The sequence below is a fragment of the Calonectris borealis genome, chromosome 5 (genome assembly GCF_964195595.1).
Source record: "Calonectris borealis chromosome 5, bCalBor7.hap1.2, whole genome shotgun sequence".
NCBI lineage: Eukaryota > Metazoa > Chordata > Aves > Procellariiformes > Procellariidae > Calonectris > Calonectris borealis.
The window spans coordinates 16,664,985-16,737,073 of NC_134316.1; the positions used below are offsets into that span (position 1 = coordinate 16,664,985).

General features: G+C 41.5%; 1 protein-coding gene across 1 annotated transcript; it reads right to left on the minus strand.

The window, feature by feature from the left end:
• Positions 1 to 26,900: 26,900 nt before the first annotated feature.
• Positions 26,901 to 56,187, minus strand: TUNAR (transmembrane neural differentiation associated intracellular calcium regulator). Its single transcript, XM_075152488.1, has 2 exons — positions 56,060 to 56,187; positions 26,901 to 27,753 (listed from the first exon to the last, which is right to left on the minus strand). Exons 1-2 carry the CDS (start codon positions 56,096 to 56,098, stop codon positions 27,568 to 27,570), a joined length of 225 nt encoding a protein of 74 aa, XP_075008589.1. The 5' UTR covers positions 56,099 to 56,187; the 3' UTR covers positions 26,901 to 27,567.
• Positions 56,188 to 72,089: the final 15,902 nt, after the last annotated feature.

Here is a 72,089-nt window from a genome sequence, read left to right on the forward strand (position 1 = left end):
AGATTGTTTATTATTTTATTATAAGAGCTTTCTGCAGCGTATATACCAAAATATTTATAGTTAGAAAAACCCTGGTGCAGAGTTGCTATTAATAGCTGTTTCGGCATTTATAGATGTGAAAGATGCATTAGATCACTGAATCTATCAGCAAAAATGTAGGTTTGCTCATGAGAGCTCAAAAAGGAAAGCAATTTTTTAAGTTAACAGCACGGAAGCGAAGCAGAGATGTTTAGAATTAAATCATAATAAAAAGTTGTATTGTCTGAAATGATAATTTGAATTTCTGTATCATTTTCTGCCAGAGGATTTCATAGTGAAGGATAGCTGCAGCTCTGTAGAAACTCTGACCAATGCCAGCTGGAGGCATCACTTGGTGCTGCACACTGTTTCTTTTCTTTGACAAAGAAGTTAATAGGCAACTAGATATGCACAGCCTGTGGATGCACTTATCATAACGTGCCCATCTGAATGTCACCCAGCTGCCCCCCCCGCTTAGCAGGCAAGAATCCCTTGAGCGAATTAGATGCCTCATGGTAAGCACATCACTGCTTGCCTCAACTAACCCAGAGTCACTCTGAGAGATGAAACTGGGACATGGATTCCTCCATGGCACTTCATTCTCTTTGCAGCCCTTTGCATATCTCCAAGAGAAGAATGAGGTTTAAAATTCAGTTGGAACTCATGTCCTAGTGGTAAAGGTTTGAAAAAAGAGACAGAAAAGAAAGAGAGAGTGTGGGATGCATTCATTAGTTCCTACTTCTTCAAGTTCTAACATATTTCTTCTGCCATTAGGCTTTTAGAAGTGCTTCCAGACCATAGTATTCCTTTGAGTGCTGTAACGGCATTTATGGAGGCCAGAAGGAAGCTCCAATGTATAAAACTTTCAGCAAGGGTGTTTTAAAACACAGAGCAATTTTGTGGGATTTGAAAAGACTATCATAGGAAAGATCAAGACATTTTGCTAAAGGGGACTAAACTTATAAATCAGAAAATGTCAGCTTTATTTCTTTACATCTATATATTGCACAAACATTGCCAGAACCAAAGTATCTGTAAACTGGCTTTTCCAATAATCCCAAGATAGAGTTGCTGTGTAGTATTAATTTTGACATGTAGCAAATCCCCAGGCAGATGAAGGCTCAGCAATGAGACACTTTGGAAACGACATTCCCTTAAATGTTTTAAGCGTGTCCTCAATACCCACTCTATAAAGGAATCAGACAGGCATGTTTGTGCTCCAATAATGCAGCTAAGCTGGTATCCAGATTTTTTTTTTTTTTTGTCGCTGATTTGATAGGGTGCCATTTAGGCAGCAAAATTAAAAACTAGCACAAGCTGCAAATAGGAAAATCAGGATTTTTTTAGCTGAAATAATTCCAGAGAAAATTTTCACTGCAGAATTCCCCTGGTAGACACACAAATAACAAAATGCACACAACAGCATGTTAATCACAGCAGCACCATGAAGGCAAGTCATATAGCAGAAAAAGCCCTCCACTGATGTGGAGTGGCTTTCAATTTTAGTTAAATTTTGAGTCATGGTGATTTGGTCACACCAGGACCAAAACTTGCTCTTAATCACAGGCAGGCACCTCCATGAATCTCAAAGATCCCTCAAACACAAATTTAAAAAAAAAAATTAGGTATTGTGTTTAGAGTAGATGTATATTATTATATCATAAACTCAAGTTTTGCAAGGGCAGTCTGCCAAATGAAGGTCCCCAATGTAGTAAGAGCTCGGCCATAGTAGAAGTCAAGAGAATCCATGTGAGAAAGGTGTTATTAATTCCATAGCTACAGGAAATGTTTCTGTCAGAGCTGGCATTTTATTAGGTACTCCTAATCCCATCATGAAATAGGAAACTATGGTGTTCATGCAACTACTTGTTTTTGCTGTGGCTAAGGGAAAAGAGGAAGCGTGGGTGGATTGTCAGGTGGATGCATAGCGCAAGTGAGATAAAAATTCTGATTAAATATTTAGACTTAGGGAAAACAAAGGTGATTTGGGACATAAACCGAGCTATGTTCATGATTAACGAGAAAGTGCTGATGCTTCCTTCAACGAGTAGATGGCAGCAGTACCATTCTCTGCATAAATACTCTCCTGTAGACTATGCTTTTTTAATGGATGGACAGAGAAGAATGGAAGTCCTGTTCTGGAACACCAGCCGGAGGCAAAGGGAAGAAGGAAAGAAAATAAGTGTAGTTCCTCTAGCAAATTCAGCTCAAGGAACTCAGAATATTGCTATTAGGTATGTAATCAAGCATCCATAAAAAGCCTGTTTTTTCTTCCAGATAGGACTTCATTATTTTCTGGGCATGAAAAGAATGAATTTTGCCTCAGATCTGTCAAAAATATTCTGACCATTAAGAATCTGTATGGAGTCAAGAAGAACACATACAGTGTTCACATATAATAATGTAGAGGCAATAATCAGGCTGCCGTGCATGTGCTCTTTCATTTCCATTACTGTGCATAGCTTTGCCTAGGCCAAGGGTAAGAACATGGCTGGCATGCATGAGTCTGTGCATAGCATAGCAACATTTCTGCAGGTTTCTGGGGCAGAATGATATTTATTTATTTGATATTCAACCAGATTTGAGAATTTGTCCTGCCATTCTGTCTCCAAAGGTTGGCCCTGCTATCTATATGTGAATGCATTTTCTGCTTTAACAGTCAGGGAATTAGTAACCTTCAGGGCTTGGAAGCCTGATTGCTGTCTCTCTCTGAATATGGAGAACGGAAGCTGTGACTCCTGTCCCCAGCTGTCAGCCCTGCACACACAGCAGAGAGGAACAGATGATGGCCAAGTACTCAGAACAGCCAAATAACAACTGGAAGGATCTGCCTGTATTAATCTGGCAGAAAGCAGTGAGTTTTTTGGTTGTTAAGCAAGTTTGGGTACCATGGTTTGTAATATGAGTATGGATGTAATAACACAATTGCTCAGTCTTGGAGCTAACTATCTTTACTATCACCTACCGAGTGGCGAAGGTTGGGAGCTGTATGGCAAAGAAGGGCTTTCCATTGAAAAAGTACTGAGATGAATTGCCAACACACAGAGGCGCAGTTTGCCTTCTCCTGCTATGTGTAACAATATTGGTGTGGAGGCATATGGAGATGTGACACGTAGGAGGTTCCAGATCTTGGAGTCCAAGACTGTGCCTTAGATTTCTCTCATATCATATCTACAGGGCCAAATATAGGTAATCATGTCCTCCCTTTAATGTGTACCATGAGCAAGTACCGGGAACATAGACACGACAACTTTTGGGAAAGCTGTTTGGGAGAGAAAGCCATTTGGAAGAGTAGGAGCCAAATGTGCAAGAAGAGACAGTCATACACTGGGAGCCTGAGGAACAAGCAGCTATTCGACAACCAGCTAACCCAGGACACAAGACATATGCGTGTGCCTTTCACAAGGGAGGGGATGCATATTGGTTACCAGTGAGGGATGGAGAAGGACAGGACTTTTGAGGAAACCTGCAGAGGTAACTGGAGGTAAGGCGTTATTAAGAATTGCTACAAAGAAGAGCACAGTCGTGTACCAGCCTGAATGTGCTTAAAGGGTAAGAATTTTGCTCGAGAGAGCATGCATTTCATTTTAAGATGAATCAGTGTTTTGGGTGACTCAGTTCTGCCTGTGCTGTTCTGGATTTGACATAAGACATTTTCACCAAGTTGTTCAATATGGAGTTTTGTTTTTCATTCTTCCTACAGAAAGAAAAAGAAAACTGTAATTGCAAAAAGTGACACTGGCGTGTAAGACAATTTGATGATCTGGTGATTGTGAAAGAGCCCAGCCTAAGCCTTTGACTGAGCACACGTGCCTGTTTTCTTTACCTAGATCAACTGAAAGCAAACTAAGGACTCCTTTGGACAGTGTAAGGCTTAGGAAAAGGCTTCTGTGGTTCTTCCTCTTGAGGCTGTTATATCCCAGACCTCATTTTGCAACCCTAAATATGAAATCCGGCAACTGTTAAACTCTATTATTTGGATGTAGACAAGGAAATTTCCATGATGCTAATGTTGCTGATATCTTGAATATTTAGCTAAAGAAAGAAGTGATCCAAGAAGTCTCCTTTGAAAAATCAGAATAAATGGAAAAGCAGAAATCCAAGATAAAGCACGAAGATTGGAGAAAGAGGTCTGCTTGAATAGATTGAGGTGGAATTGTGCATATGAGAGAGAAGCAGGAATGAGAGATGCAGACTGCCTCGGCCTGCGTTCCTTTTCATTTTTTAAAAAAGGTATTTAGTGTTGCTTCATTTGACTCAGCCACTCTCATTTATATGCACATCACAGTCTTTATATAGGTCGATATACTGCCAGAGGTCTATAGGTCATCTAGAGTTAGCCAATACGAGTTTATGGATAGCCAGTGGTTTGGCTGGGTGGAGAACAATACCAATACAGCCACCGAGAATGTGAAGGACTCGCTACATGAACAGGGACATGAGGGAATTTGAGTCACAAGGCACTCCTCGCTTCTTTCCTTTTATTTTTTATCTAGCAAAGAAGGACTAAGTGTAGTTAATCAGGATTGTTCTGATGTTTGCAAATGGTACTTTCCTGCATTAACACTATGTCATCCCCATGAAAATTATTCTTTGCAGGTTTTTTTGAGAAATTTCTGCAGAGTGTAACTAAATTTCCCAAAGGTTTAGCATGTGGACAGCCCAGACATGCCAAAGGATAGAATTGGATGGTTTGTTTATCGATATGTAGGAGGATTCCCATCCTGTCTTTCTCCATACTTTGCTTAATATTTTCTTTCTATGTTTGTAAAGGATATGGGGAAACATGCACCACTGCTTGAATTAAATCTAACAAAAAAGTACTATCACAACCATTCAGCATCCACTGATGCTGGACTGTTGTGTAAGACTACGTAGCTGACCTTAGTAGTGGGATCACCTGAGGATTAATGAAGGGCTGCATTGTCAGACAGGAGGAGGGGAAGCTGGTCAGCATTTTGTGGAAATCAGTGCTTTCAGCCATTTTCTTACAACACATCAGCATAATCAATTTTATCTGTCATATATATGCATAACCTGAGTCACACACAAGGTAGGTAGTTGGCCCAGGACGAACACAGGATACCACGTCCAAGCAGGCCAGAGCTCTTTCCTAATACTAGAAGTTTCTGCTGTAGATTTGATGAGGCATAGCAGCGACAACTGCAAGAACGGCAGCCATCCAAGGCTAACCAATGCCTTCTGGTTAATTATTCGGTCACAGACTTCTGGACTTCATGGTGTTATCTAAGTCACAGAGGTTTTAGTGGATTAAGCAAGCTAACACAGTCAAAAGGGTAAGAGACTCATAGCTTCCCTTTTACTCACAACTCTGAAATCAGATCAGAAATCACAAAGACAGAACTTTTCCATCATTACCTCTTTCCCAGAATTTCAATTTCTGTTTAAATAACCTCACTGCATCATTTGCTTTATTTCATCTCAATAGAAAAGACAGCAGCAATGCATGACATGCTTACAAACTGGGGCCATGCATTTGATAGGGCACAAAGAGATGAAACATATGCTAAGTTGAATTCATGCTGAAAGGGTATCTACCATGTTTACAGAACAGCCTGGATACTGCAGGCATCACTATGACCTTCACGAAAACAGTGAGATGCATAGAAAGATGCCCAGCGAGTTTCAGATGACGGCCACTGAGAACAAATGGGTGCAGCAGAAGAGGTATCTGTTAGGGAAGGGTAGAGAATTTGTTTTCTGGAGGGATCTAGTTTGGTGCATTACTTGGTATTCAGAAATGCAAACCGCTGGAAAATTTCCTACAGTCTTTAAGTTCATAAGAGTCCACTTAACATCCACACATAGATAGATCCTGCAGGTCTGCCTGAAGCATTACAGCTCTTTGGTACCAACCATCTGTAAATTATCACCTCCTATTTAGGTGAGGAAGATACTCATGTTCCTTTTAACCTCTGCCCCTAAAGCCCATGTGTGCTCACTCCTTCCTCCCCTCTCCCACATACCCTTTACACATCTGTATTTACTTCCCTCTGCATTAACCCGTATTATTCAAGTACTATTTGCAGTACTCAGAGATTTGAAACACAATGATGGTAAATTATTTAGCAAACAATTAGAAGAAGGAGTGCAAACAAAACCACTAATTTCCAGAAGTATCTTTAATCACTTGGTGCAGGCTCAGAACCCCAAGCAAATATTAAGATAATTAATCGCTGTCAACATGTCAGTCACATGAACAGCACCTTCAGTCAATTATGCAAACATGTCCCTCGTACTTCAGAAGGTGTGAGCACAGCTACCTGCTGCTTCTGTCAAGGTCACACTTTGAATTCACAATGCCCTTCCCACAGTGTAGAAGTTCAAATCTATTCTGCTGGTTCCTTTAGGATTTTCAAGCCTTTGTTCAGCAGCCATTATCAATGAATGAAATGCTTGCTTTATATCTCAGATCAGTACTTCAAACAAAATCTTTGAATAACCTCCAGTAGTTGGTTGACAGATGACATACATGTGAGTTGGAGGTAAAAATTGTTCTAACAAAATCCAGACAAGCACAGAGACATAGAAAGTCACGATCAAAAAGGTAAACCAAGGCACCATTCCAGAAGCCAGCTGTTCACATGCTTTGTTTCGCAGAAAAGATTTTAGCTTAAAGAATTTAAGAGTACCTCATCACATGGTGGCAACATATTCATATCTTCCATAACTACTTAAAGTATTTAATATAATTGCAAATTACTAGTGTTAGGGGCCTTTGGGATTCCTAATATCCATATACGTATATATATGTATGAGAGACAACCATAAGGGTTGTTGCGGGACGTATGCCCAGCACTCCCACCAAGAGAGCACTCTCTGGGAAGAATGCAACTCCAAAGACCCATCTTCATTTTGGTACACCTCATAAACCTGCCAGGAGGCAGCAAGCACCTAAACTTTCTTGTCCCTTTACTATCTGACTTGCTAACTTAAAGCTATAACCCCACTTTAGTTCTTTTGATGTTGAGCATTACATATTTGTAGTTATCCGTTGTTGCTTTTAAATACAATTATGTTTTAATGCATTTCTGCGAGATTTCATTGCTCTGACTTCTTAGTCAAGGAAAGCAGCATTATGAAGATAGAGCCATACAGTTTGTCTTCTGGCGCAGGACTCCACACAAATCCTGGCATAGTTATTTGCCTGTAGAGCGCTGCACGTATTAGTGCCAAGTAAAAAGATGGGCACAGAAAGCCTCACTACCTTGCTAGAGAAAAGCATGTCCATGTGGCTGCTGCGTTACTCCTGTGACCCACAAAGGGAGAGTGCAAGGATTAAGTTTCCAAAGGAATTGGGTACCCAAATGCTATTTTAGTGTTACTTCGGTTGTATTTATCACACAAAATCCTCAACCTCCACTGCTCAGGCAATGTCTAGCATCCCAATGGCCAACTCTACATATTCATAGTCCTTGTCTTTGAGCAACTCATTTCTACCTGTGACAGAAGGAATTTAAAAAAAAAAAAAAAAAGAAAAAAGCTTAAAGCATCTAAGCTTAAGTAGCTCAGAGCTGCTTCACAGGGCTCTGAAATTACTCTGTCTTTGCTACCCTGGAGGAGGAGGCACCGGGAAGTGCAGCGTGGCCTCCCCTCACCGCCTGCCCATCAGGCTGGGGGAGAGCCAGCAGCACATCTATGGGCTCCTGTGGCTCGGGCTCAGTTGCACAGTCCTCAGGCAATGCGTTGGCTTAAGTCTCTGTTTGCTCGAGGCCTCTGCACTGCACCGCGTGGAAGGCCAGCCCTGGGAGTGCACTTTGGAGACTTGCTTGCGATGTGTTCGCTTATTTTTGAGTCTCGCTAGAATGCTTTGCAGTTGCATCCTCAGAGTCTGGAGGCCACCCAAAGGAAACCAGCCTTTAACCTAAATGCATTTTGGACTCTGGAGCTGATGCTGTGTTTTGGGAGCTAGCTCATGCCATATGCAATGGTGATTTTATGCCCCAGAGCAGATTTACTGCGGGATCCCTTTCTCAGGGTGAAAACCAGCCATGACTTTAAACAAGGGGACACAGCTTTTCAGCATCTGTATGCTTGTAACATCAAGAATGGTAAGGGCTCTCTAGAGACAGGTTTCACTGTACATTAACTTTTGCATTGTGTCAGCTTGCCAGTGTAGTTAGAGAAGTCCCTATCGGAGCTCAGGGTATTAGGACAAAGCACACCAACAAGACAATAAAATTCTCTGGACTAACTAATGTGGGGCAGAAATCTCTCTGGTTGACTCTTCTCTGCTAATGTCATCCTGCTTCTTTACAGGTCACAACAACTTAAAAGGGGTTGGTGATCATTCACGCAGGCATGAAAAGGCGCATTTGGCCCAGAGGCAAGTCGGCAGCTCCCTGTAGAAGTTCACCGCTGGGCAGCAGCAAAGGCAGCAGCTGGTACGGATGGGAAGGCATGCCATGAGGTTAGCGCTGATCTGTGAGAAACGGTTTTGTACATGCTGTGGCATAATCAAGTAGTTTTGAAACTTTGTAAAGGATTAAAGAAGGGATCAAGAGCGAAACTGAGTCTCCCACACAGGAGGGACGGTAGCTGGCTTAGGATGCTCAGAGGTCTGCTTCACACTCCTATGTGACCACAGCATGCAGTTTCAGGAACAGTGATTTTCCACACTGAAACTGCACATCTAGCCTACAAATTTTTCAAAGCAAAGTAGGTAGCACTCTCATCGCTGGCAGGGAAGGACTGACCAGGAGCCTAGAGAGAGACAGACACTGAGCAAAGTCCTGCTACTCAAAGAACAGATACCATGGGAAAGGAGTTCAACTGCCTGAAAACCTGAAGTGGAAGGAGCATCTCTTCAATAATCACAGAAAAGAGGGGCAAAAAGGGGTTTGACTCCCTGTGACTGGCACAGCAAAGAGGTGACCTTTTTCTTTTAGTTCTTTAGCCTTTGAAGAAGCAAGAAGGCTGTTACCACTGTAGGACCAGGCTACAAACTTGGGGCCTCACCGTTAACCCTCTAGCAGATAAAGAGTATTATAGGCTAAAGGTTGTATAATCTGGTCTGGTATAATCTAGTAGAAAGATGACATCCAGTGAAAAGTTGTTGCCAGGTTACTGTTCAATAAGACCTCATTCTTTATATGTGCTCTCAGATGCCTTCTCTATTCACTACGAAAATTGCTGCAGTAGGGCAAGCACTGAAAAAAATGGTTGCTTTGTGTCTTTTTTCGGTGTCCAGAGAAGTAGACCTTTTTAAAACAAGTGGAAGTCAGAAGGTATTTAATATAGACCATTACTCTTGAATACCACGCATGCATCATTATGCAGTATTGAAGTGACTCCCACTCTTGTGCGCAGACTTCAACATTCATTTGTGTTTAGGTCTTGCACTTAAATTACATTTACACCATCCTTCTGAAGAGAAGGGACTTTGTAACGTGACTAAGCTCTGCTTGTACCTGCTCTTACTTCCTTAATACAGCCAGAATGGTATAAGGAACATCAGTGTACACTAAGTTTAATCTGTGTTAAGATGTCCATCTTTCGCAGAAGGAAAGATAGATTATGCTAATATGCAAGGTTTTGTAACAACAAAATGTCTCTCTTAAAATTGCAGCTTAGTTGGTGGATTGGGTAGAAAGAATTATTCCCATGTAGATTCTAACGTTGTATTTTAATAAATGTTTTAAATAAAGGGAAGGCTACTTCCCATGCATTTTTGCTTAGTTCTAATGAAATATTTACCATGCTGTAATTGCAGTCCATCCCTCAGGCAGGAGGATACTGCCAGCCATGTAATAAATATTCTACTATGCCTCAGCTGGGCTTTTTGAAAAGGAAACTTCTCTTGGTAGGTAACAGTTGTTTGATAATGGCCTGTTCTGAGATGACCACTAGGGTTTTTGTTCACTAAATGGATTTTAGAAACAGCAGGGGTGTGAGATGCAGCACACATCATCACATTTTGCTAATCATTTATACATTTGAAAAACTTTACTAACTATGCCTCACAGAGGAGAAACAAGCCACATGAGTCAAATCACCGAGTTACTTCTCAACTGCAAAAGCACTTAATAATAAAACCATCTCAAAAAAAATACAAAAAACTCTTTTGAAATGAAACAGGAAAGCTAGAGAGGGCTAGTGAGGGCACGAGGACTTGCAGAACTAGATCCTCCCCTCACTGCCATCGCTCTGCTGCTCCACGTAAATCACCTGAGAGCCTAGATCTTCCTTCAGTTAGTGCCAGAGTACTTTTTTTTCCTTCAAAGCCCTTTCAAAGGCAGAAAATCTAATTTAATCACAACAGAGGACATCAAAACAGGCCTGGATTTATTTCCACACTTGAAAGTCTGTAGTCAATGTCCAATGACACCTACAGTGCACTTATCTTTCAATCACTTCCACAGGTCGTTCTCACCTCTTGCACTACCGCTGATGTGGGCCCAACGTCTTCAGGCTCATGTATGTCATTTGTCAGCCTCAGTTTCCACAAGCCAATTGTAAGTATTCCTGCAAACCCAAATTACTTAGAATAGTGGAAGTTCATGTGATGCTGTAGAGAAGGCAGAAAACCTCACAGGAACTCCCATACTGCTTCCCATCTCCATTACTGATCACAGCTTCCCTGTTGTGGGAAAGGACATGGTGGGGATGGCAGGGAGAGAACAAGAAGCAGCAGCAAGAGTGAAGCTATTCAGTTTCTCCGTTCCCTCTCTCGGTCCCTGCCTTTCCTTGCTGGTCTTTAATCTAATACTCCCATCCAACAAATGGAAAACAACAAAGGATAGCCAGGAGGCAGCAATAAATATGCAGCAGTACTTTTCTGCCTTTAGTTTCCACCTTCATTCATAGCAGCAAAATTGCCTCAACATATTCCTGCTTACAGAATGGCAGGAGGACACTTTATGCCAAACAGAGATGTATTTGTTTCCTCTTAAAAGAAAAGATCAGCCTCTCACTTCGGTATTCAGAATCGCATATTTACAGAGTTGTTACATTGCCTACAACCAGACTTCAAATATTTATTGTTTGTGTCGTTGAAAAATAATGCAATCAGATGCCAAGCAATCCTCCACAGATTCTCCCTCTGACAATATTGAAAGCCATGGGGGAAAGCACACTACAACTGGCTGGCACCTTTCTCTGCAAGCAGCTCTGCAGGGACGGATCCTGCTTGGATACTGGGTTCCTCCATGTTTGGGCAGGGCAAATAGGCCTAAGGAGTTCAGTGTTTCACATCTCACAGAAAAAACCACAGGCTCCAAAACCAAAGCAGGGGGAGAGAAAGGAGCAACACAATAATAATTTCCCCTTTTGAATACTCTTGATGGGCCCCAGAGGATTACGTTGGGCTCTTTGACTGCAGAGTCCCTACAGCCAGTCTGCCAGCCTAGGAGGAGGCCTCCCTCCTCCCATGTCTCCATGAAGGAGACATCCTGACCAGAAAGGAAGACAGAAGTCACAAAGGGTGGGAAACATTCAGCTGGCCTGACTCATCCCACAACTTGACAAATATTTTTCTGTCCAGGAACAACCATCAGCGTCACTGGAATAGGAAGCAACATCACAGGAAGCAGCAGAAGGTCTCAAAAGGGCCATACAACATTTTCAAATGGCTTGTGTGTCACCAGTGCTCATCATACCACCTCTGGGACACCACGGATGTATTCATCTGAATTAGAGGAACCACTGCCAAAACCAAGCTGAGTCTTAAGGACCCATCAAACCTTTCCTCATTAAACATACTCTGGCTGTACAGTGTGGGGTCCCTCCATGGTCAAGTACATTCTGGGAACTATGGAACAATTTCTGGTCAGTTGGTTAAATATATGGAAGATGGAGTCAAATGCAAAATGCAATGCCTTAACTTTCCCCGCGGTTTGCGGTGATTCAGATACATGTCAAGCTCAGCTCTATAAGGGTGTCCATTCCCTATTGAATTGTCTAGAGTGTATGATGCATTGTACAAGCATCTTTCAGAAGTGGAAGCTCTGAACCAAAGACTGTTAAACACAGGAAATGTATCTTTTTTCTAAAAAAAAAAAAAAAAAGAGGTACCTGCAGAAAAGTGCAGATGCATAAGTAACATTTTAATACATATGACAAGTCAGGAAGCTTTCATGATACTAATTTGATCATTTCTCTTGTGGCTATAAGCAGGAGAAGATTTTTTTATTTTTTGTCTTATATCTTGGCAAGTTCAACACTGTTTCCAATCTTTCTTGTCTGGGTCCTGCAGTTATGAAACTCCTGATTTACTTTCATATAGAGTGAGGGTAAGGATCTTTTTGTGCAGAGCATGGGTTGCCAGAGGCTTGTTGGTTTCTTCCAGGAAAGATGAAATTATTACCTGTGATACTCTGTAAATACAAAGAGATGAGATCCAAGCAGACCATTCATCTCACAAATAGGTGGAGATGGGCCAGCTGAAGTCAGTATGAAAAGAGTATAAATAGCTCTGTTAGCAGTCATGCAGCACCCAGGGCTGAACTCCCTAGCTGTAACTAAGTGCAGGGATACTGATATAAGTGACAGAATTGCTCCATGCTTCTCTTGCCCTATCACAGGACAGGAAAAATGGATTTTTCCCATGCATTTTCACTCTTAGAAAATATGCAAGAATGCAGAAGTGTTATTTATGGCTTTTAAGAAGTTAGAACAAGCAAAATGTTGGCAAGGACTTTACACATAAAGGATCAAACCCATGTTATGGGATAGCCGTAGAGAATGGAAATAAAGGTGTCATGGATAAAGAAAGGCACAATATCAAAACTTCTTAATTTCCCAAATATTTCAAAAGAAAAAAACCATACAAGAAAAAGTTATATGCCCCCAAGCACATAGGTTAAACACACACTAAAATAAAGAACACTCAAGAGGAAGGCAAATTTTCACATCTCTTGTAAATGAAAGGTTATACCAGCCAGCAAACAAAGGTTGAGAATGGCAAAGGAAACCTTGAAGTAATGCCAATGAGATGGCAGAGAGAGAGAGTGAGAACAAGAGGAGGTGGCCAGCCATGAGCATCCTGTGCTAAGAAAACACGCTGGGAAAATGCTGGAAACAAGTGGCAGACAAGATTTTCCTTCTGCTTAAACTAGTTTCATTCCATGAGACTCTGCTGTGCTGAACTGGGTTATTTCAATTTTACTCCTGAGAGTAGAGGCGTTCTCAAAAACTTTTTGTACATCTGACAGAAAGCTGGTATTACTTCATTAACCCATTTTTTTCAGATTTTGTACTGGGTTAATGCCACTGGATTGAACTATGTTATCCACATGAGATAAGGGGTTTCACAGACTTGGCCAGAGGTGCCCTCATGCCCTTTGCTTCCCAACCTGGGCAGAGCAGACCCCCTCCCATTTGCCACCCACCATGTGCTCACAGGGCGGCAGTCGCAGGAGACTCCAATGGCACATGCTCATTTAAATGAGGAAAAGCCACAGATATTCATGAGTTAAGCTCATATGCAACAGCAGTAAGTATACTAATAGCTGAAAGTAATGCTGTGGTTTACTGCAGGAAGGTTTCGTCTCTCCCTCGTGTCCCAGGCTCTACTACACAGGAGAGCCATGGGCTGCTTTCACCTTGCATGAGCAAACCATATCTTCAGGGAACAGTTAAGTTCTGTTAACAGTTAACAACTTACCTTTCCAGAAGAGTCAGAGCTCTCAGGTAAAGGAGGAAAAAACAAAAAATCCAATGCCCTGTCTAAGATACGACTTTTCCCCTGATGACAAAGGTAAATTCTACCAATTTTTTCTTTTCTTTGGACAAAATACTTTGCTTTCTTCCTAACCCAAACAGCTCAATAGTCCTTTGTCTCAGATTTATCCCTGTGGAGGTGAAGGAACAGGGAAATTGCCCTTGCCCCCTCCTCAGCTGCCTCCATATACCTCCAGCTGCAAACCCCATATCACACTCCCAACCCTCCTGCTCTGAGGCCACTTCTCTGTGTTTGTACATCGTAGAAGCTGGCTTTATACCTCTTGTTTTCCCCAGCACTCCTTGCTACCTCAGTGTACAGGCTTCAACAGCGTCACAGCTCTGCCCAAATGCAACTGCCCTTCCCGAGGATGCCCTTTCCCGGCAGGGTGTTTATGGGGCAGGTTCCCATTTCAGCAGTTGCCTCTCTGCAGCCAGGAGAGGGCCAGGGCCAGCCCAGCCGGTCCCAAAGCTGAAGCATCTCTGGCTCTGCCCTGACCAGGAACTTTGGCCTTGGACACGGGTGCAGGAGGGAGTTGTGCTATGGGACATAGCATTTTCATTGCAGAAAAGCTTCAGACTGTCATCTCCAGCTTGGACCACTTTTCAGGGCGGCCTCATTTGCTGCAGTGTTCTTCAAAGGCTTCCCACTGCCAAAGCAGTCATTGACATTGTAACAGCGTGACGCTATATGCAGCAAGGAGAATGACAAACAAATGTAGTCCCAGATGAAATACAAAGAAAAATTAATTAAACATGTGTATAAAAATAATTACGTGCTGCATAAAGACACATGCACACTGTCATTCTACAGATGACTCATACTCCCCTGCTTTTTTCCAGTGTTTCTTTGAAGCCTGCTCTTAGTCATCGTGTGGAGGGGAGCATATTTGCTCACAGAGCCACGCTGCCTTCATTAAGAGCACTCGCCCTGATCCCAAATCCCCTTCACCACCAGTGTGGCCACATCCGCTGTGACGGAGCACATAAGATCTCAAGACTGTCTTGCTAGATCTGCCTGTGTCTTCCAGAGCTTTTCCAAGCCCCTGAAACAAAAAGCAGCTCAAAAAGCATACAGAATCACAAATAGGCAGATTTATTGGACAGCAGCTTCTTTACAGACTGCTGCAAATGTTCAATTAGATTAGCTGTGACCTGGTAAGCATGAAATCAGCTTGATCACCGTCACTAGTTCCGTACGTAAAGACTAACACTGCGGGAAGAATGGGATTGTACCAGGCAATAAACCAGAGTGATTTCTTTTTTCTAAGCATCTTTATCAAAAACCTCAGAGGCCTCATTATAAAAGATATAAAAGATACCTCAGCTCTTTCTCCATTGACCAAAGCATAAAAGGAAGGAATTTTAGACAGTCCTTGCAATGCACCAGGCTGCAGTCACAGATCCACGTATGCTGCTCTTCCTTTGGGGGTCACAGCTCTGATGGCTGCACTTCCCTCCAAGAAGTCCTGGTAGCTTATACCACCCTGCAAAGAGCCCTCTCTATAGCTGTCCTGGTACTAAGCAGTCCACACTAGCCTTTTTTTTTCCCAGCCAGAAAAGATCTGCCGACAGGTAACTATGTTATCACTATTTCTAGCAAGCTTTATAAAGGGAAGGAGCAGGGCTGGTAGAAAGGGCCAGGCACGCCAGGTATGCAATAGAAAACACCCCACAGCTGCTTTGGCTGTGGGAAACGAAGATGGTCAACAGCTGGTGCCATGGGGGGTGGAAAAGGGACCAGAAGAGAAAATAGGGCCCTGGTTAAGGAAGAGGTTTTCAATTTAAATCTGAGACACATAAAGCAGAGAGAGCTAGCAATGTTCAGCAAGATTGTTTAGCAGTGATGTTTTGTAAGGAACTGACAGGGCTGATGTTATGAGCCAGGAAACCAGGAGAAGAGAGTTGCAGAAAGGAGGAAAGGGACTGAGAGGGAAATGAATGAGCGCTCTGGGACATTTGTTCCTTCTTCTATTAGAAAGAAATACTTCTTTCAAGCAGTAATAACCTTCCTGCAAAGCAAATTGGACTGAATGCTTCAGTGCAGCTGCAGGATGCTGCCCTTCTCCAGTGAAGCACTTAAGCACATACTTACTTTCAAGCTTATGGGCAGCCCAGAAAGCCAACAGGAGCACACGCTTTCTTGGAGAGAAACATGAATATAAATGCTGTGCTGGATTCAGACCTGGGAGCTAGATTCTGCCTTCAGTTCCAGTCATGAAGCTTCAGTAGGGGCTGGACTGACAGCTGGGGAAACACCACCCTGCGTACGTGTAAATACAATGAAAAAAATTCTTACCAAAGGAAAGCCACTGAAGTGAACTAATATATTTAACGTTTACATAATAAAGAGATATTTTGCGAGGTAGTTTTCAAAGAGCCCCTGGATATATGCTGTACATCCTTCTGCTTCTTCAATTCCTTAGGAAATCATGGTTTCTAAAAAGTGCTTATTGCTTACATGGATCTATACATTTCATTCTTTGTAGCTTGAATTGATTGACACAAACTGACATATATTTTATTTTTACATCTGGACTATTTAATTTCTTTTTTTAAAACTACTTCTCAGCAATGACGTATCAACAGCAATACTATCATGTAGAACTTGATGAATAAAAAGACGCACAGAAGGAAGAAACCATCTAGTTGAAAGTAAGAATATCCATCTTCTGTACAGGGGACAAGGACTGTAAGTAAAAACTTACTGATCTGAAAGGATATTGGAAAGTACTGGTCAGACTCTGTTTTACTGTTAGCCACACTTCAGTACACCCTCCTGCAAACCCAGCACAGACTGATGGAGAAATAGTCTGCATGCTTTATTTAGTTTCCAGGCAGTGGAATTACAGCACACGGATCATTGTTTTCAGACCCTTTGCTATATTCTGGGAAGGGACAAAAAGGTATACAAAATTTTTGAGCTCATTTGGTAATTGCAGAGATGTGTCAAAACCAGAACTATTAGCTGGTTCCCCTCTTTTCAAAGTAAGCAAAATTATGGTATTTTAATAACATGGGATTTTAATCCTCTTGAGGTTTTGTGGCACCAAAGCAGCACTACTTTTGCCATTGATTATGTTAGGACCCTTTGTTTTCAGTACAAGCAACAATGTTTGAATCAATTTAAATGACTAACGTATTCTGATTATTCTTTTCATATTTCATTATGTGTTTGAGATTATGGGAGTATTCCAGCAATTACATGAAGAATTTGTGAGCACTCCAGGCACTGTGGATGAAACACGCTACTATTGTAATTTGTACAATACCGTGTCACGAAAGTGCTCACAGGTCAAATAAGGCTCATGTAAGTGACTCTTAAAAGCTGAGCTGGACTTACAAATTATCCCCAAATGATCTGAGAACTCAAAACCAAACAGAAACAAATTTTAGAGAAGGAAAGTCTCAGCTGGATTCCCAGGCCTTCATCCCGTGGTCCTCCCACCCACACTGCCACGTGGAGGCGGCAGGAGTCTGGGGAACACAAGGATGCAGAAAACTGGTCCCTTTTCAAACTCTACCAAGGAGTGAGACAGCTCCTATGAGGAGCAGCTAAGGACTTTGGATTTGTCTTGTTTAGAGAAAAGGAGGCTGAGGGGCGACCTCATGGCTCTCTACTGCTTCCTGAGGAGGGGAAGTAGAGAGGGAGGTGCTGATCTCTTCTCCATGGGATCCAGTGATAGGACACGTGGGAATGGTTCAACGCCATGCCAGGAGAGGTTTAAACTGGACATTAGGAAGCATGTCTATACCGAGAGGGTGGTCAAACATGGCAACAGGCTTCCTAGAGAGGTGGTCGATGCCCCAAGCCTGTCAGTGTTTAAGAGGCATTTGAATAATGCCCTCAATAACATGCTCTAACTTTTGGACAGCTCTGAAGCGGTCAGGCAGTTGGACTAGATGATCGTTGTAGGTCCCTTCCAACTGAAACATTCTATTCTATTCTATTCTATTCTATTCTATTCTATTCTATTCTGTTCTGTTCTGTTCTGTTCTGTTCTGTTCTGTTCTATGTATAGGAAAATACACATACAGGAAAATATGGAGCTTGGGGGATTGCAGCATCCCATAGCATCCTCAGAGGAGACGGCACAGTCCAGTTCAGGAAGACACCATTTCAGTCCACTTGAGTCGGAGCAGTGGTGACTGCTGGGGATGAGGGAGATACCAGATGCTGCCAAGCCCTTTAAAGCTACTGAGAGCCACTTCTCAAAAAAGATGTGTTTTGGGGAGGGACATTCAGGGGTACCTTAAGAAATCTGTGGCTTCTTTTCTGTTTGTTACAGGATTGTCAACAACAAGCAAACATCTCACCGCCTTGCGCTTTCCACCTCACTTTAGTGCTCCCGAACTCGTGGAAGAAGCGGTTTGACACACAGGAGTTATGCGGTGAGGGGTGGTCTCAGTTTACGAAATATTTATGAGTGGCAAAAAAACCAAAATTCATTCATTGCTGAATACTCTGCTCGTTCGCACAGCAAGTTTTATAAGCCAAGTCTCAGCCTCCTGCAGCTGGTGCTCCCTACTGCCGGGCATTTTGTTTGTCTGCAGGACGGCATTCCCAGGGTGGATCAGCGCCGCGGAGGGAGGCAGGGCTGAGGGCTCCGGCTGCCTGGACACAGGCTCTGGTTTGGACTCCATATTTAGGGGACGGCCACCTCAGGGAGGAAACCGTGAAGCCCAGGTTAAAGCACAAGAGTTGTGGGGTTTGTGGCTGGCCCTGAGAGGTACCGTCTATCTTTGTGAAAGTAAGTGGAGAAATGGGAAAACATAACTGAAGAAATCAAAGAGTGTCAGGAATCTTTATTTGACACCTTCTACCACATACACAAGGACTACCGATGATAGAGAAAGTTGGTCCGAACATTGTAATCCAGGTAGTTTTCAGTGAGATGATAATTCAACAAAAAGGTTGGGTTTTTTTTCTCCACAGGATTTCTTTGATGTCAATGAAAATTCATTCAGGAAAAAGGTGGGCAAAGTATTACAGCTTTTTGGAACTGAGTTTTGATTTTATTCTGAAACAACTTTTCAGTCTGAAATTAATTTTCTATTAGGAAAAGGAAGACGGCCAAAACAAAAGCTGTTTAAAACATATAAAACCATATTGCAGCAAACAATTGTTCCTAAATGCCATTCTGAGACAATCTCTGAACTGCTGAGGGTTTTGCTTCAGCTCAGGTCAAAAACCATTTCAAAAAATAACAAATAGTGGGTAGAAAAAGCATTTTCTCAGCATCTCTGGTGATGAGAGGTCACAGCAGTGGGAGGAAAGCCCCAAGTTTGGGTGTTTTAACACCCAAACACAACAGCAAGGGTTCTGTGTTGAGTCATGGTAGTGTTTGGCTACTGCCTTGCTAATAGCCCTGGTGTTATTTTACATCTTGGCACCAATGGAACCAGGCACATTAGTAATGGTGATATTTCAAATTTTGGAAAGTTAATTGCCTGAGTATTATTGCATTTCATCAAGTATAAAGGGCACCGGGCACTAGGTCTGTCATGGTGCACCGAGGGCTGCTGCGCCACAGGCGAAGGTCAGCCAGGAGCTGAGCACCGTCTGTGGTCATCAGATTTTTTGGCTTGCTCTGTAAATTGCAAAGACAGTGCAATGCACTACTCCAAGGAGTTTGACAGCTGAACTTTTTTTCTAAAATCAAAAGAACCTAATCTTGCAGGACTGTCGTACTCAGCACAGTACGAGGATAACCTGGGGCTGGCCACATGAACAGGCTCGAGAAATAAGACCCCTGGTTTTGTGTAAAAGGCCATATACTTTCTACCTAAACTTGTAGTGAGGTTTGCATAATTGTACGTTGCTCTAAAGATGTGGTTATATTTCTCTTCTTGACCTTTAAAACAGGAGATCGGTATGTACTACAAAGAGGCTTATAAAACTTAAAAAGCAACAAAGAATGCAAAATCCATTTGCTAGTGTTTGCACAGCTCAGTGAAACCGTACATAAATATTATTATACAATCAAATAGAAATATGATAAAGCCACTAATGAGTTAGTGTGTTGGCTGATGGTGAATCTTATAAAGGAAAATGTAAAACAGTCAGCACTGAGATTTTTTCGAAGTAGTTTAGAGAAATGCCTAGTTTCTGATGAAAGATGTAGATTGAATATTCCTCCATTGTCTTGATTCTTTCATTGGTTATATTAGACAGACTTTAGCATCATTCTCAACAATCATACAGTCTCAAACAGATCAACTGAAAATAAGGTCAATGAGGCAAAGAAAAATAGCTCATTGTGCAGGAAATTTAGTATTTTTCCCTGTCTGATTAGTTGCATTGTTGCTATAGCTGAATTGTCAGCAAATTGTCAGCTAATGCCCCAAACCTGTAAATACATATTCATATGCATATTGACTGTAAAGGAACTTAGCCGCTTAGTCTGTGTTATGTACATGCATAGTCTTAGCAGAGTGAGCATCTAAATTATGGCCTGGTGTGTATTATGCAATGTCAGCAGGGGCGTGAGAATGATAGTTGTGTGGTCTCACTTCTGAGTTTGAATCTGCTAAAACTGTATAGGTCTGACATTGTCTTCTTTTAGCTAATGCAAACATTTCATATGCTTTTCTGTATTCTGATATTTGTTTGAATATGCACAGCTCTAAATGCTGAACCTCTGTGCCACAGAATTCCTTTAGGCTCCAGAAATAATGGTATCAAATTATTATAAAAATACTGTTAACAATATGCACTGGATGCAAAGAAAACCACTGACTATCTTTTCTTGCCCACAATAACAAATTAATAAAACATTGGCAATGTCATATTCGTTCTTTCCTCATGGATCCAATACCAACATTTTTGCATTAGCCATTGTTATTACAGAAATAAGAATAGTATCTGCAAAACTAAAATTGAATTGATTGGTAAGGGAAAAAAGGCAGCACATTAAAATTTGAAAACATATATAGTAAATTTTAATCCATATCTTAAATTGACAAATCCAGAATTATTTATAAAGCTTTTCCCATTAAGTTTGCAGGAACTAAAGGTGAGAAATCACTCCCCTGCTACACAAACATTTTAATACATTTACCCACCACCAATATCAATCCACCATAATACCATTGCCGCTCAAGAAGGAGTGAGTACTGTGGAAAGCAGCCAGCCTCCTCTGCACAAACTCTGGCTCACGGTGGCTCCCATCTGGTGTCGCTTGCTAATGCCAGTCCATTAACACTTTGCTGCCAGAGACTAACAGTGACTGAGGCTCTTGTTACGGTGAGACCTTCATGGTATCAAGGCGAGATTAAGATATCAGGGTCTTTAATCTATTCCTGAAGACCTGGCTCCAGGAGGCATTTGAGTACAACAAAGTCTCAGCATCATAAAACAAGTCTGCCTGAGTCTAACTGGTGACTGAGCCTGTGGAGAACCCAGAGACCAGGTAATAAACTTGCATTTCCTAGGCAATGTAGGGTGATGGGAGGGAAAAGTGTCTCCATCAGCACTTCAGGCAAGTGACCTGGCTGCTGTCAGCAAGAAATGGATGCTCCTGCTGCTGTCTCTTGCAGAGGGGACTTTGTTCCCTATTCTAGGAGATTAGGGAAACTCAAAACTGTTTTCCTCACCCATGTGGAAGGAAGCTCTGCCGCTGCCAAGAAGATGGTCAGGAGTGGTGCATGGATCACCTTAAGCTGAATTTGTACTGGTTGCAGAAGAAGGGATCCCAGTGCTGTGAACATAGCTAAGCACCTTCTGTGAACAAGGCAGGATGTCCTTTCACTCTACAGAGCTCAACTTGGCATCCAGGCTTTGGTACAAAACCCTGCTGTAGGGGCCAGTTACAGCCCAACCCCGCCCCCCTCGCAGTCATGGATGCTCTGTCAGTCAGAGACTACACACGGAGGGTTGTGTGCCGTGCGCGTGGCACTGCGCAGGCATATTTCAGGATGAACAGGCACCGTTCTAGGTAACGGCTACATTATGTAAAGTTGTATCATTGGGAACAGTTGGGTGCTTTCAACCCTACAAATTGCCTTTCACCATCTGAGTCCCCAGGTGAAATGCAAATAAGCAAACCTAATGCTTAAGACAAGGAGAGTCTTATTGGATACCAGATGGTTCGTATGTAGATAAATGCATATGGATGCATGTGGGATTTCAGCCTGGCGTGGACGTTTCCACGCTGAACAGGTTTTGTTTCTCTTGGATCAGTGGTGGGGAAGGAAAGCTACACCGAGTTTATAAAACCCTTTGAGAAGAGCCTCCAAAATGCACAGCCAGGCACAGAAGCAGTGCGCGTTCTGCAGGGTGTCTGCAGGGTGTCTGCTGGAAATAAAGGTGAACGGCATTTTTTTTTTTTTCTGTTGACTGCATTATGTACTATTCCTTACATTTGTAAATCTTTGTAAATCTGTGCATTCTGCTCCAAAGAAGACAAAGCCTCTCAGTGAACAGGAGGTGCTTACATATATGCGCAGTGTGTTCCTGGGCTGCCAAAAAGTACTCTTGGGAAGCAAGCCAGAGTCACTCGGAGGCCGGGTCGGTGTTTTCTTTGGAAGGTTGCTGCTGGAAATTGCTGCTGAAACATTTTCAATGAGGTTCTTTCTTTCAACTGGACATATTTCTTCCAGAAACTTTCCAAGAAACAATATTTTTTCCCCAAAATACTGGCTAGCCAGAAACAAAGTACTCCAGCCAAACCTCAAACTATTTAATTAATAAATTCTGCAGTGCTGCCTCCCCAGAGTTTTGATTTCGTTACTTTTTATCCCCGTTCCCCTCTCTGGGCCAGTTCTCCGCTTATGCCACAACGCACTCTGAAATGTCAATTCTCACTCAGAAACTATGAGACCTCCTGGCATGGATGAGACCTTGGGGCATTTGGGGTGAGCTGCAGGATATAGATTAAATGGAAATATAAGACACTTGGACTTAAGCAATGCTTCGTACTAAAGTTTTATCATGATGTAACTGCAGCTTTTTTTGTATTTGGATGTCTACAAAGTTTTACCTGTGGGCCAGGGGACGGATGGGTCTGGGAATTCAATCAGCAAAGTATCCCCTAGATTATCAGACAATAACGTGAAGGTGATTACTGACTGTCCTTAAAATAATAAATCTCTGCCGCATAGTAGACCTTTACACCACAATAAACCAAAACAGCAGCTTCCAGAGGCTCCCAGGCTGGGTATGGTAAAAACTGTCCTAAGGTGCAATGAGCTGCACACTGCTGCAGAGGTGCAAGCAGAAGGAGCAAAAGGTACGTAATGGAAAAGACTGCCCTGTCAGCCAGCACACAAGGAGATATATTCCTGTATGAAGACACGATTCCCGAGATGATGAATTTTCAGTGACAGTTATAGGAACTGGAGATGAGAGCAGTAGCCTATCTTTCTTTTTTCTCCTCACTTTGTTGTGTGCGTAATGTGATTTAAATAGTTTTATCTTCTTTCTTGAAAGTCTTCTGTAGCTGCCAGGCAACACACCAGACACTAGCGGGGAGAATGTCACCTTCCTGTCACCTCAGGAAAATATTTTTCATTCCCATAGCACAAACCATCAAACTACATAGGATAATTTAAAAATACAACAGCATTCTTAGTTGACAGAAGCAAAAGGTGATATTTTCATATCTCATTAAGATATTGGATATTAATTTCCTTCTACTCAAATGCAAACATAAAAGTTGCTGTCACTAACGGAGTAATATTTTTTAAAAAATTACTTTGGAAACTATTTGCATTACCTACAAGTCAAGCCAAAAATGAGACTAACAGCGTTTTAGTTGCCAAAGCAGATTTACCATTCAGCACCTGTAATGAGAAGTTTTATTCAACTATTTATACTGCAGTTACTGACTACAAGGTATCCATGATATATATGTTACCTAGTTGAATGTTTCTTATAGGTGCATGCTGAAAACTGCTCGCATAGAAAAGCACGAGGGTGATTTGGCTCCGGCTGGCATTCAGCCGACAGCAGGCCTGCGTGCGGCTGCCTGGGTAGGCACACTTTCAGATCTTTGTATAAAACATTTCCCTTCCACAGTCATTCTTGAAAACATACTTTTCCCATACCAGTGTTCATGAATACCAAATAAAAGGTAAAGGAATTGCCCTCGAAGGAAACTCTTCATTTTTATTTAAATGAATACTTAATGAATCTACTTAAGAAGTACTTGCCCCAGGACATTTCTAGAACTATCTGTGTGTAAAATTAAAATATTAAGTGTTAAACTTTTTATGGAGTGGGATAAACCTTTCTTTCTATTTCAGGGTGCAATAAAAGCCCCGTGGCAAAGCGTACAGCACCGGCTGCTGACGGGGCAGGGCGGTGGGCACCTGGACACACTGCCTACGCTAAGGCTAACAGGCAGAGTACAGCACGCCCACGGCTGGAAACTCTTCCCCTAATGGGTCTTCTGTTGGGAAAGGCAGAGTAAACACAGAGTCCTTAGGCTTTTTGATCCACCAGTTCAGCTTAAGCACGTTTGGCTATTTGCAGCGCCCGTCCTGGTGAAGATGCTGGCCCATGTCTGAAGGAGTGCGACACAGGCTGGATCGATGGGCCGAGGCCAACTGTATGAGGTTCAACAAGGCCAAGTGCCGGGTCCTGCACTTCGGCCACAACAACCCCAGGCAACACTACAGGCTTGGGGAAGAGTGGCTGGAAAGCTGCCCAGAGGAAAAGGACCTGGGGGTGCTGATTGACAGCCGGCTGAACATGAGCCGGCAGTGTGCCCAGGTGGCCAAGAAGGCCAACGGCATCCTGGCCTGTATCAGAACTAGTGTGGCCAGCAGGAGCAGGGAGGTGATCGTGCCCCTGTACTCGGCACTGGTGAGGCCGCACCTCGAACACTGTGTTCAGTTTTGGGCCCCTCACTACAAGAAGGACATGGAGGTGCTGGAGCGTGTCCAGAGAAGGGCAACAAAGCTGGTGAAGGGTCTGGAGCACAAGCCTTATGAGGAGCGGCTGAGGGAACTGGGGTTGTTTAGGCTGGAGAAGAGGAGGCTGAGGGGAGACCTCATCGCGCTCTACAACTACCTGAAAGGAGGTTGTAGCGAGGTGGGTGTTGGTCTCTTCTGCCAAGTAACAAGTGATAGGACGAGAGGAAATGGCCTCAAGTTGCGCCAAGGGAGGTTTAGGTTGGACATTAGGAGAAATTCCTTTGCTGAAAGAGTGGTCAGGCCTTGGAACAGGCTGCCCAGGGAAGTGGTGGAGTCACCATCTCTGGAGATATTTAAAAGACGTGTAGATGAGGCCCTTAGGGACATGGTTTAGTGGACATGGTGGTGTTGGGTTGACGGTTGGATACGATGATCTTAGAGGTCTTTTCCAACCTGTATGATTCTATGATTCTATGTGATGAGCAGCAAAAGTTGCTACTTTACTTTAGGGGGGTGGGGGGGTTATATGTTTTTTTACAATGCAGAGCTTTAATTTGTAATATTAACAGAAGTACTTAATGAAATTTAATTCATTAAGCATCTTCATGCCCACAAGAAAATGACAGGTATTATCATCTGATGCAGAGAGAGGCAAAGAAATATCAGGCATCAGAGCTCATCCCTTGACTTGGACACTGCCCCTCTAGAAGATGGGTACGAGCCTCGGGCAGATTGCTTTGGTGTTTGCTGGAGAAGGAGGAGGAGAGGTTCAAGAGAAACATCTGCAGAGAGGATCCTCCAGCGGGAGGGGCAGGCTGGAGTTAGCAGGTGCCTGGAGTATGTGCAGGTGTGCTCTGGGACATGAGCACCAACACCAATGCCACGTGCTGGGATCAGCAGTAATTTAACTGGAAGAAAAAATGCAGAGCGGAGGCAAATATATTTTAGCCATTTTTTTTCATTCAGGATGATCAAAAAGCAGAGTTTGCTAATTCCTTAGAATTACCAATAAATAACTATAAATTAAAACTCAAGATCAGCCTCACTCAGCTCCGCTGAACTGTGCCGCTAATGTTTCTCACCGTCTCCAAGACCTGCAGCTCTACCAGCACCGTCCAAACAAATGTTTCCTCAACCATCCCGGCGTGCTTGACACCCTCTTTCTGTGCCATGCTCTGCTTGTTCAAATCTCTGCTCATTTTCTCACCTCTCTCACCCTGTCGCATTTTCATTAACATGAGATTATTTTTGCTCTTTTTTCCTTCAGTCTTCATATTGGATTTCATTTTAATTTATTTACTGACCTTTTGCCTTCTCCTAATGGTTTTGTTATTGAATCTGCAATACCACAAGAGACTAAATACCTCTGTTTATCAGAGGTGCCCCTCAGGGTTTCCAGGCTTGCTTTTATATCCTGCAATGAAATTCTGTATTTCTGAGACGAGTCCTAGCCCCTGGAAACTGGTGAAAAGCTCATTACTGATTCCAGAGGGACGAGACTGATCACTAAAATGAATGAGACTCTAGGATCAAACTTTTTACAGCTCCAGCTGACTTCAGTAACAACCCCCCTTGTGCATCTGAGGACGCCATCCAAACCACAAGTCAGTAAACAATTAATTGACCTATTTTTTAAGAGGATATGTCAGAGTTAATGGGCAATGTACTTAGGCAGCTTAAGGCAGAGTTGAAGTCTCATATTTTTAATGCTTCATATATTTATAGGTACTGAATTCTGAAGAAAAATGGTGATCATCATCAGTGTACATTCCTGCCAAAAACACAAGTCAGAGAATTTCACTGCACCGACCTCAGTTAAAGCACATGTCAGAGAAGCTTAAAGGGTTAATTATCCTCACATTTAAAATATACTCTGTATTTACAGTCTGGATTTTGCTTAAGCCGCTCACTACAGGCTCTCTAAATATCTATTTTCAACTGCATAAACCTCTGCTCACTTCTCTCAATATAAGTACTTAGAGAGTGTGACCAGATACTGAAACCCATAAATTCTGTGAACTTTGTAATATTTTGTGAGATGCCTCAATATTCCTTTAATTTGCTTTTTTTTTTAAACTATAAATAGAGCCTTCTTTCTGCAACCAGTCTCCAAAGGTCACCTTACAATGTTTTGCGATTTCCCGTATTAGGCAGCAATGCTTTTCAGCTGACATTCCAACTTCAAGTCATGCATATGAGCATGATGTGAGCTTGCTTCAGACTACAGTGAGAGGGCTGCAAACAAGACTGCTGTATAATTACTGAGAAAAATAACATCCATTGTCAAAAAGGGCACTTCATCAAACAAAATTTAGCTGCATGAATACAAGTGTCTCCAAATATTTGGTTCATGCTAAAAATATAGCACATTTATTAAAAATATATATTTATAAACATTGGTATGAACAGACACAGATGTTAAGCAAATGAGAAAGGAAAAATAACCATGTAATGTATTTCTCCTAATATTTTATCAGGTTTAGGCAGACCTTGCTCAATGCAATTGTTTTTTTCATGATTGCACCATATGTTCATTCTAAATAAAAAGCTTGTCAGATTCAATATAAGTAAAAGCAAAAATCAAGAGGAAAAAATCATTTGACCTAACAGACACGTGTTCTGTGCTATGATGCTATCTTTGAGTTCAATCTTTGCGAGTATACAGTATACATTTCTAATTGTATATAGTGTACAGTTTCTTTTTTTTTTTTTTAATTGTGTCAAAACAACATATCCCTGGTGGATTTCTTCAAAGCTACAACTTACATAATTGCAGTCGTTTTTCCCCAAACTGAAAGGAAGAGGGCAGGACAGAAGAGTTAAGCTTGTTACTGTGTGAAAAAGTCTTGTTAAATTAATTGTGCTTCAGCCTTCGCTGCCTGCAGGCAATGCTTTTATGATGCGTTAATATAATACACAGTCAATTCTGATTAAACAACTTGTCAATAGTCAGCAATGTTTGTCATCACTCTTAATGGCCGTTTTATCTGGTCTATTTGCATGCCTTCTAGTTTACAACGTTGTGTAAATATACACAAAAATGATCACAACGAGGTTCAGAATTGTCCCAATAATTCCAAGCATTGCCAAGATGGTTTCTTCTTTGCTTTCCTTTTCTTGACTGCCTTTATCTTCTTCATTTCCACTAGTGATTACCATCTTGGTGGCCAGTTTCTTTATCCTCCCCTTCAGGATAACCTAGATTTAGGAAGAAAAACATCAAAACGGATTGTTAGTTTGAGTTTCCAAGCTCATATTAACAGTGGAGCCTATTGCAGAATTTTTGCCCCATAACACTTCATATTAAGAATTCACTTTAAAAGGATTAATATTTTGACTAGCTATTCAGTAAATGCTTAATTAAAATGATAGTTCAGCTAGCCTGTAGATTACTTATAGCTCTCCATAACATTCTCTGCTTATGTGCCAGCAATCATTCGTAACACATATAACTCATCTGCAATGTCGTTATAAAACTGGTCAGAAATGTACCGACGAGGTGTGTCTCCACCGACGTCAGTGGGGACTTTGCCTGCATTAGGACTGCAGGAGACCGTCTTGTCAACTTGCGGAGACCCTAGGTTTACACTTCAGTACCAAGAAGCAAGAGGGTGAGGGAAATAAAACTGGGAAGACCTCATTTCTTTTTAATAGGGAAAACCACCAAAGACAAAGGCATTTTGTCTCCTGACAAGAAGGAAGACAGCAGTGACTTCCCAATAAATAATTCAAAATAAAAGCAAAACCAAAATAACATCCGTCTTGGCTTTTATTTTCCTCATTCTTAATGTACAATGAAAAGTTACTTGCAGTGCAGTGAGCTGAAATGTATCGATCTGCCTGCAGGGAGGATACAGCCGTTTCCCAAGCAGCAGCCCCAGCCCCTGAACTGTTAAAAAAAGAAGGTTCTTCAATCGCAGGACTAGCCCTGACTCCTGGCACTGCTGGAGCCACAAAGAAAGAAGGTCCCTTGCTCTTCAGCCAGGCGCTGAGACCTGGGTAAACATTTGATTGTTCAAATTAGAAATGGACAAATTCTACTTATCTGTGCTTATCTAACGCTGCAAATTCTGATCTCACAGGCAAACCAAAGCGCGCCAGAAAACTGAAAAAGGCTGGCTGGTTTCCCAAAGCCAACTGATCTGCCAACAGCTGGGTTCAGGTGATGCCCTGCTGTTGTCTTCCAAGCTGCAACCCATATCCCGTGATGTTTCTGCTGCAGGAAGCAGTGGTAGGATGTAGCAAAAAATGGTCCCCAACAGCTCCTGCCTATAGGAGGGGTTTGGTTGGAGGAGAAACAGGCACAGGCGCTTCCCTCATTCCTTGCTCCACTAACCCACGGAGCAAAACCACTAGATCCCACGCAGCATGGATGTGCACGGTGGGGAGGGTTCCCTGAGAACTGGACACCACCCGGATGGGCACATATCCCCCCCGCAGGTATCACCAGAGGGGAGCCCTGACCCGCAGCTCCACCGAGCTTGTGAGCTGCGCAGCTGCGGAGCAGTGACCAGAGTACCAAAAGGATGGAAAGGAGTGGGAGAGGTGAGGAAATCCTGTGATGGAGAGACTGAGGGGAAAAACAGAGAATCCAGACAAAACAACCTGTGTTTTGTCATATCTGCAAGTTGTTCCTATACAGGACAGCGAGTGACTTCTGGCAACTTCCTAGAAAGGGCATCGCGGTTGAATCTCAGCAGGTACAAGCGATTAATGGTGAGTAAGGCAGAAGCGGGGGTCTGTGGAGGTGCCACTGGCCTTTATGCTTTCGCTTGCATTAGCATTTACGTGTTTTGCCTTAGCGTCACCAAGTGATTCAGTGGAAAACAAGAACGAGGCAGGCAGTAACCTGAGGGTACCCACGGCAGACGCAAGTCAGCAGGAGCAGGGGGCACCAGGCAGAGCGATACTGCATCAGACATCAGAGCGTGCTCATCCAGCAGTCTTTGGGTAACCTGCCCCAGGAGAGCAAAGCTGTGGAGGCAGCAGGTACCTCCCAGGGCATGCTGGCTCCTGCTGCCCCCCTCCAGGTTCCCTTCCAGCCCTCAGAAACTCCTCGGTCCCCACTGTTCCTCCAGCCACAGCCACCTGCACCTCCTCCTGCAGGACCTACCTCTTCTAGCAGCAGAAGGGCTTCATCATATTTGCCACTGGCTAGTGTCCAGAGGAGGGCTTGGTTCAGCTTTGCATCTGGTGGGTGCCCTCTCTGCCTTATTAATTGCCATCATGCAGTCAGTGATATCTTAACAAGCAAATTGGCTGTGGGAAGTCACAGGAGAATTCCTACCAAAGCCATCTACATTAACCTCACAACCCAAGCACATCCTCTCCATCGGACCACAAACCCACATCCCAAACTATGACACGCAGCCATTACTTCACCCACAAAGCCATGAGTCATTTGGGTATCGTGTTCTTTTCCCCTTCAGTAACTGGGAGGATTTCCCTCTGGCCAAATGCTTGCATTTCATTGTTTATTTGAAAAATCAAGTGGGATCACAAATATGATCTGATAAAATCCCAGGCCTGGAATGCAAGGATTTGAGGGGAGGGTGAAGTTCCTGCTGGCTGGTTCCCACAAGGGCCGAGCGCTCTTGATTCAGCACCTCTGGCTCCCACAGAAACATGGTCATACCCAAGCATCTGTCTCTGAAAAAAGCCAGAGAAGGTACAATGGGTCTCTCTGCATCCCGTGGTTTGGGAAGAGATTCTCATTCACATCAACCTAAACCCACACAGAGCAGTGCAGAGCCCCAGCTGGGGTGGATTTGCGCATGCACTGCATCCACCGACACTCTCTACTTGGGCATGGTGACTCTGCACCATATGCACTAGACGGTCCTGTTTCTAGGACTAATGTGAGCAGAGGCAGCATGGGGGCATCTGAACCCCTCTTATTAACATCCCCAGTCTTTTCTTAACAAATCCAAACTGTGCAGCATGAAGTTAAAGTATCAAACTCCTTCTTGCAGGACATTGTAGATCCTAAAATCAACACAAATCTAAAAAGTAGCTAAATAATTCGCAAAAGAAAAAACATATCAAAGGCTATTGATATAAAGATAAAGCCTCTGGCTAAGGAAATCCTTGAGTTGTGAATTTTTTTGAAGCTAAGAAAGTATGCTGGGGAAGTACCACCACATCCTTGCCTTGTTATTAAAGTCTTTCCCAGGCACCCATGACTGGTTACTGTGAGAGCAGGGGTCCCTGGGCTGCACGATCTCTGATCTGAGGTTGTACAATCACTTTTCTCCTCTTTGCAAGTTCTAATTATTAGCAAGGAGATACTGAGTGGTTTCAAATCCAAACACTGCCAACGCGACTCAGATTGCCAGGTTATTTCTGTCCCACTAAGGAGCATTAACTAAGGGAGAAGGTCCCTAGCATGATGCAGTGAAATATGCATGGAGAAGCTGATGACCAGCTCCAGGAGCTCTTCCTGTGCTATAAAAACAATAAAAGAAATTTCAGTCCATGGGAGCAGGGGTGCAGACAAAAGCTGGTTTGAAGTAAAACCCCCAAAACACGTGTAGTGTGGACACTGGCACCGTTAGTTTCCCTGGAAGGATTGCTCCAGCAGGTCCACACTGCTCACTATTTTATACATCACCTAAACTATGAGAGAGAGAGAGCACACTGGGCTTGGTATTAAGAGGCGTTTAACATTCAAACAGGACAAGACTGGGACGAAATACAATTATATTAGTACTTTGCCAAATACAGCACTGTAAGCATTGACTTTGAACTGTGAAGAGACCAGAATCAAAATTACTTCTCCACATTTAAGAACTGACCTTGGGAGAAGAGGAGCACTCTCCTGATGTCAGACTCAAGCCTTTAACCTTCACAGATCTCATGCTCAGAGCAGTATTTTGGCTGGCTGGGGTTTGTGGGTGTTTTTTGCTACTAGGAAAATATTTGCTGTCAGTTTTAGTAAATTACCCCAATTAAGAAAATAGAAAAGTCTCTGGCTTTCTGGGTACCTTTTTTCAGTCTTTATTTATTCTATTCTGGAAATTGATTTCATTTATTTGACATTGTTTCATATTTTTTAAGATTTTTATGACACATTGCTCCTTTTATATTTTTCTGGTGCGACTTCATGCTTGTCAGAAGCACTTCTTTTGCTTACCCAGAACTGCTGCTAGAACTGCTGAGATAGAAGGGATAGAGAGCACTAGATTTACCAGTTCTTTAATAACTATCCTTCTTATTTAATTACTACTTCATTAGGAAAGCGCTTTCCTGCTACATCAACATTAATGTGTTTCCTACTTCATTTTGTAAGATTCATCATTAACCTAACATCAGCCTTTTGAAAAGATAGGTGTTCTGAAAAGCTATCCATGAAAAGATATGTATTCCAGGTATTCTGCATTGCACAAGGGAGAAAAGGACAGTTTAGTGGTTAGGACACTCCTTGCATTATTCATCTCCTTGCACTACTGCTGGCTTCTTATATATCTACAGGAAATCCACTTAGTCTCTCTCTGCCTCAGTTTCTCATCTGTGGGATTGTTTGAAGAACTACACAATCTATATCAGAAAATGATCCATAACAAAAGCGAGACCCCCACAAATACTTCCAAAAGAGGGACATGTTAACATGAAAAATTTCAAATCCAACAGTGCTATAAAATACACCCACTACTGTCTCCCCAAATCTGTGGGACCCGTTGCCCATCACTGTCATTGCAAACAGCCCAGTGAACTAGGCGAAGCATTTCTAGCAAAAGGAGATAATCCTTACTCGTCTCTTCACTCTCAGCGCGAGCAGTGACTGAGCTAAAGGTGATGGCTTAGTGGCAGGGCTTTGGAAAAGGCAGCAGACAGTGCACGTTTGTGAATTTACTGCAGTATGTTTGTCACATCGAAGATACAAAGCACATCCCTCATGAAGTACCTGCCCTGACATATCTGTCAGCTTTTGAATATGCTGCCACCTTGACTTGCTCTTGAAAAAGTTTTGTAATCTTAAATAATTTCCCTTCTAAGCCATTATTTATGAGCTCCCCAAAGAGGCTGCGAGTGGAGGGCGCAGGCAGCAGAAGCGGAGCTCCTGGGAAGACAGAGGAGGGGAGGACGGTCCGGGCTCTGCCGGGGGCCCTCAGCGCTCCTCCTGATCAGCCCGTGCTGTCATGTATTTTCTGGCGCTTTGAAAAACAAGAATGAAAACTGCTGAAAAGCTCCCAGGGTCAGCTGCTCAGCTGGTGCAAAGCAGCCTCCCTCCCCTGAGTTCAGCTGAGCTACCTGTTTACACCGGCTGAGGATCTGGCTCCTTTTATTCAATCGAGCTTGAATATCAGTGAGCACAAATTTTGTATTCTTAATCCATAATCACAGACAATCACCAGCCAAATTGTTTTGATATTTAAATTTGTTTACAGTCCCCAGGCTATTAGTTGCGATGACACATTAAGAGATAAGAGAGCTTTAATTTTCTGAAGATAGTTCCACCCTCTGGGGATAAGAAACACGCATCGGAAACTTGTTTTGATTAGCAAACTGAAGAGGGCACAGAAATCATACAAAACGGCGTGTGAGTTCAGATGCTGCTGGAGCTGACACCTTCCCTTATCTCACAAAGAAGCACTGGAATTACCAAGGAGGGAGGAGAGGCTCCTGGAGGATTTAACCCCACTGGAGCATCACAGCCAAGTGGAGTCTTGTTCCTTTCCTCCTAACAAGTTCTTTTAACCTCATTTTCCTCCAAGGGCAGACTTGGGACAGCTGGGTGCTTGGCCCAAGTCCCGGACAGCCCCCAGGCAAGATGCTGAGCAGGGCCGTTAAGTGGACCCCGCACCGCTGCCAGTGGCCTGCGGGAGGAAGGCAGAGCTGTCACACACATTTGTGCTCCTTAGCAGTCCTTTTTCTAAGGATTACATTTGCATATCCTCATTTCTGTGATTACTTTGTATCCACTCACGATCCTTGTGCCATTTGGACTGGATAAGTCCTCTCCTAAACTCCGCTAACACAATCTGCTGTCAACTGTCAGTCAAGATCCTGCTCTGAGAAGTACTGGCCAGTGCAGGGACACACATTTGCATTTATTTTTAGAGCTGGATTTCACAGAACTGAAAGACACCATATAAATGCAGGGTAAGGCCAAGAGAAGCTCTGAGGCCATAAGAAGCTTCACTAAAAGCTCATTCAGACACAGCAGCTTGCGCAGGCAGTGCGCAGTATGTACAAATAGCAGATGAATTGAAATGGAATGAGCAGAAACTAATATATGGTAGAAAATACCAATATACCGTGAAAAGCAAAGACCTGCCATGAGAAAAGGGAGAGGGGACACAAGGAAAGGTTCCCAGGGAGAGGTCTTTCATTAGAGAAAAAAGATCAGAAAGAACAGAAATGTGAGCCAGGTTCAATAACACTCCCCAGCAGTAAGCAGAGACACCAGTGCCTAAAGCAAAGAGATGTCTCAGCGGAGAGAGGACACAAGCACTTATGTAGTCCTCAAGTAGGAAGATAAACCCATGTCAGGCTGCTGCTATGCTGGCAGGTTTTAGTCAGTGGGAAATACACGCTATTTATAGTGCTACTACCAGGATATTTCCAAAGGTCTCAGCAATGTGAGACCTCCTTTAGAATAAAGGCAGACACTCAGCAGCAAAGAGGTTATTCTGAGAGTGCAGAATTCAAATAAGTAATGCATTACAGGGCTCATCCTACTCCCCACCATGGGTCTATCCAGTTTGTTCTGGCAGCTCTTTTTGTCCCCCAGGCAGCTCAGAACTCAGAGGAACCAAAGGACTTGCAGCCAGTTTTACAGTTTTACCTTCCTTCTCCTCATTTATGTCTCTGGGACCATGCATAACCCTGAAATACTCAGGATACCTAAGCTCTATTATAAGAAGACCAGATATTTTGAATACAAGTATCCCTATCTTAGAAACAAAGCTATGATCTGTAGCAGAATAATGATCCTTTAATACCAGGCTACTACTACAGACTCTCCTTTACCCACCTCTGTGCAGACAGTGCTATCCATAGACTCACAAACAGCCTTTGGCTCCTCCACCTACAGCAAGGTCTCCGATATCAGGATTCATAAGGCTTCATGAGTCCTAGGCTGTGAAAGAAACCAACCTGACTGAAATGAGAGTAAGTCAGCCCTTTAACCCATAACCCTCTCCCCTTTGATCCGAGATGCACTATGAAGAATGAATTGTTATTGATCAGAATTAGCAATCTATTTAAAACACAACTGGAAGTATTTACGATTCAAACTCCAAATTTCACAAATCCAGAGATGATGAATTTTCTGGCTGGGCCCAAACAGTGGTGAAATTTCAGTATAATTCGTGTTGGTTTAGACTGGCCTATTTTGTGTTCACAATCCATTTTCCTGATACACAGCACTGTGCTTGGTTGCTTGGTGCTAATGCTCAGAAGAAGTGTTTGACTCTCGGTTGGTGCTGCAGCACTTGCCATTCTCCTCTTAAATACTTTTCAGACCTTTCGATCAAAAGAGTATTTCCTCCCTCCCACTCTTCCCAAGATTAACTCCTGATACCCTCTATCAGCAAGAAGAGAGGAAGAATGACATGGTCTATGTTTCTTTTGTTCGCATGAATCCCTCTGCAATGTGTGCAAATGCACTGGTTCTAAAAAAATAACTGATGATGTGTCTGCTCCGTTTTCAGACAATTTACTGCTCTACTGCAATGAACAGTTAGTGCTGAAAGATAAAAGTTACGTATTGTGGACACAATGATGGGGAACAGATCTCTTGGGCTCCCTTTTCATCTAGTGTCTGCTGAGCCCCGTCCTGCAGAGCCCAAGGGGCTCCTGCCCCCAAAGCAGCAGCTGCAATGGGGAAGGAGAAGAAGAACCAAACACCAGCCCAGAACAGGTATTTTGTGTCTCACCGCTGCTCCTTTCCCTTCAGTGAGGAAAGGACAGACAGAGCTAGCCAAAGTGGAGATTTCCCAGAACATAAGATGTCCAGTAAAGGCCAAACATGCTGCAGTGTTAATAGGCACAAAGGTCCACCTGATCAGGTGTCCCCTTGCCATTAGCTGATGCCAAAGATGCACAGCACAAGCGTATACTAATGCTTACCTCACTGAGTCCAGAAATCTGCAGGTCAAGGACTTGCTCCCCCAGAGGAAGCATCTTTGAGTTTAATGCCCCTTCATAGATCTGTTTTCTCTAAATTTGTCTAATTGCTTCTTGAACCCATGTTATTATTTTTTTTTCTATACCATGTCCTCTAGCAATGAGCTCAAAAGATTATTAAGGGACATCTGAAAAAGTATCCACTTGTTATTTGAACCTGTTACTTGATTTGAGAAACTGTGAGTAATTGGCTTTTATTCTGCAGGCCACCTAGACTGCTGTAAGTGTCTTACCATATCCCTGTAGTCATCTTTCTTCGAGACTGAAAAATCCTGGTCTGTCTAGTTGTTCCTCGTACAGAAGCCATTCCATGCTTTTGGTTATCTTTCTTGCCTTTCTCTCTGTCTTTTCTAGTTACACTAGGGGGTTTTGGAGCAACAAAGGAGAAAACCCTTCTGGACTTCTGGTATTAATGTGTGCTACACCCTCGGAAAACGTATTGTCCTTACTCCAAAGACTTTATAATTCATACATACCAAGGTTGGTAGAAGGGACACCTTTCATTCAAAGGAAAAAAAAAAGGGAAAAAGAAAAGTTAACATCTCTCCCTCCCACACCCCAGAAATTATGATAGAATAAAGATTTGAAGTTTGAAGTCAGAGTTCTCTCTCTTATTCCTTTGCCCATTTTCCCTGACCTTAAAAAAGCAGAACAAGAAAAAAACTCTACAGTGAGCACACCTGGATGCTGGCATATTCAGATTAAAAAAACCCAACTGTTAAAAGCCTTAAAATTTACATTTGTGCCCAGATAAAAGTTAGCATTGGCTGAAATAGCTACATGGAAGAATAAGATTGTTAAAGTATCTCTTTCCATCATTTCAGATCTCAGCACCTCCTTTTTTATTTCAAAGGCATCTGCAGGGTTCTCTTTTAGGAGCAAAAATACATTGAAGCCCTGTAAAGGAAAAAATACAGTACCCAAGTCTCAGTGAAAGACAGGTCTCCATTATCTGCCAGAAGGCACATAACCTCTGTCATTAGCAATTTGAAGATCTGCCCTCACCACTGCATGTTGGAATGGAAACTGAGCTGCTTCAGAAGACATTTAAGAAATATTAAGAGATAGAAAAATGACACAAATTTTTATTAATTTTTTGCTGTATAATGACCTCTCCTTACAAAACAAACATGCACCAGAAGAGCATCCAGAAGCTTGAGGAATATAACACTTGAGCTTCTCTAGAAAAGAGCTGTTAATTTGTGGGTACAACAACAATCTAGAAAGCCTAATTGCTTCCAGCTATATCTTTATTCCAAAAATTAATTACAGCTAGATTAAGGGACACTGCAAATAATTCTAGCCAACTGACACTTTCTGGTTCAGGAAAGTTGCGTTCAGAATTTTTTATAACTTTTAAAATTGTAACCATCTGGTCTGAAATGCCAGCCATTTGTCTCAGGGAAAGTATTTTCTGGGAAAAAAATTCATCCAGTTTTGCTGTTTATAGGAATGATGCTTGAAAACCAATTATTGCTTTATCCATATAGAAACCAGGCAACCTTTTCTGTGAAATACTCAAGTATCTTCACTTTTGAAGCAAGGACTGCATTCTTAATTTTAATGTAGCTGAGACGGCCTGACGTAAGAGATGAAGGTGGTCTTGTGCATATTAAAATGTGTTTACTTTTAAGTGATCAGTTTTATAAAAGAAATTACCTCTATTGTAATTTTTTTTCTGGTTTAATTACTCTCTTAGCTCAACGAATCTTTGCAGCACTTCAATAGGTTAAAATGACATTGACAGTTGTCAATATGAAAATTTGAATAGCAAAAGGTTTTCAGATTACTTCTAAAAAATAAACTCTTTGTTTTTTTGTAATTAATTTGCAAAGACCAGCCAAAAAATGCCACAATTAAAGGTGATCCAGGATGAATCCAGCCTCCTCCTGTTCATCTGTTATCAGGCAGGTTTTAGCTAAGCACTATTATGTCCACCAAATTCCAGCTTCAGTCAGAGCATAGTGCATTTGCCATAGAAGGGGAAGGAAAGAAGCTTTTGCTTTGTAGGATGCTTCAATTTTTTTGCAGAATTTAAAAGGTGGCAGGAGAGCCTGAGAAGAGGAGCAGCAGTCTTTTGTCTGCAGGCATGAGATGTTACCCTGAAGAATGGGACAACTCATTCACACCACGTTTTTCAAAGCTGCTCCCGTTCTGTGTACTCCATTTTCTGGGAGCCTGCCTTGGTCCTGGAAACTTGAGGACCAAAAGTGGTGAGTACTGGCCATTGCAGTGGAAGCCAACAAGAGCTGCAGTATGTGCCGCCAGGTACTCTAAAAAAATTACATTGGGCACCGGCAATTATGGATACATGTAATCTTACTCTTTTTGCCTCAGGTTACCAGCTGTACTAGGGGGTAACACCCCCAGAATTGCTATTAAGATGCTGTAAACAGAAATAAGTCAGTGTTTGCACGTGGCAAGGACCTGCACGGTGGAACACCCTGGAATGCCCCAATTTTGCCTTCACAGCAGAGGCTGAGCTATGCATTGAACAGTGAAAGAAAACCAAGTATTGAACTCACAAACTGTGTCATCTATTATGCTCACCAAGCGAGACTCAGATCCTGGGCAAAAATAGCCTGTGACGGATGCACCTGTGCAAGGTGGCAAATTAATGGAGTAGAGACAATTTTGCTTGCAGCTTTTCTTAGCTTCAAGTGCTGAGCTGTGCAACCTTGATAATGTTCTTTTCACATACTGTTTTGTGTGTAATTATTACCTATATCAGCCCAAATTTAAAAATAGAGCATTTCCCTATTGAATGCCTCTTTTAGGACACAGTTGCAGCTGACTCTTAAAGGTGCCAATAACCTGCAACTGGAGCTGAAGGCTACTGGCACCATGACAGCAACACCATCCAAACTCTGAAAATTTCAAAGCCTCTTTCAAAGTTCTGGGATGAGCATTCAAAAATGGAGGCAGCCAAAAATCCCTCGCCACTTTTAAAATGTTAGACCTAATAAGATAAAATAACAGATAATTTGAGGGAAGAAGCTAGTTTCTAAAACAAAGTTATCAAAGTAGGATAACACTCCAGGCAACCAACTCCCACACCTTTTATCCTTATCATTAGTCATTTATATTGCAGCAGCATGCGGCAACCCCTGCTGACGTCTGGGCTAGAAACCAGACACAGATAGCGAGAATGATGCCTAGCCCAAGCAGCTTGCAAAACTACAACAGTATGAAGTACGGGAAGGCGGGGGAAAGAACAGAAGGTTGAAGCGAGTTGCTGAAGGTCGATTTGCACAAACCCAGCACAGCCAGGAGAGCCAGGCCCTCGATCCACAGGAGCAGCTGCCCCTCTGGCTTGTGCTCAGAGCAAGCACGGCGTGCGGGAGAGGCGGCAGCTCCACTGCGCAGGTCCCACACTCCTGGGAAACAAGCTGGCTGTGCGGGGAGTAGCCAGTTTGGGAAAACGCATGAGTGAGTGACACCTCTCCTTTTCAGGGCTCGGGGTAGACTTCTGTGGTACAGCAGAGAAGTGGCATTTGGGAGTGAAAAGGTCGCAATTAACTCCCCAAATGCTCTGGCAAGGCCATCAGGATGGGCAGTGAAGAAAGCAGTATGGGAAGAGCTGGATTTCCTAACCCCTGTGCACTGGTGCGGTGCTGTAACAAGTGCTCGCTGTTGCGGGTAGTGGATATCAGAGTCACAGAATGTTTGAGGTTGGAAGGGACCTCTGGAGGACATCTGGTCCAACCCCCTTTTTCAAGCAAGGCCACCTACAGCCAGTTGCCCAGGACCATGCCCGGAGAGCTTTTCAATATCTCCAAGGATGGAGACTCCGCAAGCTCTCTGGGCAACCTGTGTCAGGGCTCGGTCACCCTCACAGTAACGTTCTTCCTGATGTTCAGAGGTTTCCGTTGTTCAGCAAAGGATGTCACCTTGCATATACAGCAAAGCCATTCGGATTAATTTTTTTTCCTATAGCTTATTCCTATTCTTTTTAAAAAGACACAAATGATGTGGCTATAGATCTGGAGAGATTATTTGCGTATGTCTTCCAGCTCTATACAGTATGCCTAGCAACCCATGTTCTTGCTCTGCTGCAGTGGGTACTGTACTATATAAGGAATATACTTTGATAGCTAATGTAATGCAACATACACATCATGTTGCCTCAAGGTCATGGTAAATTGTATCTGTTTATATGATGCATCTTGACATACTCTGATGTAGTGCCAGTAATTTAAAACAATGCCCATATAAAATGTGAATAAGACCAAGAACATAGCAACAAAATCAAAAATATTTGACTGCTTTCTTATATTAAGAATATTCAGTAGCATATTGGTAATTCTTCTTAAGGATTTAGGGAGAGGAATGTATATTTTGCTACATTTTTCTTCAATGGACACCAAGCCAAATTCTGTTCACAAAACCTCGAGTAAAATTACTGTTAAAAGGAAAGCTAATCTGGATTTATGTCCCCAGAACAGAGAACCAAATTTAACCCTGATTTTTTTTAACATATAATGGGTTCTTTAAAAATATTGCTTGCAATAAAGAGGCTACTAATAATAAATAAAATATTCATAGTATCTGAATTATGCAAAATTGGTCATTGGAAATTATTGTGTGTAAGTCTCAGAGTTCTTATAACACACAGGGAGAACACTGAGTCCCACTGAACTGGTGTGATAAGTAAATGAGTAGCAGCATGCCTAAAAACAGTAGGTTGGTAATGTTTCTTTCAACTTAATTTTCAAAAGAAAGTGTTTATCTGTTATGAATCGTTGCCCAAGATATTCTGCATGTTCACACAGACCTGTTTTCTATTCTAGCAGCTGTCACATCATCCCTATAGGACTGATGCTTTCTCAGTTAAGATACTTTGCTCACATTCGTAAAGTATCTGTTTGGCTCTACTTGTATTTTTAAAGCCAAATGGTCCTCTAGGGAGATGTTTATCCATTTCTTCCCTTTTCATGCTGTAAGGCAGCATCAAGGAGTGCTGGGGTGAGGTGACTGGGAGAAATGAGCATACCAGTAAGAAAAAAAAGCTGGTGGTCGTGGACCATCTAAAACCCACAGAAGATGCAGCCCTGCAGTGGAACAATGTTCTTCAGGCTCTGGTGAGAGAAAGGACTTTCCTCACACAGCAAAACTGGGAAATGAGCACTAATCACATTCAGGTATTGCCAGTTCACGACATTTAAGGAAATTCTAGTAGATAGAAAAAAAATGAAGATCCTGCATGAGTCACATGTCTGGGATTAAAAAAAAAAAACAAAAAAAACCAAACCAAACAAAACAAAACAAAAAAAACCCAACCAAACAAAAAAGACACTTGGGCCAAATTTCTCCAAAGGCCACTTGAGGGCTAATTTAAAAGACTGAACTAAATATCAGTTCAGGTTAACCTGAAAATTCTGATAGGAATCATTCATACTCTAAGAAAACTTCTAGATTTGCTTTACTACATAGGAAAGAAATGGAAGGCTGCTTGATGGGCAAAACTCAGTGCTGGTTCAATTCTAGACTGAGAAATGATACCTTCTAGTGAATACTCACAGACACTGGTAAACATAATTAACCTATTCAATGATATCATAACATTCCTAGATATTATGATTTCAGAACCTATCTGTAATGTAAATTAAACAGGCAGTTGTACTGATTAATGTTAGATATGAAAGGAGTAAGACTACGTGATTGAAAAATTGAATGTGCAAAGTGCTTTAAAATACAGTGTCACTCTACCACCCGTCCAGAAAACCTGAGGCAGAGCAAGATGAAAAACTTTATCTAAATTCACAAAGCTGCCCGTTGAAGCTCCAGAGAACTGAACCCTTCTTCTCCATTTCCAGATCAGTACCCTATTCTTTGGACCACATTGTCTCTCTGGACCATCTGGTTTAAACTGATGCAGCTCAGCTTCAATTTATACCAGTTGAAGTCTTGCAGCATAAGCTTTTTAACAAGTCACTTTGCAGCACCAACAATTTAATTCAACTTAACAGAAACGTAGAAATAGAAACAGTAAAATGTCTTTTGACCTTTGCTGTTGGCTACAATCAAAACCATGCAACAAAAAGAGCAGAGACGAAATGTAGGACATACGCTCAAGATGATGAAAAAAGTGTTTGGGCATGTAACAGAGTACATTGAAGAAAACATTCAAGAACAATTCATCCTGCTGAAAATATTATTCCCATAAGGCTGCAAGGGTCAGTGTCATCTTAGATTATGCACTGTACAATTGCCAGCCATAGAAGAAGACCCACCCACAGGCCCTACACTCTTGGGCAGGAGGTCACTAAACACTAGCAATTGATCTATGGCTCTAGAGACTCCAAGGAGGGGCACAAAAAAAAACCAAATAAAATGTGCAGATTTCCTTTTTTTTTGCTATTATACATACTATTTTGCTAAAGAAGAAGATGAATAAAGCATTAATAATGACACTGTCCTGACAATTCAGTGTTAATCAATGCCAATGATGAATTAAACTAAATTAACACAACTCACAAAAACATCCTTAAACTAAACTCCTCCTGATACAGAAGCAACCTTCCAAAGATTTCTCTTTGTTTGAAGTCATTTTTCTCCAAAGACTTCCCAGCTGGTTAATGGCATTCACACAAGCCTGTCTGACTTAAGAATTTAAGCTAAGTCCTATTTTGCTTATCCTATCAGTCCTTAGCTTCTCCCAAACATCACTGACACAGGTAATACATCCAACCCTTGTTCTCCTCACAGGGTTGGGACTTTGTGTCACCCTCTAAACCACTATTTTTTATGCTGAAGCTGGAGGCTATGTTGCTCATGCCACGGGTCTGACAGAGGACATCCTTTTGTCACCCAGAGAGTTGGCATGGGCATTGCCTCAGTCAGACCACAGACCTGGCTCCGCATCTCCGGAAGCCTTTCAAGTTGCAGTCTGACATTTGAACCATACTTTTCAATTCCTTAGATCTCCAGATGCCAAGCACACTCCAATAATTCACACAGAAACTCTGCACAGTGACTGGTGACTGAAATGCAGCCAGCTCTCCAGTGAAGCACAGGCAGTTACAAACCAAAGAGCCATGCCAAATGGTCCAGAGGAGAGGAAGGGATGAAGATTTTTTTCCTGAAGAGAAAGTGTATGGCAAATTTATGAAGGGAAATGTCTTATTCCATGAATCAAAAGACGTAACCTTTCTTTGCCAAAACCTGGAAAGCCTAAAAGCTCATAACTCTACATTAGTACAGCAATTATATTAGCTTTCCTGTATTTTAAAAACCAAAGACAAAAGTTTAATGCTTCTGACTTTGCTTTTTAAATAGAAAGTAAGAGTTACACTAGACAAACTCCAATTTAAAATCTCAGCAGGGCTGACAGCTGTGTTGAAGAAGAAAGCTTTTTCATGCTTGTGGGTTGATTTTAATAATGGACATTTTCTATCCATAGATCCAATATTTATATTCTTTTTGTTGTTTGAAAATCTGTCTGGGGACACATGAATCTGCCTGCATCATAATTACACTTGCCTACATTCCATGCCTATAATCAGACTAGGACCTATGGCAGCAGCCATAGGAAAACTGGACAATCTATTCTGCATGGGTTAGTAAGAGAGACTCCAGCTATTTTTCCAAAAGGATAATCTATTTATGGAGAAGAAATTAATTCTGTCAAGTTTTCAGGAAGCTACGGTTTGGCCAGCAGCATTTTTTGGCTTATTTCTGAAAGAAAACTTTCAGAGGACTCCTAACGTCTGTCTTCCCAAGCTCATGACTCTCCCTCTTCCAGTTGCTCCCAATTCCTTCTTCCTTTCTCCAGTCCTTTCTTCACTGGAGCTTGCTTGGAGGGTACAAGCCAAAGCAGGAGCTGCTCACTGGCAGGGAGTGGATGCAGGTAGCTTGCAGCTAGCAAAGCAGCGTTGCTGCGGCTCACTGTGCTCGGGAAGGAAAGGAAGATGGATGTAGGCTGGTGGGGTCCTTCCAAGAGAAAGCTTAGGGTTATACAACTCAGCTACATTCAAACCCCCACAAATAATCCAAGAATTAGGCTTTTTATGGAAACCCACTGGCGGTGTTTTACTTTGAATACTGCTGCTTCTTGGGCTACAAATGTCAAAAGCGTATCTGTAGTGATGCACTGCTGCAGGCTGGCCTTGGGAAACCCTTCGTAAAAATCTGTCAGTGAGGCTGGGTAACTTCCCTCCTCTGACGAAGTCATCTGCTCTGGTCACGGCTACGCTCTCTGCACTTTCCCTGGGGCTAAAGTAAACATTACTGAGGAGAAAATGTGCATGACTTACAAATGCACAGCCCTTCACCACATGCAGGTATTTGCAAATAATTAAGAACAGGAAGCTTTCTCATAGATAACTGCCCGTACACCATGCTCTACCAGCGTGATGACTGTGCCACTCTCCGTACACTTCACAACCAGTTAAGAACAAACTCTTCCACACCACACTTGCAATAATATTTTTGCTGTAAGCTGTTGCCTGTCACGGGAAGGATGGCTGAGTGGCCGAAGCCACAGATGGGGACTGGGGAGTTAGGGCCTCTGGGGTCCCGGGGGGCACCTCCGTGAGCACAGGGACACCCTTTGCAGTTGGGAAGTTGGTCAGCATGAACAATCCTTGCTCTGAGAAACTGCGTCTCTGTCCTCCCCGCTCATTAGCACTCTCTTCCCAGGTATGTGCTGCCAGGAGGACGCTGTGCAGAGCTACCAAATATTTCATTAAAGCACATGATTTCCACCTTGTCAAAGCACTGTATGGACTGCCTCTCCCTCACTGTTGCCAGGTGGTAATTGCTAACCAGGAAAACAGGGATTTGCAAAAATGACTGTTCTTCGTAGACGACATATTACCCTCTCTCAGGGGCCATAATCCCTCTGTTAGCACAAGTCTCTGTTGCCTTCCTTTTGTTTTCTCATTCCTGACTTCTTGTAAATGCTGATTTTGGGTTTTTTTCTGTGTCATTTTGCTGTCAAAATGCTGGAGTGTTACTAGGCATCTCATCAAAGGAAGATTTACAGATGTTTGGTCTTCATTATTTTGTTCTAATTTTACACATTTTTCTTAACAGCACAGTAATCAAGGTGTTTAAAACCTCCCAAACATGGCTTATAAATTCCTCCTGTTCCAACTTGCAGTCATCTATAACTGACATCAGCTATATCTCTGCTGCAGTTACAGGACTTCTGCACACATAACCGTGCCCGAGGTAGCTCCAACATAGCCAGGTGGGAGCAGAAGTCTCCTAGAAAGTACAAGGGTCTGCACCCCCCATGAGGAGCAGCTACCTGAAACCACAGCCACAGTCCTGCTACATTCATTAGATGCACCCCGAAGCCCACGCCCTACCATCTTTCCTCTGCCTGTTACTTACTCTGGCTAGATCAATGCCAGCTGGGTACATTTATACCGGTTGTTTAGTACAAATGTAAACAAACACCCTAAATGGAGATATGCAGTCATTTTACAAGGAGGAAGAAGGAATCAGTTCCTTTCATTGTCAATCATTTTCATGGAGTTTTGTGGCTGACAAACAGGCTGTTTGAGGGAAACTAAACAAGACGTGCTCGGAGATACCCAGTTGCAGATCAGCCCTGCTAATACCAGTGGAGATCTGCATGCAAAGGCATTGTGCAGAGACACAGAGATATGCCCTGAACGCTTGCTGAAGCCCTAAGTATGTGGCAGATAAATGTCTGAAGCAGGAAAAGAATGGAAAGAAAGTTTCAGGTAAAGAAAAAAAGTGCAAAGCCACAGTCTGATCATATTTTCTACCATAGCAACTTGTGCCAGTGGTGATGACGAAACCAGCCAGTGGTGTGATCTGGCTATGGAAGAAATCAGTGGCATGATTCTCTCTGACTCCACCAGGTACTGGATTAGGCTTTGAAAGCAAAAGTTGCCCAGACAAGCGATAGTGGCAGAAACAAAAAGTACTTTTTCATAACTTAGTCACCCAAATCGCTAGCATATGTATTGATCCCATACCCCTGTGTTAGTCCCTGCAAATGACCCACATAGTAAGGTATCAGCTCCAGCAGCCTCAAAGAAAAGGACCATGTGACAATGCAGATTCACAGAAAGTCCCTTTCTCTTGGCTGTCCTACTCTCGTTTAGTAACAGCTTGTACCGAGAACAGCCCCTGCCTCGTGCTGCAGCATTGCTTTCTAGCTTAGGGTATTTAAGGAAAAGTATAGACACCCACAGAGACATCAGCAAAGATCAGTGGCAAATGATCTTCACTGCAAAAAGCATTAAAGATAATGAAAGTATTAATCATTCATAACAAAAATCAACATAAAAATCCACATGTAATGCTGATAACTGGGACCAGGTATGTGGTAAAGCATCCAGTGAAACTAGTTACCCACTTTTTGGCCACCTTTTATTGTTCTGTGTGCTTGCAGAGTTAGTTATGGAGGTTGCATTCAGTTAGAGTTTACTTCTCTAGAAGAGGCTGTTTCTCTTACTGCCTGTACAGTATCTACCACTGGCAGGCCCTGATGTCAATAACTGATAATAGCTGCAATCTATGTGAAAAGCATAGGACAAAAAGGTTCCCAAATTTCAAGCACACCCTCCTCTTGGGTAGGGTTCACATTCTCAGAGGGGCTCGTGCTGAGCCTCGCAGGCGTTCTGAGCACCTGCAGCTCCTGTGGGTGCAGCAGGGCCAAATCCTGCCAACGGCTCACAGAAGCAGCTTCTGCTGCTGCCTCTAGCCCACAGCCAAGCAGAGCACCGAGCTCTGCTCTGCCTCATTACTTTCCATGTGTCCTTTAGGACCTGAATTGCACATGTGCTATAATAGATCCAAGAGGTTTCCTTTGAGCTTGTGGTCCTGAACAAGCATAAATCGATGTATTTATTGTATCCTAGGTTATGTGAAAAAGCATCAGCCTTGCATATTTGTGCTGTATCACTCAATCAGTAAGCTAGAAGAAATAGGGCCAAATCCTGAGAGGGTTAAACCAGTCAAGCTACATCAGCGAACACCGTCTGAAAGCGTAGACATTGTTTGGCATATATCTTAAACTGTCAGGAGGAGCAGCCAGTGAGCAATGCAGTACTTGACCTGTCAGCATGATACAGATCATTTACATAGCTTTTTACAAACATTAACAGATTAATCCTCACCCTGGGACACACAAGCAAGGTTCAGTAGCCCTGATGAACAGATCTGGAAGCTGACTCACACAGTGGCTGTAACCTGATTTCCAGGAGAACCCAGCATTTTTACATCTTATAAAAGCGCAGGAGGGGATGGAACTTCATACCACCAGACCAGGAGACAGAGAAGTGTGAAAAAGATAGCAGCTTTGGCCCAGCCATTTGTGCCTGTGGGGAACTGAGGCTATAGGGACTTTCTTAAGTGCGGATTTCCTGGCTCCTCTTCAATTCACACCAGCTGTAACACCCCAAGTAGGGTGGTAGCTCTCACCCCAGCACAGAGGACACAGGCGAGTTCATATACAAGACACTGCATTTCACACCCAAAGTGTAAAGCAAATCAAGCAGCTGAAGTGGAAAAGTTCTACCTGGTTGCAATGTCCTTACCCAAACAGCTACCCAAAGCATCTCAACTCGTTGCATTTCAGTGGGATCTATTTCTAAAAGCAGTAGCAGTCATCATATACTAACACATGGGTGAAAGTTGAGTCCTGTGCGCAAGGCTTGGGCTTTGCATTGAGGAGCGGTAAGGACCTGTGATGGATATGGCCCACAAGATCATACTGACAGAGCTCATAGACCAAGAGAAAGTGGGACATGGCCATGGCCCATGAAGCCGTGCTGGCTCTTTTGTTTAATCACCTGGGAGACATCATCTGTGCAGCTGCGGGGTCTGTTCTTAGCAGTATCACCAAGGGCTAAGGAGTTGTCCATAAGCCACAGCAGACTGGGAGATCAAACCCCTGGAGAGGCAGGACAGGGAGTGACCCCACAGCTGTGTCGCTTTGCAGGAGGGTGTAGGCAGGCAGGCAAATACCTTTGTAGGCAGCCAAATACCACACAGCCGCTCACTCACTCCCCCCACCCCCCCAGCGGGACGGGGAGAGAATCGGAAGGGTAAGAGTGAGAAAAACTCGTGGGTTGAGATAAAGACAGTTTAATAGAACAGAAAAAGGGAAAATAGTAATGATAATGATAAAATATACAAAATGAATGATGCACAATGCAATTGCTCACCACCCGCGCTGACCGATAACCAAGTAGCGATCGGTACTTCCTGGATCACGCCTACCATTCATATACTGAGCATGACGTCACATGGTATGGAATACCCCGTTGGCCAGCTGGGCTGGCTGTCCTGATTATGTTCCCTCCCATCTCGTGTACCTAGCTCAGTCAGTAGGCACGGGAGCTGTCCTTGGACTAGGAGGGCACTTAGCAACAACTAAAAACATCAGTGTGTTATCAACATTCTTCTCATACTAAATCCAAAACACAGCATCAGGAAGAAATTTAACCCTATCCCAGCTGAAACCGGGACACAGGGGCATGCATGTAGGCACCGAAGGGGTGAGAGGCTCAGTTCATACATGCATGCAATGGACGGATGTACCCAGATACGCTGTCATGGAGGTTAGCGATGTGTGTCCACATGGACTGGGATAGACACAAAAAGGGTCAAGGGAGGATGCATCTGTACAGGCATCTGCTAGAGATGTGTGGGCAAGGAGGACATGCCACCGGATTCTTAAGATATATAGTAATTCATGTGTTGTAACCTGGTAAAAATGTTTGGGATTTATCCTAAAGAACCGATGTCAGGAAGGTCTCCTCTTTTATGAAGGAAATTGCTTGCTGATCCTGTCTGTTTGCATCATATTCACACTGTACTCCCGTGCTTAACCTGCAGGGATCCAGAAAGGTTGTTTCTCTCTTCACGCGTGACTTGATTTCTGCAGGGAGATGCTGCACCTCCATGTGAGGCTCCAGAGAAGGGCCGTGGATAGGAACAGGTTGTGAGGTAGGGAGCACTAGTGTTTCTGATGTTAAAATCCCCATGATGCCCATTTGGTTGCCTTCTTCATGTACTCATAAATCTACTGAAAGCCAGATGAGAGATCACAAACGAATTTGGAGACAGATTCAGCAAAACTATTGTAGGATTCTTTCTGTAACATTAGGCATGGTCTACTTACTTTTTTTTTCTTTTTTCAAAGGGAATATAAGGCTTTAATGATGCTTTTGATCTATCTCCTTTTGTGAAACATTGCAGATGTGACTTATGGTCTTTTACTAGCTTACTAAAATTCAGTGAGGAGGACTGGAATTATTTTGTGGTGAGCATGAATGGATGGAGCAGATGCTTTGTGGGCCTTTCTGCATTAAACATCCATTGCATGGTTTTCAGGGTGGGGACAATGACTAGACCCAAAGAAACGAGTGATCCCTTACAATTCCATTAGAAAGCACATGAACAGATACAGAATTTGAGGGATAACAATTAGGAGCAGAAGTAACAGACCAACCCTTCCCCAATCAGCTCTGATGTGCTAGCGATATTAAAACCATATTACAAGGTACATCGCATTGCACACTCAGGATGTTCCCAGTGACACGACACATTGAAACACTCTGAGCATTACACGAAGTCATGTCGAAGATGCTGTTCCCTTTATTCTGAGTTAACAATATCTCAGAGCGGCTCCAAAGGAGCAGGTACAATGTAGATTGTCACACATTTCCATAGCAGTGTTTTGAGAATGCATCCAGCTGTGCCAAACTCCAGAGCATTTTGATGCAACGTAAAGCATTTGCTATGGAACGAAAACACCAGAACCCAAAACAAATGGATATGACATCAGTGAAACGGATGACTTCCTAAGGAAAGCTTTGTTTTCTAGCTTTGATTAATACAGATAGAGAACAAATACTATGTTCAGCAGCACAGAAACAATACTATCCTAAGGGCCATTGTGGTCATCCATTAAAAGCTACTTTCAAGAATGCTTTAAAAGCCCTTCCAAAATCCTACCTTCTCCTGTTAAGTATTTTGTACTGCTTCTATATTCAGAGAAAAGTTACATTTGCTGTGAATACCTGAACAAAAACCTTTCAATAAGGTAAAAAAGAAATTCCAACAAGGTCACAGGTCTTAATAAACAGTCTTGCCATCTGCTTTCTCATCCAAAAAGTTAAATGGTTTTGTTTTCAAGCATCAGACTTGCCTTCCTTAAAGGAAAGTTTCTGGTACTCTTAACATAGTTCAGTAACATCTCACTTTACAGACAGTATTACTAGGTTCTGGGATGTGTCAAAGTCAAGTCCTAATTTTTCTCATCAAATATATCACAGTTTCACATGGAGGAGAAAGTGATGCTTTTCAATATCTGAAGACATATGCATAAAATGATAAGTCCCAAATTTTCAGAAGTCAGAAGTTAAGAATATGCACTGCATTAATATCCTCATTAAATGGGTAACAAACTATTAAGGCATGATGTATATTCACAAACACCATATTGTTTTCTACTCACACCACTCTTCTGTCTAGCTTGATTGAAAACTGGAACAGGCTTTCCTCCACTCTCTTTTCTCATAAAGAGATGTACCAGACATCCTTTACCCTTTTTGCAATCTCTTATTTCATCAAGGCTCACTGATCTCTTTGGCTCATGAACTTTTCTCCAGGCCTTTTATTTCTGAGGCTTTTACCATGAATGAAATTCTTTATTTATGTTCATGGACTTCAGTGGTTCTCCAACGTTTCTTAGCCAACTAAAACCCACCTTACCTGTGAAAGTTCAATAATTACCCTACTATAATCATTAGTTTTACTTTCCTGATCTATTAATGTTGTAGAAAATATACAAATATTATAAACCCCATGCTCAGATCCTCAAAGGTATTTGGATCCCTTAGCCCGCGGTTTAAAAAAGAACTAGGGGCCATATGACATGTTAAGTTCTTAAACACCAGCATGTGTTTGAACTTAAACACTTTTACGTATTCTAATATCCAAGGTTCCATGGAAAAATTGCCAGCTTAACTGGAAAAGCCTTTCAGAACATCTTTTATGATATTTACAGATAACATTAGGTCTAGTTTAGGACAGAGGGTTGAGGTAGGCTGGGGATGACCCTGTGCACCATCACTGCCGATGAAAATAGAGTGCAGGTGATCCTCCTGGCTGCCCTGAGCTCAGTGCATTGGAGAACAGTATTTTGCAGCAAGTTATGCAATTGCCTCTATAATGGAGTATGAATTGATTAAGGCATTCCTTTCTAACCTTTTTCCATTGTAAGCCAGTAAAAAGTTCATGTCAGAAAAAGTAAAAGAGTGTACTTAATGCAGTAGGGTGCATTTTAAGTTCTCTTCTTAACATTTCTCAGGAATAAAACACAAGTGAGATGAGGTTTCCAGTGGAAGTACTGCTTTTAATCAGACTTTCATACTCTTCTACGTTAATATGTCATTGGGTAATTGGGTAAGTACGGTATCTGTCAGCATCCAGAGGTGTGCCACACCTGGAGCTGTATAAGTAGACCAGAGTGAGGCAGATACCCCTTAAGCTTCTGGGATATTCTGCTACAGAACTCATTCCAAAACTCTGGCACATTTGCAAAAACCTTTTTTTCCTTCTCGTCCTGTACAAAATTTTCCTGGGTTTGTATTAAGATGCCAAGGCAGATTTTTTCCCCAACTTCAGATGTAATTTTAGCAGCTAAGTACTTTTTGTACAAACTGTATTTTCCTTTTTCATGAGGAGGATAAAAAGCTGAAAGATTACCTTGGACAGAGGAGGCACACCGGGGTTAATAAGAATCACTGTTAGGTACCATATTCTCTGTGTCATCTTTTTGCGCACAAGTGCTGGATTCATAATGATCTATGTGAATTCTAGATAGCAAATCATCAGTCTTTTTATGCTTTAACTGGATTTTTTTTCTGTGTTGAAAATAGATTCATTTACCAAGAGCCCTCAAAACCATTACATACCCCCACAGCTATCCCTAAACCCTGACAGCATAAACAGATACACATGTACATCCCCAGAACTTGTATGGCATGTTTAGGATATTTCTATTTAGTAATTTTCTGTTTAATCTTTACTTCTCCTGTGTAGTAAAGCAATTCAATAATTAATGCTTACATTCAAACAGAATGGCTCAGGAGAGAAAAAAGAATTTTTAGGACAACTGTGTCGACTGGGAAGGAAGTACGCATCAATAATTCCCTTTCACATTTGATACTTCAACTAGTATTAACTTAAAAGTCCAAATGCAAGTCATTAAGCAAAAAAATGGACAAAATTAAGAGCAACCTTGCAGGGACAGTGATGAACTGAGAATAAGGACGTTTGGATTCTATTCCGAACTCTTCCCTTGCAAGTATAGCTTTGGGCAGTTTCTTTGTTCCTCAGTTCCTTATCTTTTTAATAAGGATATTAATACTCGATTAATTCTACTCCTTGCCTGCATGCCTTTTGAAGGCCTCTTGAAGGTTTCTGTAGTAGAAACTACTTCTGGTATCTGTAAAACTCTCAGCAAAATGGAAGCCTGCCTTTTGTTGAAGACACAAGAAGAATTAAAGGAGGGAATCGCAATCAGAGCTTACATCTACCATAGACCTGAGAAGAACTGCTGTTCAGTATCAGTAATATGGGGCTATACAACATGTCGTGCTAAAGATGGCCCTTCAGAGAGCTTCTAATTAAAGAGCTGACCTGTGAGAGCCAATAAATATTGGGACAGCTATAACAGATCTAGTTAAAAAATATATAACAAAACATTTCCCTGTCCAAAAAAAAAAAAAATTTAAAAGCGTTGCGAATTTTCACTGAGAAAAACAGATAAACAGATTTCAGCACAATTTCTTGTAACAAATGAAAGTCTGATTGAAAATGTTAAATTGAAATGTTGTGTCATTTTGAAATCAGTATTTCCTACACATTGATTTTTAGAGCTTTTAATTTTTTTAAAAACATTATGCCTTTTCAATTTTTTGTCCTGGTTTATGAAAAACAGAGATGCTGATCTACTGAAATTTCTTGTCAGATAAATATTCTTTCTGTGGCTATTTATGTTTAAACAACAAAAGTTTAAGACTCATTTGGTTTTGTTTTGGGTTTTTTTGTGGTCCTTTCAAAAATCAGGTTTTTGCTGGATCTTGAATCAAGACAGCTCAAGGCATTTCAAGTACAGGAACTGCTTACGTGTTATATTATTAAAATACATTTTTCTTGACTAGAAATAGTTTCTGCAAGTGTGGAAAGTATTTCCACTGTTCAGTATAACTTCCCTGATAATGCAGATGGTTCAAGCTCTAATTCACATAGTTTATCTAAAGAAATAGTTCAATGGACTGAAATGAAATACATGTGTTTTCAGCATCAGACCTTTATTGAATAGTATCTTAAAAGAAAAGGAAATTACTAATTTTACTTGCTTTAGAATTGACAGAGAAAGCCAAATACAGCTGTTGTGCAAATGTTTAAAGCAAATTATTAAAAATGTCACTAAAGAAAGAGTTCTAAGTCACAGTAAATCCTTGACAGAAATGTCTGCTATAGACAATGAACATCCTGTATTGTGCAAAACCTTCTCTCTCTTTAAAAAATAACACACTATTTGCTACATATATGTTGTTATAGGGATAAAAGAAACAAACGAACCTATTGCTGCATTAGTGCACTGGATACATTTTAAAGGCTATGCTTGCTTTTTCTAACATTTTTCTTTCTTTCATAATGCATAACCTAGTACAAAAAAAAAAAAATTCCTGTGCACTGTATTCTCAAAAGGAACTGTTCTTTACAAATTATAATGAAGGAAATATTACTTGTTATGCAATATATATCCTAATAATATAGACATTTATAAGCACGTGAAATTGCACAGGCAAAGAAAATCCAGATGATTTTATGCTTCCTATTTCAATATATGTATATATTCTGTAGGAACTTTACTATAATTATGACTTCATATTGTGTTTCTATACCCTAAAGATAAATATGTTCCTGGATCAAGTAAAGAGCTAAACATCATGTATTAACTAAAAAGTGAATATCTTTAATGTAGTAGAAAGCTTGATAAGTATCCTTGAACCTAATAATCGTGAGTACTTTTATCAGATCAGTGATACTTTAAAGGAATTCCTTTTTTTTTTTTTTGATGAGTTGCTGAAAGAATTGGCAATACCTAGTAGCAATGTTAATACTGTCACAAAAATAAATAAGGCAATGAATGATTCCAATAAGAATACACTTCTCTCAGATTTGGAGACCACTAATAAAAGTAAACTTTTGCATACTCTGATAATTCTTCACTAACAATATATCTGCACAGCTGCATGATCTTTAAGAATGTAATTAACCTATTTTTCTTGTCCTAATTGCAAGGCAAAAAGATTCACGTGGGTAAAAGTAAAAATGATTTTGTTTAGAAGGGAAATACAAATTATGCCCGAAGCCTAATAAATCTGTTGCTATGACAATCAAAGAGCCTGGTCTTATAAAACCTTTCATAATTTATTCACATGAGTAGTTCTTACTCATACGAGTTGTCCCATTGATTGAAATAGAACTGCTGATGTGAGGAGAGATTTTCAATCGGAAACTTGAATTTAGGATGCAGTCCTTGTTCACATAAAGTGCTGAGGGGACTACTTCCACAAGTTGGAACTTCTTTCAACAGTGAAGATTGGAAGATGACTTTTATGGGTTGTGTTGTCCTTCCTCAGTTTCCCTTATTGGTTCTTATACTAGTCACACATTTTAGATGATAAAATGCACAAAAAATCTACTTCAATGCACATGTATGCATATTTTGAGCCTTTACTCCTAAAATCAAGGCTGGTCCCTCTGAACCGTACTGAAAAATTGTCACACTACAGGAATGTGTTTGTATCGTCTCTGTTTCCTCCTGTGATTTGAAAAAGCTGCATTACCATTCTCTCTCTAAAAACTGTCTTATGGAGTCCTTCTTCATACAAGGAGGAGGTGTATTGGGAACTGCCACAAAATTCCATCTTTTGAATAGGATTTAAGCTCTGATTCTTGTTCATGAGTCCTGGTATGGCCTGGCCTGGCCTTTTTGCTTTGCCTCTTTGCATCCCTCTTGCCCTCAAAACCTGCTGTCAGGAACCCGTCACCTCTGTACCCAGCTGGACAGCCCGTGACGACCGCCACAGAAACCCGCTCCTTGTCCGTTTCTAACCCCATCAAAAGCAGTGGGATTTGCGAGGGATTACCCTCAGAGCGGGGGCAGGTCCTTACCACAGTTTGCTCCTCAAGAGGCACTCAACTTTCCCTCTTCCAAACTCGGTGATCAACCAGAATGCATAAGAAAATATATATATATCACATCACCACTCTTTCATATTTTAGTTCTACCCTTATTTCTGAAACAGAGATCCAACTAAACCAGGCTTTCTGGAAAATCAACCTGTTCTTCCATCTCGGTGCACTCACTATATAATTCCTGATCTGCTTGGCAATTTCCTGATAATGACCCTAAATTTTGGTAAGCCGAGTAGCTAGTTAATAACATCACCTTGCACTACCCTAGCACCTTTCATCCAGGAAGATGAAAGCACATTACAGCTGTTCATGAAAAATATCTTGCAACATCAACTGAAGCCATTTATCATAATTCTCAACATCCCGCTAATACATGACAAAAATTACTTGATATGAGAACATCTCATACTTGGTTTGCTTATTTTATGACTTGAGTCATCAAGAGTAACATTGTCATAATTCACAGTGGTCATTTTTTGGCTTTCTGACATGTGTAAAAGGATCTGCCTCCCACTGTATCCAAAACACAGCATCCAAGTCTGCATTTGATATTTGTTTCCCATGGGAAGCAAAATAAAGTAAATCTTTTGTACCTGCAGATCTTGCAGACATTCAAAACCCTTCCGTAGCTTTTATTTACTCAGATAATACTTATTCACAACCATTTGTACGTTGATACAGGATTTCTTTTACCTTCTATTTTTGCCTTCTAGCGGCCAGTGCACGACTGAGGTGCACAGAAGGTATAGCACCATGACCCCGGAGAGACAGACAGAGCGAGAGAAAGAGGAGGCAGGAGAAGGGGAACGAAGGGAGGGAAAAAGAGAGAGAAATATCAAAACAAATTCTTAAACATCTTCTTTAGCGTGGAAATATGTACAACACAGTTACTGATGTTCCAGTCCAAGTGCAAATGACAGCACAGTTGTGCACAAACACACACACGCACATACACACTCTCACAAAGCAAGGGAGAAAGACAGAAATGATCTTACAAAGCTGCTGCAGTAATCAGGACACTTGCTCCTGGAAACAACCATACAAACAAACGTTCTTTTGTTAGCTTTCTACATTTTTTCAATTTTCATTTGATTATTGCGATTATTTTCACCTCTCACCATAATAGAAATATGGTTATTATTAAAAGGAAGGAAAAAGGCCTTACCATGCAGTGCATCAGGAAGAGATGAGAAGCACAGAGCATGCTGCAGAGATTAAGCTCAGCATGGCATTCAGATATCCTTTGGAATTGAAGAAAATTGTCCAACCCATTCTTCCTAACAAAGCGGACAAGTTTTCTCTAGGCTTGAATTTTTCACCAGAAGTCAGATCCTTACAGTGCATTATATTTTCTTCTTCAGGAGATATATTTCCTCCAGTTAAGTTTCAGCTCTGCAATGCCATTTCCAATCAGCTCTAAGAAGTTCTTCATTCCCAGATTCGTGGTGTCATCAGAGGGACTCCAAAGAAAATCAAAGAAAAAAAGAAAAAAAGAAAATAATACCTTACCGAAGCCCTGAAATTACTATGCTGAAAAGGAGAAGGAAAAAAAACAACCACTCCTCATTTATTCTATTATCTATGTGTTTCACAACAATCAGTACTACCTCTTTGGTCTCATATATGCAATGCTGATTACCTGTCATAAAGGAAGAGGCAAAAACTTTCCCAATTCACACATGATGCATTTTCATTACTGCTGCTCAACTGTGCACTACCAAACAACCCTTCTCATCCTGAGGAATCTTCAAAACCATCTGACAAAAACCATCAGCTGTCCCTTTCCCTTCCCAGAGAACATGAATATTAGCATTTCTAGAAAAGTGTTGGAGAAAGCTTGACAAATAACCCAAAAATACAAATTAGATCTAAAAGCAAAACCCTGAAAGCAGGAGAGTTCTTGAGCAAGGAGATACCTTGCCTGAAGGATTTGGGGACGCACGCACTAAGACATCATAGGGAAGGAGAAAGGGATAAAGAACGGTGGCTAACGGGGGGTTTGGAGAGGATGGGGTAGGACCGACTGGGTGTCAGGCGGGAGTGGGATCCTGAGTCACCCTCAGCCTCCTGCCTTCTCGCTGACAGCAGCCCGGGCTTCCCCTGCACTTTCTGCAAAGCATATTAATTGATTCTGGTTGCTGAGCAACTAACTCTGGGGAGCCACATCGACGGCTCCGGCTCCGGCACAGCTTCAGCAACAGCAGCAGGGAGAGGGGACGGTCTCCCCGCCTCCCTCCTCCTCCCGGGGCTTGCTCACCCTCCCCAGGATGCCCTGCAGGGGAGCTTTGCAAGGAAAAGGAAAAAGCCCCCACCAGTGCAGCAGGGAGAGGAGGTGGGTTGCTCCCCCCACCCTGTGCGGCACTGGCAGGACTCAGGCGAGCAGCCCTGCTGCACACTGACAGCGCTGCTGCAGCCCCAAAGGGCGTCCTCCACCCCACCGCCGCCCCGCGAGGGGTGCCCGGGCCAGGGTGGCTGGCTCAGCCGTGGGAAACCCACCCAGGACAGGTAGGCGAAGCAGGTGCAGTTCCCTTCTGAAAAGCGAAGCTGGGTTAACCCTCTGGTTCTCCAGGCACACTGCAAGGATGTCATTAAATGACAACGGCATGGTTATGCCAGCTCATGGGTTCAAAAGTGAGTTTCCAGTTGCAGCGGTGGCCACTTAAGCTCTGTCCCTGCAATAACGGGGTAAATGTATTACTCATTTCTGACCTCTTTATCACATTGCACTTCAGACAGAGCAGACACTTCTCTGGATGAAAGGGTACACAGTAAACCAAAGCCACCATCCAGAGGATCTGACTGGATGTCTTTGTCAGAGACTGCAAAATGGAGCTCTCTGACATAGCCTTGTCACTGTTTTAACCAATGTTGTGTTTAAGTTCCTCATAGGAGAGAAGCAGCAATGAGGCCTTTTAGTTTTGGCTCATAAAAGAAGTGGGATAACTGGATAACTGGAGCTGGCTCCAAGGGGTTCTTCCTAGGGCGCCTCGACCGATGGCCCCATAGGAATGGCATAGAGGATTTCTGCAAGGTTGATGCCAAGTGGATGGACCCTGAATGGGGCCTGACCACTGCAATTTGTGGCAGGGCTTCCACTGACTTCTGTGACTCTAGAGCCTGAAAAAAATCTGCAAAACAACACAGTGTCTGAAACAAGATATTTCTCTTGTGCTCTCGTTTTGGATAAATCCGTAGTCAGATCATGGCATTTGTTCAGCACTGAGTAAGCTGTCTTTCCGTTGGACAGGTAAGATGTAAGAAATGAAAAGACCTCAAGATTTCTCTCCGTGTGACCTGGCAGTAAGTGCAATATCAGATCTTGGCCAAACTGCTCACGCGTGATTACTGTCAAAGACCTGAGCTAGATCAGCTCTTTATTTCTGTTATAGTGATAGGACAAGTTAAAGGGCAAGGCCCTGAGAACTGCCTTAGCTTGCAGTCACATAAATAAACAGCATTATCTAATTCTCCCCTTGGAAAACTCCAACCTATAGCTTGTGTGTGCTATCTAAATGGCAAACACAGGGTCTTTGTGAAAAGGGGACAGGTTATCTTAAGCAAAAGAGTAACTTTTCTGACAGTAGCTTAGCCCCACCATACTCTGCTTTCATGGTTTATAAACAAAGATTTACAGTTTAGCCTCATTTTCTTAGCAAAGCCAGATGCTTCGTATATTCAAAACTCAGGCAGGACCATTAGATCAGGTTAGCAGAGCTGCTATATGAAACAGAGAGCATAACATAGTCAGTTCATCCAATATGAGCATATACGGGGTATTCCTAATCCCCCAAGTACAGTATACAGAGAAATATGGGAACTTCAGTTTTGATTTAGTAGATGAAAGTAATTTAGCCTCCTACCAGCAACAGAATACAGCAGGATATTTCTAAGGAAGAGATCCTGTGGTTCACCTACTCCATGAAAATCTGTCTCCTGAGGTCTTCTAACATACTAAACATAGGCTAAACACACTAAAACACACTAAAACCACACATAATAAACATAGACTCTTCTTGATTTACATGGTCACTGATTTATGTAATTAATTTGGTATCACTGATTCTCCCTTTCTCTCTTCTTCTGACTCTCTGGACATTTCTTTTGACTCTCTCTCATAGTACCTTATCTGTGTTCCTGGATAGGAATAAATCCAACAAGGTTTTCTCTAGCAGTGGTTGATGCAAGCAGTGTATTTTGCTGTGTGTCACTGGTCATACATGACATTGCTTCCTTTAGCCCACAAGGTTACTTGCTTGCAACAAAGTGCTGAAGAATGACAAAAAACAGGGTTGAAAGGGAGCTAACCCACCCTGCCTCACAGCAGGATCAATCACACACGTGCTAGTCCTGGGAAATGGTTTTCTAACCAGTGCTTACAAGTCTCCTTTCTGGAGACTCCATGCTTTTAAAAGCCAATTTATTCCAGTGCCTCACTACTGTAACTACAAAAAGGGTATTTCTAAGCTCCATTACTACAAAGTTAAACCACTATTTCTTGTCCTATTCACAACAATCAGGGAAAATATCTCCTCCATTCCTCGTTGCAACTACCTTTTACGTATATAAAATTCATTATATCTCTTCTCAGTCTCTTCCCTTTCTAGACTAAAAACTGACCTCAGCCTTTACTCTTCTTAATTTTTAGGGAATGATTTATCACACACTGACCTCTGGATCATAAAAGTACAGAAAACTGAGTGTGAAATTACATCTATATAGGGATGCATTATAGATGTAATATGTAACGTGTTAATTAACGCATGCAAAAGTAAAAGGTACCAAAGAGACAGTGTCTGGCTTAGGAATTGAGTCACATAACATAGGAACAGAGAAACAAGGGGGGGACTGCTTCATCTAGATGTGATAATAAGGTTAAATACTGTATCAATATTCCTTTTTTCTTTTCCGAAGCAAATGGGGAGACAGAAGGAATGAGATTAAATACAGCTAGGTTGTGTGTGTCTGTCAATGAGTCCTTCCAACCTGTGGAAGAAGGTGGTTCAATTTAAGGGCATAAGGGAAAAAAGACTACTTTTTCCTTTGAATTTGTATAACGATTTATGAAATACTAAAGAGAAGAGGGAAACTACCACAAGATCTCAGGTAAATAGTACATAAAAATATAAAAATAGATAGAGAAAAGATTAGGGGGGAGTAAGTGCTTGGGAGTGATGAAAGGCTGGAAAATGTATGAACGTTTAGACTAAGGGAATAAAGACAGGTGGAGAGATTTCCCGAATTCTTACAAAGAAATTATTAAGTCTACATGAACATATTTCACCATACACATAATAAAGAAAGATTTGTTTCAACATGATAAGCTGTAGTTGTTTTATCTTTTCCACTTTTATCCCTTTACGTTCGTGCCGGTGCCTGTTCTTATCCTCAACAGTGCAATCTTTAAAAAGTGTGACAACAAATTATTAATATTTTAATGTGCCTTGTTTTGTACTTTATTTTTACAAGGAGGAATACCAAACGGTGTTGAAGCTCTCTGTATTGGAGCAAATATCATAAAAAGTGCTAGGGAACAGCAAAGCAATAAAATAAGACAACCATAGAAAGGAAGCAAGTCAACAACGGGTGATTTCAAAGTGAAAGCAAACTGTTTGGCGTGTGAAAAGGAGCCATCAGATTATTAAAAGGAATTGTAGGAGAGGCAGGTTTGGAGATGTCAACATTTGTGCAATTTTATTTCTTTTTTTAGAAAATGAGAAGTTGCTTAGATAAAATTCAGTCTCTTACAGAAAGCAAGTACAGCATCTCTCACACAAGGCTTGAATTTAATTTCATACAAATGCTTTTTATTACCCATTGAAAAGGCTGACTAATGCACATGTTCTGTTTCTATTCTATTTTCTATTTATCTTTTCTCTTCCCACCTTTCTATCCTTTCAATAGTATTTACTTTTCCCACCTTTCTATCCTTTCAATAATAGCATTATCCTCTTTGAGAAAATGAGCATCCTGTGAGCCTAAGGACCACAGCAAGCTAGGACCCAGTCAGCCCTCATCCCCCGGGGGAATGGTACAACTGATGTCCCACCAAAACCATGTCGGTTACTGAAGCCAAAGCAGACTGGCAGCATCCTTCCATGTTCAAGCCCAGTGGCCAGATAGGGCCAATACTGCAAGACCTTGATCATCAAAATAATGGGGAGATGCAACAAGCCATGGCAACTGCTTGGGTAGAAGCCCATTTCAGACCTTAGACTGGCTCCTCTGTGTTGCTGAGACCTGATAACAAGAGAACGTCCCCAGGAAGACAAATGGGAAGAAAAAAGACAGGGTGTGGGAAAGGACCAAGTGGAAGGATGACATTTGAAGAAGGCAAGTGAGGGCTGCAGCGAAGTGGTGGCCCAGGCTAGGGAAACGGTGCCTTTCCCTGCCTGGGCGTGGATGCCTGTGCTGCAGGGAGGGAGGGCAGCGAGGGCGGATGGGCTCCTTACTGTGCTGGGCAATTTCTGCTCCCTACCTAGCCTGAAGCAGAGCAGAGGCCCCTGAGGACTTGGGAGGTGTGGGCACAAACTGTCAGGCTTTAAGAAGTTGAAGGAGAAAAATCTCTCAGGAATCTCCCTGCAAGTGTCAGGAGCAGGGAAGGCAAGGGAGCTGGAAGCAGAGGTGTGCCAGCATTGCTCCTTGGGTGCTCAGACCCAACCAGTGTCACCAGGGGATGCCTTCCCACAGGGCAGGCCACCCATGCGGACTCTGAACTGAGTGACAGGGGAAACCTCCTCCCCAGTTCACCCAGCTGCCTGCCACAGTGTCGCCTGGCCACTAGAAGCAAATGAAATAGCTTGTTTACCAAAACATTGGCCTTCATCCCAATCGTAGTTTAATACTTGATAGAGACCATCACTTTATTCCTTGCAAGCTGCACCTTTTCAGGTAGCTGCCATTTGAGAACTGAATTAGATGTTTAAAAGCAGTATTGTATGTAAAGGATACAGCAATTTTAAATACAAAGCTATGCACAGATCATGGAAATTATTTAAAGTATGAAATAAAAGGTATAATTCAATTATGAACCAAATTTTAATCAAAAACCTGTGAAAATAATTTGCAAAGAAGTTTTCTGGATATGTTTCTCATTTTGATCTTTCAATATCCTGTGTCTCAATTACTATTCAGTCAATTGCAGCACAAGCAACTGAATTGATTTCTTGCCTTTTTAGTTTAAATGCCGTAATACATGCATGAGAGTCTGAGCTTCAGTGAGTGCATTTCCAGATCATCATCAGCAATTAACTAGAAAATCTAACCATAAGAAATAGACCTTCATTCAAAAAACAAATCCAAAAGCATGACAGAGGATGTACACATAGTTCCATCTATCTGCAGTATACTTAGCCTAAAAACTATTTCTAACATACTTTAAATATAATATTACTGTAATAATTATTTTTTATATTCTATACGGCAACCGGTCTCATTCTTTTCTAGTTTCCCTCAGTGTAAATCAGACTAGGATATCATAGCTGTCAAAAAATTGCAATAGTAAGAAAATAGTACAACCAGTGGTAAGTAAAGCCAGTAAAATGCAAAACATTTTAGATTTGTTGTTCTCTTTCTTTTTAAATAAATGCTGCTTTACTACAACTTAAGCACTAACTGACTAAGGAATGATAAAAGGTTACAGCTTGTAGTTACTAATTGTTGGGCTTGCTCATACTTTCACAAGTTGGTCTGAAATAAATTTTAATGCATCTGATTTGAATTTCATTTATAGAAAAGTAAACCTCCTACATTCACTGATTTCAATGAAATCATCCTTAATTTACATCAGTGTAGCTAGCAACAATAGATACACAGCAATAACTGTCCATTGCAGAGTTAGCTTCAGTTTAAATTCGCAATGTACTGGTAACATAGCACTGTTTCCCTTACATCACCCTAACACTAAAAATAGCATTTCAATATAGCTGTATCAAAAATGTATGCACAAAAATGTGACTACCTGGCTAGTAGCACAGCCATATTCACTGCAGAAAATATATACACTAAGTATCTTTTTTCTTTAGAAAAAGAAAACCTGGTTTGAAATGAACTTTTTAGCACACAGATGGAACATAAAGGAATAATCTCAACTTATTTTCAAAAGGGTTATCTTGATCTAAAATGCCATTTTGTATAAGTAAGATGCAGTAGCAGTTGCATCTTTTTGCGGGGTCATCCATACAAGTTATATGCCAAAACGAGTGGTCTGATCCTACTCCTCTGACCTAGGTAGCAAAACGCTCCCTGATTTCCATGGGAAGAGGGCTGGGCTCCGTTCTTAGGAGACTAGCACAGTCTCAGGTAAAAACTGCTTAGCCTGTTGCACCAAATGGAGACAGACTTGCACCTCCAATGCTGCTTAAATAAACTAGTTCCATGTGTACATTAAGCCACTCCAGAAGACAGGTACTAGGTGGTGATGTGTTTGCAGTGTCTGTGTTCAAACTGGAATCTCATTAGAAAAACAGTAATCTTGCTGTTCAGCCATGTAGTAAGATAGGACATGCAACGCATGAATTCATTGAATCCCAAGGGTGATCATCTGCCTGAAATCCTTTTCTAGATAAGCATGTTCACACATGGTGAAAAAAGCTCTCAAGCAGCAACAGTTATTACTGCTGAATAAATATCCACATTATTTCTCAACAGGCAATATACCCACCAGGACAAAAAATAATGGTATGTTAATGAAGGATTAGACAGGCACTGGCTAGATTAGTCCTACTACAGTTTTGTTAAGCTCTTGGGTGTGTATTACATGACATTGTTATTTAATACCACAGAAAAAAAAATTCTTTCTCTCTCCCCTCCTTTTTTTCTTTCTTTCTTCTTTTTTTTTTTTTTTCTTTAATAGAAGAGGTGGAGATTTCCTTTCCTGGGTTAACTTCCAAGCATTAAGAAAAGTAACATAACCTGAATATTCATGAGATTCACACCTAGAGCTCTTAGTTACTGTACTACACACAGGACACTGCTAGAATGAATACTGCACAGCAGCCAAAGTAGTCCTAAACATTATTAAATACTCTAAAATGCAGAGTATGAGTGTTGGCATGATACGGCACAGTAGCTGAATAAATGCACTTTGAGGAATTTGACAGAAGACAGATTTAAGTAACTGCCGGCATTTCTATTCTGAATACCATCATTCTCTAGAATTCCAGTATTTTGACTGGTAAAGCCTTTCAAAACATGCCTGCTTATTCTTTGTTTCACAGAGGACTCATCAGCGGGTTTGGTTTGTTTTCTATTTGCCACTAGCAGAGGTATCTTTGTAAGCAGCTTTCTGGTGAAAGTCAGTGGGAACAGCTCAGCAAGTCCCTGGACTTCGACAGAGAATGCCCCTTAGCTGGGGGAAAAGCAAACTCCATCAGCCATCCTCTGTCAGGCTCTTTTAAATCCTTCCTAAGTAATTACTCACTCCACTGATTAATATTTTGAAAACTTTACAGATGAATAACGCACAGGTATTCAGAAGGATTCCTCAGAGCTAAAACATAAAAGCAAAATATACCAATATAGATCCACAAGGTATTCTGAGTTATCCCTTTTTAGAAGGAAAAAAAAAAAACAAAACCAAAACCAGCCAAAACATGTTAACCTTTTACAATATATCTATTTCTTAAATATTCAGTTTGGTTTTAGGCTTTTCCTTGGTGTTGGTCTCTGTTTAATTAATTAAGCACAGTGTTTGCACATCTTGAATGCTTTGTTTCAATGTCTCACTCCCTTTTGTGGATTGATCTGCTCTGAGATTTTAATGAGAGCTATTTCTCATGTTTTTATGCGGAATTATTGTACAGAGGAGAAAGTGATAATAACTCAGTCTTCTGTTAATTATGCATCTAATTATTCTTAGAAGTTTATTTATAATTATGTCTGCCAGCACGCTTTGTTTCAATTATCATAGCCAGATTGGAAATGGGGCTTAAATTAATTGCTTTCTCTAAACAACCATATTTTAAAACAAAAAATAAATATGAATACTTCTATTTTAGCCCAAAATACTCTCTTCTCTGATAGTCATTCCTGTAAACAAAAATCTTAGAGAACCATGTAAAATCTTTGCCCTTCAGTAATAATGATAATACTTAAAAGTAGCAAATATTCTCAGAGAACAACAAAAAAACTTCATTAAAACAAAAACTATTTATGGTCAAAGGGTCTTTTATTTTTTCTAAATTATAATCAGGGCTTTTATGTTATAAGTCTTCAAATAGGAAACCTCACCTCTAGAGGCACAGCAGTGCCATTACTCAAAGAGAATAAGTGTTCTTTCAAGGGTGAAAGGGAAAGAAATATCTATTTTTGATGCTGTTAGATTCCCACTTGCGAGATAGGAAACCCCTTGTTTACCACAGTATTTCTACAATGATGCAGAACTCATCTGAAACATAAGCTGCCCAAAGATCTCGGTTCAGGAAAACATGTTTTCAGGAAAAAACTGTTCAACAAAAATCATCTTTAGAAAGTACAATCCTATACATATTACTGCATTTATCATATGGAATAACATTGTTTTAACCAGAGTAATCAATCTAGAAGGAATTACAGGATGACAGAAAAAGATTTAGACACAGATATTTCACTGCGTACAGATGATTGACATACAGATCCTCTTCCAATAGTATATAAATGTATACAGTAGTTGCACATGTTAGGTATTAATTTGGAATGAGATTCAGGTTTTTGCTATGGAAAATAATAATATTTCACAGAAATATTTCAGCTTATAGGTAGTGGATTTGTAACCTGACACACAACGAGCAATACTGCATGTTTAAAATTTAAGAAATACAGTTTGCCTTCATATTGAACACATTTCCCTTCGACACCAGTCTCCTGCAAGCCCCTGCTCCCTTACTAAAATGAGCACTGGAAGAGAATCCCGTGAGACTTACCTCTTTGCCTTACAGGAGACGAAGAAGTTTAAAACGTCAAAGTTCTCATGACAATCAGCCACTAGCATTTAACTTACGTGGAAATAATTACATTCTTCCATCTTTTAGATTTCTCAGTAAGTGAAAGCTGGTGATGGATGCCAGCAGCCTTGTTAAAATATCACTGTAATCCATTCAAGCTCTGAAGATTGCTTAGAAAACCAAGTCATAAACATGCGGTGTCTATAGCTTCACGAGCAGCTCAGCATTTTCCAAGCGTGTATACGTCTTCCTTTTCCAATACTGTACTTTACAGAGCACTCTACCTATCTTGATTTGAATAGAAAGAATACAGTTGTTGAAAGTAAATTCTACGGGAACAAAAGTGTTTTACATGTTTAAGCTTTCTCACATCAAATGGTTATGATTTTAGGAAAGGAGACAGCCTTTAGGTTTTTTGGTTGTTGCCCTTTCCTCTTAAAAAAAAAAAAGAAGCTTTAAATAGAGAAGCAAGAAGCAAAGAAGAGGATATAGCAGTGCAAGAAGCAGCAGACAAGGATGGGTGTCTTGTGATTGCTTTGAGTTAATACTCCTCAGGGGGAGATGAAAAAAGCACAAATACAGCAAAATCTGTCTTACAGAGTAAAAATCTGTTGTATAAGCCAGTCTCTGGCAAAGTAAAACAGCATGTGCATTTACTCCATTAGTTTCTAGCATGCCAGAGTGCAAAGGAAATTAGAAGCTTTCTGTTTATTAGAGGCAAACAGGTAGGAAGAGGGAAAGAAAATTCAGTATATGTAACTACTGTAATTCTTTCTGCTCCCCTGAGAACGTTATCAGATAGCTCCAAAATCTATCAGAGATGTGTATGTGAAAGCAGCATTTAACAGTACCACAGAACATTTTATCATGACCAATATTGTCTGGAGCGCATGCGGAGAATGAACATTTAATAATGCTGCATCCCCTAGATACAAATAAACACATTTGTGACTGCTCTTTCTGTAGACTAAACACACCAGGTCTTTGGACTCTCTGGGAAATATGACTATGAAGACTGTTACAAGAATCATAAGTGCTGAACACTTTGGAATAACTGACCCAATTACTGGCACCAAGGGAACTTCAGCCTAAAAACCCTAATTCAAATCCCACTGAAACCCGTGAAACTAGATTTTGAGAGACTGTAGGTGAGAACATTTGCCAGCTGGCTCCTTGTGTCCCTGGGCATCACTACACAGCTAGACCACAAAGTCACCAAAAACACCTTGGAAGGAGCTGACTGAAACCCTGCTATGACCTGAAGCTCTCCTGGACCTATCAGTGCGATGCTGGGTCTGAATTTGCTCAGATAACGTGTGCAGCACAAACACATGCCTGTTCCCTTCAGGGCCAAAAAGAAAACATTCCATTTATTTATATGATGAGTCCAGTCACAGACTAAAATGCCACTGAGCCAAATGTTATTCAAGCATAAAACAAAGAAACTCCCCAGCTGCATGAATTTACAGTCCAGCTGTCACTTTTCATACTTTCCACGCACACTGCCCACCTGCAGTGCCACCAAATCTTGCAGAACAGAGGGTTCTTGAATTTAAACCCTTCTAATCATTTACACCGCCATACTTTGGGCTGTTTTTTTTCTGTATAGCAGCGCTTGATCTAGCCCTTTCCAATCAGTGAAAACATCATATTTTGAAAAAATAAAATTAAAATTAACCCCTATTTCCATTATCCCAGAGGATAGAGAGTCTGGAGCCAACGTGCATCTGTGTGATACACTGAAAATATGAAAAATGGAAAAAAAAATTGTCATGTTTCACATTTGAGCTCTGAGGAACTGCACATGCCAGATACAGCAAATCCCACATCCTTGGCACAGAAGAAATCATTGATAGCTCAGGGCTTTGCCTGAAAAAGCTATAGCACTAAGTTTAGTTTGCATATTCCTTTCTTTGCCATATTCACAATTCTGTATTTTGCTGCAATCCAAGTATCCCAAGCTTATATGAGCATGGAAAACTGCCTGCCCTTTGATAATGCCTTGGCTACTGGTCTTCTTGTAGGGGAAGCATTTGCTCATATGTCCCTAGGTATTAGATATGCTGGCAACCCCCTCTCTATATCTGATGCCCAGGTGGGCATCATACTCTTCCTGGCAAATACTTTTCCTGGGTGCCCAGCAACCCCACTGCCTCTGGAAAAGCAGCAGTTAGGAAGGTCGGAACACAGTTTTTTGAGCACTGCAGAGGAAATCCCAGCCTACCACTCAGTCCAGCAACTTTCAGTGACATCTTGAGTTGCATCAACTCCACTCAGACTCTTGGGTCCCGAAGAAAATTTCCGTCTTCCTTGTCAACTCTGCAATTTGGCTGGGTGTTTGCTCCTTTCAGGAGTCTTCCCACTAGCACAGGGCTGCTCTCCAGCCAAGCCTTTGACAGAGCATCACATGCAGTACTCCTGCAACAGTTTTACCACCTATCACAGCATAAGCAGCACTTCCACCCAAAAAGAAACTGCTGCTGCCACTGATTCAGCATGCAGTGCTTTCTGCACACTAACATGTATTTCCCACTATGGTTGACTGATACCACAGATCAACGGTTACCCCCAGCACTGTCACTGCAACAAAGTCTCTGGTGTTATATGGCACAAATCTCAATGCCCATCCTGTTTTCAACTCACATTTGGCTTCTAAATGCGCTTATCATGCATTCTGTCTTTTCAGCATGCCCAAGTATTTTGGGTTCCCAGCCTGAGACATCTTTGAAGAGGTCTGATGTTGAATGAACTTTTGAAAGGCTGGACCATTTTAACATTGGGCAGTAGAAGAAAAAATTGGAAAAAGAGATACAAGATAGCAGTAGCTTCTTTCAGAAACAGAGGCCAGTGACCATGAAATTTGTCACTATCTTGTTAAGCACCAATAACTTCAATGTTTTGACACTACAAAAAGTGCACCTGCCTCTAGAAATGATTTTGAATGTCTGAATTACCCTCTTCCATCAGGTCCAATAACCCTTGTGTAAAAATGCTCGCCTTATATTTTGTACAAAATACTTCCAGCACTCAAAGACACATTTTAGGAATAGAGGTCAAGGTGTGTAAGTCCTAAAGCGAGGATATTAATAACACTAGAGGATCTATAGTTTTCCATGAGACATGGCATTTCAACTACTGACTGTAAAAAATTGAATATGTTCCAAGGGTTGTTTTTGCATAGGAAGGTGACACTACCCTTGCAGAGGGCTTATGGGTATCCCCCTCTCATCCTGGGAGAGTCTGAGTGTTCCAGGAAGGACTCTGAGCATCTTCAGCTCCTTTTGAAAGTCAGCAGGAACTGAGTGAGGGTATACAGCCCCTCAAGGAGCAGGATCCTAGCAAGCATGATATAATGCTGTATTGTGTCATTTGGATTTTTCCACATACCATTCTAGCATGAAAAAAGCCTTTGACAGACTGGGATCAATTCATTTTAGATAACACATGCCTCTCCCTGAGCACCAAAGACCTCCAAATATACTTTTTCTTGTATCCTCTCAGAGAATCCTTGCCAAAGCAATTCTCTCTATGCATCTTGGCAAATTATTTTCACTAAATAATATATCCTGCACAATTTCCTTGGTGAAATGTAAACAAATGGCAAAATAGTCCCAAGACCTAAAAGAAAATGCTAAAAAAACATAACAACTACTAAAAGTTAGCACTGTCCAGGGTGCAGAGTCTTGTAAGAAGAAACAATAAACAAGAAACACAGAGATAAACAGAGGTGGAAACTGGTGTCTTTAACGATTATGTTACTTTTATTTCTAACCAGAAACATAAATCCTGATGCATTTTGTGCATATCCATATTCATATCCGAATAAAGTTATTTGTGCTTAAAGAACAAGTCCCCATACATAAGAATGAGGAAGTTGAGTCAGCACGCTTAAGATTCAGTTTTGGCTTAAGTTCAGTCATATTTTAAAATAACAGTTTGTGATCACTTCTAGTAGTTGCAACAGCAGCAAGAAATTCAAGAACTGTGTTCGGTTTCGATTAAGCTTGACTGCTTGCTAAAACATTTCCTTTATGTCAGATACAAAATCAGTTCTAACACTGCAGAGCTGGATGGGTTGCCATTGGGCTATCTCAAGATAGTCCCCTAGAGATCGAAGTATGTTATGTTCCCTGCAAAAGAGTAAAGCATGTATGTAAACACATCTAGATCACGCCAATGCACGTGTCAATGTGAATCTAAACTGACAAACAACTTTTTACTTGTTGTCCTATGCTCAGTGTTCAAGTGCCCAAATATCTAAGCCAAGCTTGAGAAAGAGGCAGGATTTTTTTGTGAGAGAGACAGAAACTCCTTCATCAAAGGAAAATTACTCTGATCTTTCAGCTGCTTTAAGAGAAGGTTGCAACACATTTGCTGCAGACATCATGCATGTGATGACTGGGGGGATACTGTAATAACCTGTCAGGATACATGGATATAATGCCAGTTTTTTCCTCAGACTTTTATGAACTATGTAGGATCCAAGAGGGCATCACACTCTGAAGTGAGCTAGGTCCATCAGCTCTTGAAAAAAACCTCTGAAGTCCTCAATTACCCCTCAGCCCTCTAAAGATAAAAGATAAATTACAAAATGGAGGTGGAACAGAAAGGAGACAGATGATTGAAGGCCAACTCAAGGATAAAAGTAGTGGTAGAAAGGCTTAGAACAAAGAAGAAGTAGAAATGTCAGGGGGAAAAAAGCTGAAGGAAGAGACTTAGAGAGAACAGAGGTATAGACTGAGGAGGGCAATGTGTGATAGCATTGAAACATATGCAAAAGGACAAAGGTGTGAAGCAAACAGCCTGGAATCCCAGCAGAAACTACTTGGAATCAGGTAAGGAAGAAGATTCCCCAAACTGCAGTTTGATCATGTCATGGAATTAACTACCTGGATCAAATTTTCTTCTGATTTACTCCCCAGGAAAGAATCACTGTCAATAATTGAAAAAAGAAGGTGAACATTATCCTAATTTGATCATTTGTCTTCTTAAACAGTTCTAGGCAATCTTTCAGGACTAAGATTTTACTGAAGAGTTTATCTGAAAGCATTTCTTTACGTTTTTTAGTCTTTGCTACATAACATATAGGTATCTGGATACTTAGAAGCAAATTACCTTCTCACTGACGACCCAAGCGTGTTCTCGCAAACTGAGCTGGAGCAATTTCAGAAAATACTGCCCCACCGTTTCAATACCATTCATAAATTAAAAGTCATCACCAACAAGCTGCCAAAGCAGCAGTTTCAGCTACGCAGTTTTGCATTGCATTGGTATGGATTAGGCATGCTCTTATGGATGGTTACTGTGTCTCAGCTGACCAGAACAGCAATTTCCAGCTCATAGCTGGTAAGCAAAAGTTGAGAGCAGTAGCTTTTTAACTTCTTTTGACTCACAAAAACATATCAATTTATATTTTTCCTTGTTTCAGTTTTAATATCATACATTGTTTTTCACCAAATGCTGCTCATTCAAGGCCTAGTGAGTCTCAGTGCTGCCCAACTAGAATCCCAAAGGGATCACAAGCCTGGATGTAATGGCAACAAAGTACGGGACAAAAAAAAGTGTTTTAAAAAACATAGGCTTATAGGATAATCCAGGTTGGAAGGGACCTCAGGAGGTCATCTTGTCATTGACCCAGTTTTGACTTTGACCCAGTTTTACCCGCTTGCCCGAAGCACCCACCTTTCTCTTAAGCATAGGTGTAGGAACAGGCTTTTATTAGTCTACATGTCTTGAACAGATGTGACAGATTTTGTTGTGTTTTCAATTTTTCTCTAATTTCATACTTTCAAGAAAAGACAGTCGTTTATTTCATAATAAATATTATGAATGTATTATAATCATTCTCACCGTATGCTAGTCTGTAAGCTTCATAAACCACAAATAAAAAAACCACAGATAAATAAACTGCAGATATTTTGTACCAGTTTGTGTTTTGATACATGCATGGGGAAGATTTTGGGGTTTGTGAAAAAAAGATCACATATGAAAGATTCAGCCCAGTCATGACAACATTCGCATTACAGAGAGCCTGTGACCACAGTCCTTTCTTGAGCACTTTGAACAGGACGTGCAGTAACATTTTTTACACTCCATTTGAACAAAAAAGAAAGTATGTTCGCATCTCACGTCACTCATTAACTCAACAGAACCATCATATATCAATCAAGCTACATATAAAGAGGAATATAATATCACAATGAGTCTGTAGTCCTGTTTCGAATTAACATGACTTAACCAGACACAATGAGCAGTCTCACTGTGTAAGCACATTGC

Bases quoted from the DNA above. Each gene is read 5' to 3' on its own strand.
- TUNAR (XM_075152488.1), bottom strand. From the start codon at position 56,098: ATGCTCTGTGCTTCTCATCTCTTCCTGATGCACTGCATG. The intron at 27,754-56,059 runs GTAAGGCCTTTT...TCCTAAATCTAG, and splicing joins TCTTCCTGATGCACTGCATG to GTTATCCTGAAGGGGAGGAT.